The sequence below is a fragment of the Dendrobium catenatum genome, unplaced genomic scaffold (genome assembly GCF_001605985.2).
Source record: "Dendrobium catenatum unplaced genomic scaffold, ASM160598v2 fragScaff_scaffold_414, whole genome shotgun sequence".
Taxonomy (NCBI): domain Eukaryota; kingdom Viridiplantae; phylum Streptophyta; class Magnoliopsida; order Asparagales; family Orchidaceae; genus Dendrobium; species Dendrobium catenatum.
In genome coordinates this window covers 2,303,800-2,366,898 of record NW_021318876.1, presented here as the reverse complement: position 1 = coordinate 2,366,898, position 63,099 = coordinate 2,303,800, and the positions used below count along the sequence as shown (strand labels likewise).

The 63,099-nt window shown below is 34.0% G+C and overlaps 5 protein-coding genes across 5 annotated transcripts; 3 read left to right on the top strand and 2 right to left on the bottom strand.

Annotated features, from left to right (window-relative positions):
• Positions 1–5,012: 5,012 nt before the first annotated feature.
• Positions 5,013–11,194, bottom strand: LOC110093078 (nuclear nucleic acid-binding protein C1D). Its single transcript, XM_020817844.2, has 5 exons — positions 10,935–11,194; positions 10,759–10,814; positions 5,676–5,730; positions 5,495–5,575; positions 5,013–5,388 (listed from the first exon to the last, which is right to left on the bottom strand). Exons 1-5 carry the CDS (start codon positions 11,146–11,148, stop codon positions 5,147–5,149), a joined length of 648 nt encoding a protein of 215 aa, XP_020673503.1. The 5' UTR covers positions 11,149–11,194; the 3' UTR covers positions 5,013–5,146.
• A 270-nt stretch (positions 11,195–11,464) lies between these two features.
• On the top strand, positions 11,465–15,393 carry LOC110093089 (pentatricopeptide repeat-containing protein At4g31850, chloroplastic). The gene is made up of 2 exons (XM_020817863.2): positions 11,465–15,027; positions 15,121–15,393. The coding sequence occupies exon 1, from the start codon at positions 11,569–11,571 to the stop codon at positions 14,899–14,901; it is 3,333 nt and encodes a 1,110-aa protein (XP_020673522.2). The 5' UTR covers positions 11,465–11,568; the 3' UTR covers positions 14,902–15,027; positions 15,121–15,393.
• A 448-nt stretch (positions 15,394–15,841) lies between these two features.
• On the bottom strand, positions 15,842–31,516 carry LOC110093077 (serine carboxypeptidase 24). The gene is made up of 9 exons (XM_020817843.2): positions 30,856–31,516; positions 23,980–24,087; positions 23,791–23,886; positions 23,435–23,527; positions 20,192–20,277; positions 17,242–17,693; positions 17,042–17,137; positions 16,271–16,376; positions 15,842–16,172 (listed from the first exon to the last, which is right to left on the bottom strand). Exons 1-9 carry the CDS (start codon positions 31,133–31,135, stop codon positions 16,029–16,031), a joined length of 1,461 nt encoding a protein of 486 aa, XP_020673502.1. The 5' UTR covers positions 31,136–31,516; the 3' UTR covers positions 15,842–16,028.
• A 5,769-nt stretch (positions 31,517–37,285) lies between these two features.
• Positions 37,286–44,603, top strand: LOC110093104 (magnesium transporter MRS2-10). Its single transcript, XM_028694214.1, has 5 exons — positions 37,286–37,976; positions 42,627–42,755; positions 42,835–43,173; positions 43,264–43,311; positions 44,307–44,603. The coding sequence occupies exons 1-5, from the start codon at positions 37,431–37,433 to the stop codon at positions 44,535–44,537; spliced, it is 1,293 nt and encodes a 430-aa protein (XP_028550047.1). The 5' UTR covers positions 37,286–37,430; the 3' UTR covers positions 44,538–44,603.
• Positions 44,604–49,564: 4,961 nt separating this feature from the next.
• LOC110093093 (phosphatidyl-N-methylethanolamine N-methyltransferase) lies at positions 49,565–61,562 on the top strand. The gene is made up of 2 exons (XM_020817880.2): positions 49,565–49,896; positions 61,032–61,562. Exons 1-2 carry the CDS (start codon positions 49,646–49,648, stop codon positions 61,276–61,278), a joined length of 498 nt encoding a protein of 165 aa, XP_020673539.1. The 5' UTR covers positions 49,565–49,645; the 3' UTR covers positions 61,279–61,562.
• The last annotated feature ends 1,537 nt before the right edge of the window (positions 61,563–63,099 follow it).

Genomic DNA, 63,099 nt, shown 5'->3' with positions numbered 1-63,099 from the left:
GTACTCTTATTAATGACGTGATCACCAAAAATCACAATCCCAACAAAAACTATTATTACTAAAATTACACTTTATATATTCAGTTTTATATCAACTCAAATGAAATCTTTTAGACTCTAAGGTTGACCTCCATAATTCAAATTTACCTTCAACTCCCTTTCTAATATTATCAACAAGAAGAATACATCAGCTAAAAGCATACACCAAGGTTCAACCTTTTGCAAATGTCTAGTGAGAACATCCATGACTAAAGCAAAAAGATATGGACTTAAGGTAGATAATTGATGTAATCCAACTGAAATAGGAAAATACTTGATCAAACTACCTTGTGTCTAAACACACGTAACAGCTCCAACATATATATCCTTAATGACTTGAATATAAATATTATTAACCCCTTTCTTTTCTAGAAGTCTCCATAGCACATCTCTTGGAACTTTATCATATGCTTTCTCTAAATCAATAAATATCATATATAAATCCTCCTTATTCTCTCTATACTTCTCCATCAAACCTCTCAATAAATGTATAGCTTCCATAGTTGACCGACCCAACAAGAATCTAAATTAATTTTGAGAAACATTAGTATCACACCACAACCTATGCTCCATAACTCTCTCTCATAGTTTTAAAGTATGACATATTAACTTAATTCCTCTATAATTCGCGCAATCTTGTTCATCACCATTATTCTTAAAAACAGGAATCAACACACTCATTCTCTACTCATCTGACATCTTTTCAGTCTTTAAAATAATATTAAAAAGTTTAGTAAGCCAAAAAATTCCTTAATCACCTAAGCATTTCTACACCTCTATTGGAATATCATCAGGTTTAATAGTTTTTCCAAACTTCAGTTTCTTTAAAGCCTCTTTAACTTTGGTTTTACTAATATGTCGATAAAAACAAAAATCTTTATTTTCGTTTAGGGTGCTAAGGCCACTAAAATCAATCGCATTCTCATAATCTTTATTGAAGAGTTTATAAAAATATCTCATCCATCTTTGTTGAATATTCTATTATAATAAAAACACTTTTTGATCTTCATCGTTAATACACTTCACTTGAACTAAATCCTTACTATTTCTATCTCTTTATTTGGCTAACTTATACATATATTTTTCTCCCTTTTTAGAATATAATCATTATATAAATCATTAAAAGCTGAAATCTTTGAATCACATATTACTTTTTTAGACTCTTTATGAGTCTCTTTTTATCTTTTCCAATTATTAGAATTGTTAAATCTAAAATAATTTTTGTAACAATTCTTCTTATTTTTTATGTTTTCTTGTACATTTTGATTCCACCACCAACTATTTTTATTATTAAGAGCTTTCCTTTTGATACTCCAAAAACATCTTTTGCAATATTTTTAATATCACTAACTAGTTTTTCCCACATAACATTAGCTTTCTCATGCACATACAAAATCTTAAAATCTGATATCTTACTCTCAAAATATTTTTGTTAATATTCTTTAAATGCCCTCATCTAAACCTAAAACAACGTTTAACTTTAAATTTTTTATTTTTTGTCCCTTCATCTTAAAGTACAAAACCAATAAAGCAATGTTGGATACATAAACTATCACTTGGAATAACTTTACAATCTTTGTAATTTAAATGATCTATCTTTCTTATAAAAAAATAACCAATCTGAGTTTTCTTATATCTATTCTTATAAATGATAAGATGCTCATCTCTTTTCTTAAATAAGGTATAAGCTAAAGAAAAATCTAATATGATCTTACCACCTTCATTAGTCACTCTAAACCCGTTGCCCATAGCCACTATGAATAATTTTAAAATCTACCTCTCTACTAACATGTCCATTTAAATCTCCTCCAATAAAAATATTTTCTTTAAGAAGTATCTTTTATATTAATTCTTCTAAGTCATTCCAAAATTTTAACTTTGAACTCATATCCCAACCTACTTGAGGAGCATAAACACTTATAATATTAATAATCTTAGCATCAACAATAATTTTTAAAGCTATAATTCTTCTCCAATTCTATTAATTTTTTTACAATATTATCCTTTAAACTCTTATCGATAATCACACATACACTATTTTTAGTATGACTCTTGCCAAAATACTATAGTTTAAATTAAGGTTTAAAATTGCATAGTTGGGCATTGAGGCTTTTCTTTTATTCATGAGGCGAGGCTAAGTCTCAAGACGTTTTGAGGTGTAAGTCATAAAATAAAAAAATTGTGTTAAGTTTAAATAAATGTTAAAAATGATTTTTTATATAATAAAATAATATTTTGAAGAATGACATGTTAACTTTCTATTAAATTATGAAATAACAAATTGACATACATATAAAATAAAAAATTGCATAAGAGATAAAGTGACAAGTGATAAATTGCGTGAAATAGAATTGAAATACAAATATTATAAGAGCAAAATAATAATAAATATATGAATGACATTAAAGTATCATATAATATCAAGTTTAACTCCAAATTTCTTATTTTTCACTTTCTTACTCATCCACATTTAATTCCTAAAGAAAACTAAAATAGTTGACAAAAACTTAGATATCATCTGCACTACATCATTGAGGGAATTTTTATTTGTGTCGTCATTATAACAAATTGATCTCTTTATTTTCTTATCCTATGGAGTCTAATGCCTCCCAATTTAGTTCTTTTTCATTAACATAAATGTGAGATTAATACTATAAAAATTTTAGAGGAAGTGGTGGTGGTGTGCGGGTTTCAAGTGATCCTGGCGGTGGCTACGACGGTGGCGACTACAGAGAAAACGGAGGGTTGGAGGAAGCTGTTGCAGCTCTTGGGGGTGCATTAAAGTGTGATTTGTTCGGGGTTTAGTTTAGGATTTAGGTAAGTTTTCATAAAAATATATGTAAATTGGGTGAGTCATAAGCCTCGCACCAATGAGGCATGGCGTGCCTCAAGACAGGTCTCAGCCAAGTTGAGGCGCTAGCTTCATAAAAAAAGTTTGAGGTGGAAGCCTCAAATGCGTTTTTCATTGGAATTGCATCGAGACGGGCCTCAAGGTGAGCCTTATATTGCTCAATTTTAAACAATAGTTTAAACCCTAAACTATCAATCTCCTTAGTCTTCTCTGCAACCCACTTAATTTTTTGAATGCATAGAATATTTATTTTCCTATGAATCATAATATCTATTAATTCCACTAATTTGCCTGTAAGAGTACTTATATTCTAAGTTTCTATTTTAATTTTAATTTTATGGACTAGCTTCTTTGCCCGTATCAGTTCATGATGTGGGAACCCTTGCCTATTTAATACTGCATCCGGGTGTTAGAGAGCAGTCCTTGCACACTTATCGTTGTATTCAGGCTATATAGCACGTCGCTTCCAAGGAACGCCCTATTATTAACATTATGTATTAAAGAATTCGCGTCAGGGTTATTGGACAAGTTTTATGCTGGCTGTCGACCACTTAATGCAACCCTCCACTTTTCTCATCTAGGACTTGAGACCTAACAACGACACTGTCAACACTAAGACCCTAAGAACTATTATATGAATTCAAAATTCTTGCAACCAAACAAACCCTAAGAACTATTATAGACGATGAAATTGTATCCACTATTACCGATGGATTCCAGAGATAGCTTGTTTATTGCTGTGAATGACCTACTTGAGATAATTCATAAATTACTTGGAAAAAAAAATACAAAAAATATATTCTTAGTTGCTTGATGTATCAAATGCTAAATTCGGGGCCAAATTCCTCCAAGCTGAAAAGATATGATGTAAATCTTCAAGTTTATTCTAGTTGGAAGCATCACATTTTGTATTGATTTGAGTGTAAGTTATTTGTTTTCCAATAGACGTGATGTTATTTTATTTTTTAATTTTAGGCTAGTTTACATGGTTTGACATGTTCTCAAATTTGACTAAATTTAGATCAAAATCTCAATTCATTGGCGTAAAAAATTTCGACATATTTTAAATTATGTTTACAATTCATTTTGAATTTATTTAAAAAAATGGATTAAACTGATCAAGACAAGATTGAACATGCAAAGCTTTGGGATGTTGGGCCATGCGAAGCAAGAAGCTCTAGCCTCTACAATGCAGCCAAATGTTCCTACTACATAAAAAAAAGTCATCCCTGAAATCAGGGAATTTTCTCAACATGCTTTCACATCATAGGAAATAATTCATTCATAATAATGATATCCCATAAATACTGAAATTCCACATCTCTGTTCTTAAAAAAAAAAAAAAACCCATCAAACATCTTACATGACGATATCAAGCTGCCACATAACTAATTCACTACAAAAACGATGAAATTCAGTATTTTGATAAAATTTGATTTCATAAAAAAATGAATATCACAGAAAATTACAAATGACAAAACTGAGGTTGCATAGAAGTAGCCAACAATACGAACCATGAGCAAATGTCAGGTAGAGGCATGATTTCATTTAAGTGATTGTATTATAACATTTATCATCATATCATGAATATGTCATGAACAGAGCGAATACTGTGCTATATGATAACATAGTTTTGTCTTGGAACAAAAATTAATATGAAAAATAAAGGAAGCATATTTGGGATCACATGTAGCATCAATATATTAACATAAACTATTTAACCAGTGATCTTGGTACAGGTGTTGTCCAAGTTGTAATAATCCGAATTTTTTTGAAATAATTTTTTTAAAATGAAAAATCTGAATTTCAGCGCCGTGCCTTGTCCAAAAAGAGAAAGGAAAGAGAGAGATTGTTGTTCGGTCCGTCAATTTTATTCAGAGATTTTTTCTATTGGTTATGAGTAACTCAAATCTCATTTTAGTTTTTAATAATTTTAATTATTATATAGATTTTCTTCTATTAAAATGAGTTAACATGAGCTAATTATCGAGTAAAACAAGAACAAAGAGTTTTTTTTGAATGCACTAATTATAGCACAAAGAAAATGTTAAATTACTAGAGATTCAATTGAACTCTAATTGGGTAAAATGCCAAGTTACAGAAGAATGTCGAAATAAATCAAATCAAAAGCAACAAAAATATGATCAATATGATAAAATTAGAGCTCTCCAAAGTACGCATATTTATGATCAAACATAATTTGCCGTATGCTTTGCAAAGAAAAGAGCATGATTTACCTGAACATAAAAGAAAACAATTAATCCATTTGTTCATTGTATTCATTATCTGAATTAAGGTGCTGCAATGGACCCTTCACACTCAAATCATTTGAGCCGAAGAGCTCCCTTGCTGCCTTCTCAAGAAACTCCTGTGCAGCAGCACGAACAGACGGCTTCTCAGTAGATTGGTACTTTGTTTTCTTCTTTGCTCTACTTGTCATGAAAGATGTTGTCCTGTCACCCTTGCCTCTACTAATATCATGCAGACTCTTCCTCTGCTCTGAAAATATTTAAAAACGCTATGAAATCCACTTCAAATTTAAAAATAAAAACCACAGAAAAGAATAACAGAAATATACATAATTTTAATGCAATCAATCCCAGACCTGGTGCCAAATCAGGTAAAGACCGCTCAATGAATCTAGTAGCTGCTTGGGGATTTAACTTCAGTGATGGCCGCAATGGTGCTAGAAAAAAAAACGACTTAAAATTTCAGATAAAATAGGAAAATAGTATGGAAATAACAGAGAAGAATAATGGAATGTAAGAGTAAATCACAACAAAAACCTTTGTTCCAGTCATTATATTTCCTCAACTTATCTTCATGCAAACCCAGCCGCTCCTGCAGCAAAAAACCAATATGTGAATCATCCACAGCTCCGCGTACTTGAGAAAAAAACATTTAAATTGTTTAGTTCGTTGATATCTTCTAAGTATTATCATGCATTCATGCTATTGGCAGATTAGTTATTTGGTTCAATGACATCAAATTTAGCCAACACCAAAATGTCTAAATATTCGATGATTAGACAAAATAATTGTACATTCATATTCACCAGAATCATGCTAAATTATGAGAATAAAAAAGAAAATTCAACAAGTCATTGATTTTGAACTACCTTGAACTGCTTATAACCCAAAACTTGCCAAGCTTTAAGTTGCCTACAGCCTCGAATTGGCTGGAACTAAATCTCATAAAATGGCTTAGAAATTAAAAGGCTCATGAAGTCATTTATTTTCTAGGATTGAATATCACAAAGTGGCCCAAGAATGAACACTTACATGACCATCAGTAATAAATTATTAAAACGTTATCTATTTTCTAAAGCTATCACCTGAGTACTCAGCTGATTAGGAGCTCTAATTAGAATAACTTGACAAGGGTACTTGCCTTTAATCAATAACTTGTTCAAAGTTCCCCACTATCAGTTAACTGAAAGCTAGATTCGCCTGCTACAGAAATAAATACATCAAGTTCAATTTATCAGCTTTACGTGCAATCACATTATTCATGCAAACTTTTTTTTGAGCCAGAACTATCACATTAACAGTTCTCCATAGAATCTCTATAAGATTATCCTCATAATTCTCTCTTTTTTTTTCTCAATATTGATTCTCTTTAGCTTTGTTCAACTAGCTCTTCTTTATGAAAGGGGTTTGGTAAGTCTTTTGTAGATCAATTCATTCGGAGAATTATTGAGAGTTGGCCTCTCCATCTCATCTTTTCTATTTTTTTGGGGCTTGATCCATATCTTTAATAGGGTCTTAACTTCCCACAAATAACATTATATCCTAGTTCCAACATCCTCTTAGATAAGGCGAGCAGGAATAATACTTAATACAAAGAAATAGATCATAGAGCGTCTTAAAGTTGGAGACATCATAGAAGAACCAGCAACCAAATGGTTATGTGACTTTCGAATAGTTGTAAAACATGGAGGATTGTCTCATGAGGATAATCTAGGGGATCTTTGATCACTTTCTCAAGACAAACCTCTTGCTCACTCCTCTTGAGGGTGCAAATTTGTTTTCTCTCCTAGGAGTCGACATTGCCTTAACATAGATAAACCCTATGCCCATGAGAAGAATATAGTGGAGACTCCTTACCTTCGTTGAACAACAAATAGTTAGGCTCAGCTTACGAGCACTTTTGCAGTAGAAATTGCAGAGGCTCAACCACCACCACAGTTCAAGATGTCAGTGAGGAACTCTTATTAAAGGAAGTCGGCCCTGACAAACCATATCACTCACTGCAAGTCAAATACCTTCCTCCTCACTATTAGTAATGCAATGAAGTGTCGACTTCTCATCCCTACTTTTAAGGACATGCAATTACGTTTGACTCATTCAAACGCTAACATCATAGATAAAGGTCAACTTTATAGCAAGAGCTAATTTCACAGCACATGCTTGATTTCCCAATAAAGTTCAACTTTATAGCTAAAGCCCAACTCTACAAATTTTGACTTCACAATCAACGATGACTTCAAAACATCAGAATGATTTATAATTTTTTAATAAAGCTATGACTTCAAAGTGGAGAATCGACTTTGAGCATCTGGTTTCTTCCTTAAAGTCGACTACATAATGAAGTAGGACTTCCCAATCATAAGGCCAAGTACACAAATAAAATAACAAGAAGTAATATCTAAACTTTTATAATCACAAGAAATTTTTAAGAAAAATGAATTGTCAGTTCATTCAAAAATTTTGTTGCATCAAGTCTAAGGAAAAAAATACTAAATAGAAACTTTATATTATTTTTTTTAACAATTTCCTTATTTGATGAGGTACACCAAGAAAATAGACAAATTCAAACAAAAAGAAAATAACAAAATCAACTTTCAAGAGGACAACTTGCAGAACTCGAAGAACCATTAAACTTATCATACAAGGATATTGAAGCTCCTCCCATCGCATAGAGGAATCACATGTCAAGAGCAACCTCACGAACAAGATCACAACTGTGGATTAATTGTGCATGAAATCAACCCAACTACAATCTGACCAATTTTAAAAATTTATGAAAACTTCCTCAGCATCGAAACATTTGTCCTAAACTCGTGAATAATCAACAAAATTTGTTTGGGTGAATTTCTCAGGCAACTCAACATGGTGATTAGCATACCAATTCCTCATGGCTTCTACTTCGTTAAGTTGTTACTGGTTGAGTTTTTTTGGAGACTTCAAATCTAACAATTTTCTTAAAAAACATTTCATTTGTTAAGATATTCTTACTTTCTCAAACTTGATGCCAACTTTAATGTTTCTTGTCACCTTCTCTATAGACTTGAGATCTCGACAAGCAGCTCTTCAAATTTGCTCTTAGGTACCAGCGAATTGTTAACCTTGACTTCCCCTAAAGTGACTTCATTGTGGAGATAGTCACGTCATAATCTTCAATCCTTTTAGCAAGAACTTGAGATTCTTCTTTGTTGTAAGACACAGTGTCTCCTGTAGCTTTGGGATTTGCTTTCAACTCACCATTGGCATCAAAACCAATTTTTTAGTTTCATTAGCATGGCTGAGATTGCCAACAACTCTGACATCATTAGTAGGCAAGTTGCATTTCATAATGCTCTCCTAGCCAACAATTTTGCCTTCACCAGCAACTTCTTCAAAAGCTGGTTCTCCAAGAGCCTCAAATTATTTCTTCTTTGACTAGGCGACTTTGGGGAAATTGCTCGTGTCTTCCATTGAAATTAGCGGCAACGTCCTCAAAATCTGGCTCTCCAACCCTCTTAACTCTTTCCTTCTCTGGCTGAGTGACTTCAGAGAACTTGTTCTTGCTTTCGACTAAAGATGACTCAAGCATTTGAAGTATTGCTCCCTCCATCTCCTTCAAGAAGTTTTCTATCAACATCGAAACCAGAGCCTCACTTTGAGGTATGTCAAACTCATAAGTCAAAGAATTTGTTTATATCCACCACAAAAGTGGACCCTGTTAAACTCTCCACTCTATCCTGCTTCAGGAGGAGTTACAACTTTTACCTTCATCATCATAATATCAAATCTCTTAGTTAAAAACTCCTTTGCACTAAAGGTTTTCGTAACTGCAACTTCTTTGATAGACTCCTCTTGCTCATTTAAACCTAGCTCCCCATGGAATTCTTTAACATATTTGATAGTAATCATCTTTAGTAGAGATATCTCCGTTGAGGTAAACCCCTCAGTCAAAAGGTAAGCCCTTTGCTTGTCAGTCTCCTTGTACTTCCTCCTAAGCTCATTAGCAACAATAGAGAGCTTGAAAGACAATCAAACTTCATCTCTACATAGTCGAACTCAAAAGTGAAAAATAGTATAGAACAATAGAATGATGGCTGAAGCCGAAGCAACAAGATCTTAAAAGTAACCAACAAGCCTCACTTTTTTTGACAGTCATGTTCATGTGTCAACCACACATCGAAGATGTACGCATTCTATAGAGCTAATGCTCTAGATATAATCCAAGATACCTAGGTCTAATTGCGAGTTTTAAAACTTTAATTCTCATGTCCTTCACAACTTATAGGAAGGGATGAGAGAATTAGAGAATTGATATATATCCATATTCATCTTGGTTAGACTAATCAAGTCATTTATGAGGGTATCAATTGGGTTTGAGAGAATAAGAGAATTGATATATATCCATATTTGTCTTGGTTAGACTAATCAAGACATTTATGAGAGTATCAATTGGGTTCAACAAGTCACTAATTTTAAAATAATTTGAACCACCTATAACTCAAAATTTCCAAAAATTTAAGTCACCTAAAGCCTCAGGTTGCCTACATTTAAATCTAGTCACGTCAACCCATGAATCAACCTTTACCCGACTCTTAATATTGAGCTACTGAATTTGCTCGAGCTACCCATAAAGTCATTTAATTTTTTGTGATTATTCGCCCAAAATAACTCAACGGATCGTCCAAATCCAACCAACTAGGGGTTCTTCCCAGAGGTTGTCAAAAGAATTCATCAAAGGTACTCGCCCTTAATGTAACTCACTCAAAAATTCAAACAAGTAGTTGAATACACTGTGTTCAATTTATATACTTTTTGTGTAATCATACTATGTTAGCAAATTCTATAACACCGATCTTGATTCTCACCTATAAATAGAAAGTCATTACATGAGCATAGATATGCAATCTTGAACTAAGGGATAAAACTCTATCACATTAGTCTCTCATATAATCTCTCTAAAAATCCCACAGAATCTATCCTTTTACACTAAATTGTTTCCTAATAGCTCAGTTTGACTCCCCCTTCTCCATCAAACAAGTTTGACTAATTTTTTTGCAGATCAATTCAATAAGAGAATGAATAAGACTTTGCCTTTCTTATTGCTTCCACTATTTAGGCTTGATTCATATCTCTAGTAGGATCTTAGCATCTTTTCATGAACAACATGAGATCTAACAATAACAATACAAAGAATAATAATTACAATTGATCTTTCTAGATAACATTACATGCATATTTGATTCCTGGTAAGATTTAGTAAATTCAGATTTGATAAATCCTATGTAAGTGGTATTCAGTAAATCTTGGGGTGTCTTATTCTTAACTCCAACCAAATCTTTGGGCTGCTTCGAGAAGTTGTTGATCTTATAAATCCCAGTACTACTGGAATTTGATAAATCCTGAGTTTGAAGGTTTATCGAAGCCTCTTATAAGATATTTGTCGGGATTTAACTCAAATCCTATATTTAAGAGGGGTAAATAGGCGACCAAACTGCCCTAACATAATTTAACTAAGATAACATTAAATCAAAAGCATAGCATGGGGGGGATGGAATTGCTATTTTAATAACAGTTTACATAACATTAAATCAAATAGCCCCAAAATGAAAACAAAAATCATACCCAAGAGTACAGCAAAACTCACAAGCTCAGTTCTGATAGGGTGTTCATCTGTGCGAATTCCGCTACAGCTCAATCTCACTGATCAATTCAGTCAAGCCCAAACAACAAACCAGTAAAAATCAACTTTATTAGTGAAAGCATATCAATTGATGGAAAAAAAGAGAGAGATGGAGAGAAACTTTTTCGCATTTATATTACCTGAGAAGAGAGCTGAAGCCGACGTCGCCATAACAAGGAAAGCTCGCGCTCGCTGGAGAGGAGTTAGCTCCGCGAGTACGTCAGGCTCAGCTAAGAGCAGAAAGCGCTCGATATTTCCCTTCAATTCATCGACACAACTGAGGCTTTCTCTGAGAGAATCCAGAACGGTCACTGGAATCACCGAGTCTCCAATTTCCGATCTCTGGCCACCCATACTATCTCACCTAGACTGCGAAACAACAACACGAGAGGAATGATTTTCTATTCCTTCCGGCTCTAATCGAAATTAGGGTTTCTGCCATCAGAGAATCACAGCCGTCCAAATAAACAGAACAGATCCAACGGAACTTGACGGTTAAGCTTACCTATCGGTGATCCTATTATGTGGCGCACAGTGGAGCTGGAAGGCTTCCGATTAAGAACCAATGATTCAAAAAGAAAAAAAAAATCCTGATTAGGAGAAATTGCGGGAGAAAGAACCATGGTTATCTCTTCCTCTACTACGTCATCTACTGAAATAACAGGTGAAGTAGATAAAAACTGTCCCACTCTTTCAAGATCAGTTTTTTTCTATGGATTTAACGACGAAATGATGTGAAGCAAACAAAAATTTGTAGCCCTTACACTTTTCCTAATGGGGCTGAGCATTATAGAGTTCTGCCCTTTGGGAATTTGTAGCTTTGGTTCAAAGGGTTCTGAAAGCAACGCCAAAGGTAAGGCTTTTGGTGATTTGTCTTCAGTTGGAGGGAGAAAAGCTGAGAATTTAAAAGTTTTTCCCGGTGGATTTTTCTTGAACCGCAAAAAAAATAGCAGAAACCATGTAAGTAGTACTCGAACTAGTGGGATTACTTGTAATGTTGATTTGAAGGAGCTGTGGAGAAATGGGATCACTTCAGATAACATTTTAAGCATTCTGAAGCCTATTTCAGACCCAATTCAAGCCCTTCATCTCTTCAAATCCGTTGCTGAGCAGCCCAATATTATTCACACTACTGAATCATTCAATTATATGCTTGAGTTGTTGAGAAGTCATGGTAGGGTAGAAGAGATGGCTCTTGTCTTTGATTTGATGCAGAAGCAAATTGTCAAGAGAAACCCTAACACCTTCTTGAGCATCTTCAAGGCCCTTAATGTCAAAGGAGGGCTCAGGAGTGCCCCATTTGCACTCAAAAAGATGAAAGAAGCTGGTTTTGTCTTGAATGCATTTTCTGTTAATGGTTTGATATATTTCCTCCTTCAGTCGGGTTACAGTCTACAGGGAATTGAAGTTTACAAGAGGATGATCTCAGAAGGGATTATACCTAGTCTCAAGACATATTCTGCACTGATGGTGGCTTCTGGTAACAGGAGGAACAATGAATTTGTGATGGAGCTTTTAAATGAGATGGAGAGTTTAGGATTGAAACCAAACGTTTACACCTTTACAATATGCATCAAAGTTCTTGGGCAAGCAGGGAAGTTTGATGAAGCTTATAGTCTTTTGAGGAGAATGGAAGATGATGGGTGTAGACCAGATGTTGTGACATATACTGTGCTTATAGATGTTCTTTCTGAAGCTGGGAAACTCAAGAAAGCCGAGGAGCTGTTCTGGAAGATGAAATCAAGTGAGCAGAAACCTGATAGGGTAACTTATATTACATTGTTGGACAAGTTTGGTGATGCTGGTGATTTAGAATTGGTGCTTCAGTTTTGGATGGAAATGGAAGCTGATGGTTATAGTGCTGATGTGGTTGTTTTCACTATACTTGTGGATGCTTTCTGCAAGCATGGAAAAATTGAAGAAGCTTATGAGATGCTTCAGGTAATGGAGGGTAGAGGTGTATCCCCGAACTTGCACACTTATCATGCATTGATTGGGGGGCTTTTAAGGGCTGATAGATTAGATGAAGCTAAAGAGGTTCTACATGTTATGGAAATTAAAGGTCTAAAACCAACTGCTTTCTCTTATATTCTTTTCATTGACTACCACGGCAAATCCGGAGACTCTGAGCAAGCTTTTAAAACCTATGAGATGATGAAAAGTCGGGGAATTGTGCCTGACATTGTAGCTTTTAATTCTTGCTTGTATGGCCTAGCTGAATCATCCAATTTAGTACAGGCCAAAGAAGTATTTCAAGAATTACAAGCCACTGGTTTATCTCCGGATGCTATTACTTATAGTATGATGATAAAATGCTACAGCAAGGCTGGGAAAGCTGATGAAGCTGTAAAAATTTTCTTTGACATGGTCGAATATGGATGCGATCCAGACGAAATGACCATGAATTCGTTGATTGACGTGCTCTACAAGGCCGGTAGAGAGGAAGAAGCATGGCGGATGTTCCACAGAATGAAGACAATGAAACTAGAACCAACTGTTGTTACTTACAACACATTATTGGCAGGGTTAGGAAAGGAGGGAAAGATTCAAAAAGCAATGGAGTTGTTTCAGGGGATGACTTCTTATGGTTGTTTACCAAATACCATAACATATAATACGCTGCTCGATTGTCTTTGCAAGAATGGAGCTGTGGATATGGCAATTGACATGCTTTATGGAATGATGGAAAAAAATTGTACACCTGACCTTCTATCTTATAACACTGTCATATATGGTCTGATTAAAGAGGATAGAATAAAAGAAGCATTATGGTTCTTCCATCAGATGAGGAAAATTTTATTTCCTGATTTTGTTACTCTATGTAGTGTCCTCCCTGGTTTCTTGAGAAATGGATTGGTTGATGTTGCTCTGTACATTATTGATAAATACTTACTTCAGCCAGATGCGGAAATGGGTAGGGGACCTTGGGATGCTCTTATGGAAAGGATATTGAGTGAAGCAGGATTTGATCAATCAGTTGCCTTTGCTGAAAGACTTGCTGTTACTGAAACATTCACTAGCGATTACTTATTATGCTCTGCGATTAAATATCTTTGCAAGCATAAGAAAGTTCTTGCTGCAGATAATCTCTTTAATAAATTCAAGAACTATGGTATTAAACCAAGCATTGATGCATATAACCCTCTCATCTGTGGCCTTGCTGAAGCCCACCATACTGATAGGGCTCGAAACCTTTTTGAGGAAATGAGGAGGATTGGCTTTTCTCCTGATGTTTTCACCTACAATTCTTTACTAGATAATTTGGGAAAGTCCATTAGGACTGAAGAAATGCTAGAGTTGTACAAAGAGATGCATATTAAGGGAAGCAAACCAAATATCTTTACTTACAACATAGTTATTTCAGGTCTTGTTAAGTCAAATAAACTAGATCAGGCTATTGATTTCTACTATGATCTGGTGAGCAGAGAGATCTCCCCAACCCCGTGCACATATGGTCCTCTTATTGATGGGCTTCTTAAATCTGGAAAAGTAGCTGAGGCAGATGAACTGTTCCAAGAGATGCTTCATTATGGATGCAAGCCTAATAGTGCAATTTACAATATTCTCATGAACGGGTATGGAAAGTCTGGTGATGTGCAAAGAGCTTGTCAACTTTTTGAAAAGATGGTTAGAGAGGGAGTAAAACCAGATGTGAAATCCTATACTATCTTGATATACTCTCTATGCTTTGTGGGAAGAGTCCATGATGCTCTTCTTTATTTTCAGGAAATGATTGCTTCAGGTCTTGAACCTGACTTGATGACTTATAATTTCATGATTAATGGCCTTGGAAAGTCTCAGAGATTAGATGAAGCTATTTCTCTGTTTGATGAAATGCAGAAGAAGGGAATTATTCCAGATTTGTATAGCTACAACTCCTTGATTTTCAACTTTGGGAAGGCAGGGATGATAAGTGAAGCTTGGAAAATATTTGAACAACTCCAGCTTAAAGGCCTAGAGCCAAATGTTTTCACATATAATGCTCTTATACGGGGCTATAGCGCATCTGGCAATGCAGATGATGCTTATGCAGTGTACAAGAAGATGATGCAAGGAGGCTGCAGGCCGAATTCGGGGACATTTGCTCAGCTTCCTAATCAGCATTGATGCCTTCAGAGATCACTTTTCTGCACTCATTTTTATATAATAATACATTGTGAATAGATCAACTGACAGTACTGACCGTTAGGATTGCAACCAGTACAACAACATTGGTAGTTTTCCTACTAGCTGGTACGTGTTCTTAGCTTTTTCTTACAAGTACACTTGCAGTTTCCCTTTCAATTGCTCGCCTTTTTTAAAAAAAATTTGCCATAATCTTCATAGGTTAGTAAATGGAGCTTCTCTGATTGCTTACAAAGAAGTATAAGTGATTTTCTTGAGCTGAAGCATATATTTCTATTACCTTTAAGCTTGCACATAAATGTGAAAATGGTAGAAGGGCCCAAAGTTTTCTTTTGAAGATATTTGCCAATTGTTTTAAACTAGAGACATGAGTAACAATCTTTTGGGAAGCAAAACATCTATTTGTCAATAGGATCTGTGATAAATTTTCTTTGAGAAAGTTTAATGAAAGCAAGCTCCTATGATTGGAATTCATCTTCTTAAATGTGAAAAAATAAACATTCATATTATAAGTATTTTGAAATCATCTCCACTTTTCCCTTCATACTGTGATGATAAAATAATGCAAAATTAAGATAATTTTTGTAATTTTTATATTTACTTATACTGTTGGAAAGATAATATAAAGTAGTTGAAAATGTGAATGAAAAAATCAACCAGTCCGAACAAATACAAAAATTGAGATATTGCAAATGAGTTCATGCCAAATAAATAGAAATCAACTCACAAATTAGGCCATTGCATCAACCATACGCAGTTCACACGACTTAGGTTTCGTTCGGGATGACTTTCTTATTGCTTTTTAAAGCAGTTTTTAAATGCAAAAATTTTAATTTTTGTACTAAAAAGCTATTTTAAGAAGCAATAAAAAAGACGTCCCAAACGAAGCCTTAGCATCAACAATTTACTTATGCAACACAGATTTGCTTGAATTTTCTTTTCTTTTGATTCTTTTCCTCAACAAATCATTCAATAAAATGCTAACTAAGACTGTAAGATCAGTTTGGTCGCTCAACAATTAATCAAATTATAATTCCTGCTGTTTGATTCATCTACCAGGCTTAATTCTGATGATTAATACATCTAATTATTAAAGTAATCAATAAAAATCAAGATTTTGGTAATGGTTTTCCTGCCAGAAATGACTTGAAAAGCTGGAATGCTCGCCTGGGCTTGAACATTGGAACCTCATGCCCTGCTCCTCGAACTGTAGCAAATGTTAGTCCCTCATAAACCTCTGTCCAACCCCCAACCTATACAAAAAAGGATTAAAAAAGGTCTTTATATCAAATTTTTTATAAAAATATTGTCACTGTATATGAATAATGATGGATTTATATTGATAACTCACCTGTCTACCAGTATACCATGGGTACCATGGAATTTGAACCGTTAAATTTAAGTGGTTGATAGAGAACCTTGTTGCTGTAACTGGGACTACTGAATCTGTATCTCCACTGCAATTTTCATTAGAAAATAAATAAATTTAATTAGATATATTTGAAAAAAAATCATTTTTATCTACACATAACACCAAAATACTCTGACTGATATTTACAACTTTTTGTTTTATATAGAACACCTTTCTTTATTATTTCTAAATGAAGAAAAATAAAATCTGATGTAGCTCATATTGATCTATTGATTGAGAGTTTTGATTATCAATTAATGGATATGGGATTCGAAATTTGCATATGTGATATATGTGTGAAAAAATTTTAAATAAACTAATAAAAATATATAGCAAATAAAAAAAAATGTAAAAAAAAATCTTGAAGTTTTATTTAAAAAAAAAGGCAAATATGTTTTTATTAAAATTTGATAATAATATAGTTAAAACTTTATATTTATTTTACAATTAATGTAATATAAGAGTTTATTGCTATTACTCATATATTCCATTAATCTTAAATTAATTAAAATGTTTAAAACTCTTTAGACTTGAAATTTCTCCATGTATTTTTATAGCAAATTAATAGAAAATTTGAATTTTATATGATCAATATTGCATATAATAAAAATAAATTTCTTAATTTATAGTTTAAAAAAAACTTAAAATTGATACAAAAATATATTTACTTAAATTGAAAAAATTCCACCTTCATCATTCATCGGCCCTCACCTGAAGATCCAAATCCGAAGGCCTGCAGCAATCAACTCCTTGTAAGTCGGTAGCATAGAGAACTGCGAATCTGTCCAAGTCTTGATCAGCACATCACTGCATCCATAACCCACAATACATAGCAGCTTTAAGAAAACACAAAATTCGTAAGCTGCTGATGCGATTTTTATTCGTGAAATGATCAAAATAAAGTAGCTGACCTGCAAGCAGTCCACTTGTAAGCTATTCCTGTAATGTTAGCGTGCATGGCCTCCTGCACATCCCGCCTATTATAATACCTCTCAGCATACATCTCCGTGCAAGGATCATACCCTCTCCGCCGCCGCTGCCGGCCATCACCAAGAAATAACAATCCAGTTCTCCCCAGCCTCGTCGGCTTCCTCCTGCGGGCGGAGGATGAGGCATTTGCAGGCGAGGTGGCGGAGGCGGCTGGGCAAGAAGGGGTGTAAATGCTGTACTGGTCAATATCGCCGAACTCGTGGTTCATGGCGTAAGAGACGGCGCGGTCGCATCGAGGGGAAGTGGAAGGGGAGGAGAAATTGCAGGAGGAGAGAATGGAGCGGTAGGTTCGGTCGGAGATCATGGAGTGGGTCCACCAGTAGGTGACGGTGCCGAGACTGTCGTAGTTGTTGTCTGTGACAGCGTTTCCAACCTGTAAACGCCGGCGATCGCCGGAGATAAGAGGAATGGTGATTAATTCAGCTGATTGTTTATGGATGTGAATGAAAAAAACAGAAAATGATGAAGTTTCTTCTTTGAGTTTATTATCATAATAACTAAAAATTTGGCCTAGAATTTTGAAAACAGTTAGCAATTCAAGTCAGTCTTTAAAGCTGTTGCTCAATGATGTTCATGACCTAGTCTTCAAAGAGGACATCACAATGTAAGAATAGTGTGAAGGGTCTTCTACTATTGCTCTAGATATTTAGAGCAAAAGGAGTATAACAAGTTGTAAAACAAAGGCATATCTAAATTTTTAATAGAGCTAATTTAAACTTCATAGAAGAGGAATTTAATCTTTTTTGGTTAGCTTTCAAAAAAACCGTACAACTTTCCTCCCAAACTGGTAATGCTAATGGATCCAAACAAATTCATATATAATATCTCTAGTGATATAAAATTCACGAAATACTTAGTAGAATGAAATGCTGACATGACCTATTTTCCTAAGTAGCATGTATAAAAAAACTAGTTTTTATAGAAATATGGTTTTGGTACTACTCTAACTAATTATAGATGTATGATTCTTCTAAAAGTGTTCAAGTTGGCATGACAGTCTCTTATTTCATAGCCAAGAGTCATTCAGATTGATTTTCAAGCAACAAAATCTATAAAGATGTCTCAACATTTTACAGTAATAATTAAAAAATGACTAAGGGTGATATGATGATAATGTGTTAGAGCTAGGATAACATTGCGTACATAAAATCAAATAGCGGGAGCAACTACTAAATTCACTAATGGTGATTCTTGATATAATTTTTATAATCAATTTAGAGTTTCAAAAGTATATATAGACATCACAAACAAAATGATATTTTAGGTTCAAGAAGTAGGAATATAACTAGTTAAGCATGTTGATAATGAATGATAAGTTTACCATTAACAAAGTATGAAATCACAATCAATAGTTCAATAAATATTAAGAAGTGGTGTCATATATAAATGACTATGTTAAGATAATATATCAACATTTAATCTAAGTTAGACATTATCGAGATATGTAGACAATTTTGTCACCAAATTTGATTATAAAGTAGAAAAAAAACTATTGTATAAATTCATTACGTTTATTTTGTATGTATTGCTTAATTTTCTACAAAAACTCTCTACAAATCTTTATTTGCCATACCCAAAACATTATCTAACATTTGTGTAAATATATTACCTACCACTTATATAAGGATTAAGGAGATCATTGCATGGTATTGAATGGCATCCATCATTCACTTCTAAGCATTACATAAAAAGATCAATGACTTGGGAATGTGCATGGAGGTTAAACCAAGAAGACTTTGAATTTGAGAAGGGTACTACTAAATGGATGACAAAGATTTTATTAGGAATCCAAAGAAGATTGGCATGCTAGCTTGAGAAATTTGCCTAAGTTCAGAAGACTTTGAGTGGCTTAGAGGCCAGGTTTCAAAAAGATGCTTGAGAGCTAAGTGATTATTTGTCCAAGCATATTTTTACTGAGTTGTTAGCATATCTCCTAACTCCTACAGTCCATAAAATTGGCGCAGAAAGCCAGAAATTAATTCATGGCTAATGTGGTGTGTGTAGGCAAAAAGAATCCATAGAGATGATCATAAGAGAGGGGCTACAATAAAGTAGAATTAATGAAAAGGTCCAAGATTGAAGGACAAGGGGTAAAACTTTTCTTTAATTAGTTAAGGCCATAGAGCAAGCAATGGAGAATATAGAAGTCAGCTCCATAGTGAGGCAATGTCATCAATCATATATATAAGACTTCTAACTTGGAAAATCTTGCCTTAAGAATAAGCTATTTAAAAAATTTGTATCAGTAAGTATGCAAATTGATGCCTATATAATTATGTTGCTTTGCTTCAATGGTTAAGTTGTAAGACCCAAATCATAAATGCAAATAGTCTAACCTATCTTATGTTTGCATGCAAACCATTGTGCTATGGATTTCAAAATTAGATGAGTTGGTAGTCTTTTTATGCATGATTATATAACTATCGTTTGGATTTTCTTAGCCTTCCTCAAAGTTTTAAGCAATAACTATTTAGGTTTAAGGTACTACCACAATAGTGTTTCTCGCCTTAAATCTTAGATTCAATGATAATTTTAAAGCTTCCAACATGAAATAAATATTATACACTTTTTTTTGTGTGCAAACTAGATGATGGGAGAATATCTCTATCAACATCTTTGAAGGACTATCATCAATAAATAGATCTTATAGCTATATTTTATTTTTATGGATAGGTTCATGAAAATGATAGACTCAAAAAGTGTAACATGACAAGTCAAGAAACAACTAGCAACCATGCTAAGTTGGTAAATAGAACTAATAAGCACTTATTGAGAGAATTCAACTAACGAAACATAAAAACTAAGGATGATAATATCATATATCAAGTTCAGATTCACTAGGATGGAACAAAAGGCATATGTTTAACTCACGATAAATCCTTGAAGGTTGATGAAGGGCTTTGAAGAAGCTTTGTTGTAGTCATTAATTTTTTTTGCCAGCTGAGGAACATAATGCCCTAAGGATATAAACAAAATATCATATATTACACATAAGTAAGATTATAAAAAGTCGTTAGGCTTTAGCTATTTCACATTAAACTGCAAAGATTTAACAAAAAATGTGCAAGAACCTTTATTGATTATCAATTTTGTAACATAGATTAATCACATATAATCACATTATTAATTAAGAACTTTTGTAATACTAATATTTTGGAAATTCAAATCCCTAATATTTAATATTTCTACATGAGTGCAATTTAATCAACTACTATGAATGAATTTTCTTATATGTTTGAAAATTTTTAATTTGTAAACTAAATCTGTTAATTATATTTGTGTGTTATTTAGCTTACTTGCATGGGCATAACTAGTAGGCATGATTAAGTTTTACTTCTTGCATAATTTATATGGAGTTAAGTGAGACAAGGAAAAAAAAATTATGCTAGGATATTCTAATATAAATTATATAAAGATGGAATTGACTATCATTGAAATTATAATGAGATTAGTTATGTGTAAGAATACCTTATATAGAACTAGTATCAAACTAAATCCAAGTCATAAATTGTTCACTGGAGTCAGGTTCCACCGAGAAAAGCTTTTCTTGATGGCATGTTTAAAGAAGTAAGACATGATTAATCGAGTTAAATTTTCGAAGATTGGTGGTTGTATAGTATAGAATTTTTTGTCAAGCCTACCATCGAGAAAAGCCTTAGATATATCGTGTTGAGTGATAGGCAAGCCATGAATAAGAGCAACCCTGAGAAATATCTTGTTGGAATTTCGTTGGCATGATTAAAGGTTGCTATGTAGTCAATGCCATGTGTTTGTTTGTAACCATGAATGACTAAGAGAGCTTTCTACGGAGTAGTGGTGCCATTAGGATTATACTTGGTATTATAGCCATTTGCAACTAATCATATTTTGATCACAAAAGAGTAAAATGAGCATCTACTAACCTTGTTAAAGGAGGGCTTCGAGTTCTTTGGACATGGATTGTCATCAATTTGAGTCTTTGGCTGCCATAATATAGCAGCTTGGATCACTATTGGAAATAGAATGAGTTAGGTAGATGATGTATTTTCTTGAGTATGACTAGTTTTTATTGGGTTTACAATGTGTGACATTGGTGAGTGATGACTAGAATGTTGGGTGATTGGTGAGTTGACAAAGAGGTTTAGGTTATAGTATGTTGAGGTGAGAGAGATATGGATTGGGCTAGGGATTAGGGAGTGGAAGATGAATGTGGAAAAATAAATGGAGGGGCTTTGTTATGATATTAGAATGCAGTGTAGAAGGAATGTTTGCTATAGGTATTAGTGTTAAGGGTAAAGAAATGACTACTTATAGAGCACGACTGTTGAATGGGTTGGGGATTTTGGTATGAAAAAAAGATGCTCATTGATGATGACATGGCGAGATAAATATTGTCAGAGAGTGGTTCAACACAACAATAATCCTTTTTTTATAAGTGTCAAACATTGATAATGAACACATTGCGTGGATCATGGGGGGAGCTTATTTGTGGAGTATGGTCTAAGGAATTGGAAGATATTGACAACAAAAAATTTTAAGATGAGAATAGCTACGATAGGTGCGGTGTAGATGTTATTAGAGAGAGATGAAGCTAGTGGAAAGAGATGGAGGATGATTATTAAAGTAGGCTGCAGTGAGGAGGGCATCTACCAATAATGAGGGAGGAAGATGAGCGTCCAATAGAAGTGTATATGAAATGTCAATAACATGCTAGTGTTTACGTATGGTGAAACTATTTTGATATGGTATGTAAGGACATTTATATTAATGTTGAATGCCATTATGGTTAATGAGCTCTCCACCATCATCAATATGAAAAGTATTAATATGATATAGTTATTATTTTTCAATTAAATATTTAAAATTAATGATTTTATGGAGAGTCTTAGATTTGTTAATCATGGGATAAACCCATCAGTAGTATTAGTAGCCGTCAATAAATAAAATGTAATATTTATATATGTCCATAAATATTGTCTGGAAGGGTCCCCAAACATCAAAACAAATTAGTTTAAGGGATTATGTACCATAGGTTAAAGAGAAAAAAGAAAAATATAATTACTCTTTGATGAAAGACAAGTACATGAGTGATTTGTAACGTCCGTGCATTTTTCAAAGGTTTGTTTACATAAAAGAGAAATGATATGTAAAGTTAGGAGGTCAAGACAATGATGTCATAAGTCCTTCATAGAGTGAGTTGATAGCAATGCAAGAGTGTTGTAATTAGGCTTGCTATAGTGGGGAGATCATCCATAGTAGAGGCCTTTGTGACATGATCCCTTAAGAATTATATGATTGATATTCAAGTTAATGATTGTATAGCCAACAAAATCAAAGGAAATAGAGAAGGAATTGTCATTAGTTGGGCAATGAATATAGATGATATTTTATGAGAGGTTAGGAACATGAGGAAGGGGTTGGTGGAAGTCTCTAACCAGAATTTTGATAAAAAGTGATTTATTATTCTTGATAATGACTTGTTGTGAGCCTTGGTATGATTGTGGATTGAGAAGGTTGTCTGAGTCTGGAGTAAAGTGTGAAAGATGCAAGATGGTGTCTTTAAGGTCTAATAGAGTGTAGCCATGATAATGACATCAACTATAGATTTGATGAGAGATAGATTCTAAGTCATGATTTGATCTTTCATGTGAACAATGTATCTTTCATTCTTTAGTTGAATAAGATGAGAGTAATTGGTGGAGTGAAGAATTTTCTCAATGATTACCTATATTTCATTATATGTATTAAGGCTGATAAGTGATAACATAAAGATGATATACTAGAGAAAGGTTAAAATAGAGAAATGAGATATAAATAATGTAGCAGACTACGATAAGTTCATTTCATATCAATTCAATTCAAAATAGCTACATGCATGGCCTTCCTGTTTTTTTAAAGCGGCTTATCTAGTACAAAATTGTTCTGAAATATAAATTTTTTGTACTAAAAAACTACTTCAAAAAGTAGTAAGAAAGCTGAAGCTTCTTTTGGGACGGCTTTCTTTTTGCTTCTTAAATCAATTTTTTTGTGTAAAAATTTTAATTTTTGTACTAAAAAAATGCTTTATGAAGTAATAAGAAAGCCATGCATTTTCGGCCCTCTCTCATAAATTTGAGTTTTTTTTCCTAAGCTTACCAGCATAGCTTTCACCAGCAATGTAGAGTTCCCTGTGCTTGTATTGTGGAAACCTTTCCATCCACCGGATCAAGAAAATTAGCGAGTCCTCAGCTGCAAATTCGATGAAAAGTTATTACGTCCATATAAAAAATCGGAAATCGGGACAAATACTGAGCAATACCGAGTGCTCGGTACCGAGCACCCAAGCGACGTGTCGCTTTGTTATTGGTCTATGGACGCGTTCGGTGTCCCGACACAATAATGACTCAAATTCGACACCCACAAGTGATGCAGAATTACAATTATTTAAAAAAAAAAATTGAGAAAAAAATGAAATTTATCATAAATATTTCAAAATGCTAAGCAAGTCATACCTGTTCGCTCATCGCCAGATTTCTTCAGATCGGAGCTCGTATTTGTGTAGGAGAAGCCCACTCCGACTGGCGATTCAAGAAATAATATATTTGCCTCTGCTTATTAGAATAAATAAATAAATAAATCTCTGTGTAATGAAAATAATTAGTAAAATAATTTCTTATCAGCTAATCGGATGAGCAAACTACCTCTATTCCATGAGTACTTATTGAGGTATAGTCCTGAACCGGTTTGGTTGATCCGAAACGGTCCAATTTCTTCAGAAGCCCCATAGGCCACTGAAGAGCAACCAGGCCCTGGTCAAGATGTTGAAGTAATTAAGCAAACTCAAATTCGAATAAAATTCTAATGTTAACATCAGTTTCTAATAAAAAATATTTAGACTAACTAATTAAAATATGATCAGGTTAGGAACAAAATTTATAGAAATAAAATAATAAAATACATTAAAAACTGTATGTTTTTAGCTAGTAAATCAATCTTTTGTTTGGGACAATTGTCTTATAGTTTCGCTTTTCAGATCATAACGATAGTTTTTATTTGGCTATTGCTTTTTCTGTACTTTCAAGGAACTTTTAGGCTAAAAAGCTATTTTTTTATAATTGCATTTAAAAAAGTTATTTTCTTCATAACAGCTTTATAACCACCATTGCCAAAAGCTACAACCATCTCAAATGTGCCCTAATGTTTTGTTAGAAATGTTTTTTAAGCTATTTTTAAGGTAAGAAAAATAATAGCAAAAAAATAATATGCATTTTGAAGAAAGATGTTATGCAATGTATCTTTGTCTAATGATTGAGAGTTTTGGCTACCAACCAAGAGGAGAGTCTAAAGCATATTTGAAGGGTTCAAAACATATTTGAGTTACCAAATGAATTCCTGAGTTTTTTTTGTTTGGCCATGTTCTGGCCTAACATTTTTTTTGTCCCACTCTTTGTAGGTTCTTTTTGGTTTTGGTAGATATGAGTTTATTTTCTTTTTTTAGTATATAGTTGGGTATACATGTTGTATTTTTAATTTTCTTTATAATCTGTATTTATTTTACATAGTAGAATGAATTTGGGCTTTGCCCTCATTTTAAACCCCCTCCCCCCCCCCAAAAAAAAAGTGTGAAAAATAAAAAAGCTTAAGATGCCTCAAATTGCCTAAGCTTTTCTTTATTTACTTTTAAAAGCTAATTTCTCAATCACAATTTTAAAACATTTTTCAGAAAACAATTTTGTAAACTCAACCGTTTGAAAAAACAGTGAAACACTCATTGTTTTATTATTAGCTGATTTTTTTTATCACGGAAGCAATAAAAAAACTATTCCAAACAACGCTTTAAGCTACTCCAAATAAAACCCAATTTTTTTTTTATTCACCGTTACTGTGCAATTCTTGTTGCATTTTGGTCCATTTATAGTAATTTTGTTTCTTTGGTCTATCTTATATGTTTGATAGTGTTATAAATAGAGGTGTACTTTTCTATAATTTTTTAGGGAGAATGGAATAAAATTTTACTTTGGTTTTCCTCCAAAAGCAACCCCTCTCCCTCTCTCTCCCATTTCTCTCCAAGAAACGTTTAAGAAAACCCACAAACTGGTATTAGAGGCTGATCGAGGCGATCTTGAGGAAGGAGGAAGGTTCTTGTAGTCCAAAAAGAGAGAGGAGACGGTCGGGAGGTCTCAGGCGGAGCCAGGCTGGGCAAGTGGCTAGCCATACTCACATTTTTTGAGCTGGTCAAAGTGCACGTGAGCACAGCACGCAGGCAAGCTCGGAGCAGCTTATTGTCGCGATCGAGAGGGGCAACAAAAGAGGCTGAGCAGGCCTCGGTACTCAGGGCAGCACATGAAGGCTCGGGCAGATGCACATGTGAAGGCTCATCAGCAGAAGCGCAAGCCAACACGTGTGAATGAGCGCTGGGTGCTGGCACAGGACTGTGGTTAGACGTTCAGATCACGAGTGCTATGAGGGGCATGGGCGGAGCCAAGTGGGGGCTGGTGACCTGCTCTACAAGATTCTGGGTCGCAATCAGAAGCATGTGGAGCATCAGGGTCGAGCGCAGGATTGGCTATGTCGCGTGTAGTTGTGCACACTGACTATTGGTTGATCCGCAAGAGTATTCTTGCAGGTGGGCAGTCGAGCGCGGGGGTTTCAAAGAGAAAAGATGGAGCAAAAGCATGTAATTGATCGATAGGGAAAACTAGCAAGGTTGCTCTTTGTGGATAACATGTGTTTTTTTCCTCATCTTTGTAAAATTGGACCAATGGTGGGGATTATTGTATTTTGGTCCATTTATAATTATTATGTTTCTTTGGTCTATCTTACTTGTTTGATAGTTTTATAAATAGAGGTGTGAGTTTCTATACAATTTTGAGAAGAATTGAATCAAGCTTTAGTTTGATTTACCTCCAAATTCACCAAAATCAACCCCTCTCCCTCTCTCCCCCATTTCTCTCCAAGAATCCTCCAAGAAAACCCAACAGTTCTAAATTATTTTCTAAAATATTACTAAATGTACTAAATGATTAAAATATAAAATAATAATAGTAATATAGATCAATGTCTGTAGCAACTCGCAACAAAAACTGCTTGAGGCTTTCTTAGAAATCTCACCAACTTTTCAGTATAAAGCGATGCAAAAGCCAATAAATAGTGCTGACTTTAGATAACTGGCAAACAGGTATTTATAACTTCAATTGTACATGAATTGAAAAAGATGACAATAATGATTAGAAAACAGTAATTATGTGTAGATAAGCATCATGAAAAATCAAAGTACTTATTATAGTCTAAGCAAATAAGATCAGGGCAATGCCAAATTCAGATTATTCCTATTTTTGGTACATATTATGTAATAATTGTGCTTCAATAATATGATATCCTAAATGTTCAGGATTAAGGCTTCGTTTGGGACGGCTTTCTTATTACTTCTTAAAACAGCTTTTTAATACAAAAAAATAATTTTTGTTCTAAAAAACTGTTTTAAGAAGTATTAAGAAACCCGTCCCAAATGAAGCCCAAGGCTTCACTTGGGAAGACTTTCTTACTACTTCATAAAGTGACTTTTTAGTATAAAATTAAAAGTTTTATACTAAAAATCGCTTTAAAAGCAGTAATAAAGTCGTCCCAATTGAAGTCTAAGTGTCCATTAGGAGTGGCTGTAATTTTTTATAAAGGCGGTTATAAAATGATTATGAAAAAAGTAATTTTCTTGAAAGTTATTGTAGAAAGCCGGTTTCAAGTACAAAAAAATTATGATTCCATTATAAAAAACAAAATAGCAAATCCCAAACCAAAAAAATTTGCATCCCAAGTCCCTAATAAAAAAAGTCGAAATCATAAAAAATAAATCCAAAAGCTAAAAGGCCCACTCATTCACACAAAAAGCAATCTCCACCACTTTTAATAGTAAGAAACCAAGCATGCTCTGTGAATTCTGCTAAGTCAGAAGAACAAAATGGTTGAGCAAAGAGAGGAACAGTATGGCACTTACTTCCCTTTCACCCTTTTACTGAGACAACATACCAAAAGTTGCAGGCTGTGTTATTTTGTTTTTATGTCTGTTGGTTTGTTTGCAAGGTGGTGGTGATGATGGCAGCGATGGGAACATAAAGAATAAAATAGATAAGGAAATAGAGAAAAGGAATTTGGATCTTTTTGCCAGCAAGGAGATCATTTGTATATCATCTAGCAAGCTTGTTGAGTCACATGTATCCAATGCCTTCAGTAAAAAGATGGATAGATAGCTATGGTAAAAATATAATAATTAAGGCTATTTATTTTAATATTGCATGCATGTGATCATCATTATTGTGTTTAGTGGTGTTTGCTTTCTTTATTGTTATATATATATTCTACTATTTTAATTATATAAATATTAATCACATCATTAAAATTAGTGTGGTTAATTGTACTTAGGGGTGTAAGTGAGTCAAATCAGCTCGAACTTGGCCCAGTAAAGAGCTCGTAGGACAAGTTTATAAAGTCATGAGATCCAGTTTGAACTTAACTTGGAGCTCATTAATTATATGAGCATGAGCTTAACCTAGCTAGACTTGTCGGCTTGGTGTAACACATTTGTATTTGTATTAGTATAATTAAATATTTTTTATCCATGTTCAAATAAGAAACCAAACTTCAAAAAGAGTCAATTTCGAGCTTCAGTATTTGAGTCGAGATCGAGCCTCATATTGTTCAGTTGAGTCAAGCTCAAGCTCAATAAATGAGCTCAAGGCGAACTCGAGCTCAACTTCAAACTCATCATAAATTAAATGAGAAGCAATAACCCGACTCACCCACCATTGCTTAGCTTGGTTGGTGGGTGAGTACGGTTGAGTATCCCTCAACCCGTGTTTGATTCCCCTCGAGCGGCAACGCCTTTTCAGTGTGGCACAAATAAACGTGGGCCATGAGGTTATTGTAATGGGTGCCTCTTCTAGGTCAGCCGAGGATTAGTCACACCGCCCAACCCCTCACAAGCTGACCTGGCAGTAGGTGGATACCCCGTTCCCAAAAAAAAAAAAAAAACCGGCTTGGCTCGTCAACACCCCTAGCTGCATCTATTAAAAGAAAGAGAGAGAGAGAGAGCTTCCAATTTGAATAATGGATAAGAGCTGGAACGAAAGCTATTCATAATTTGGCTGTTAGACAAATATTAGTATATTAATTTGACTGACATGGAATTAAAATAGTTAGAATCTGTCGAGTGTGCCAAAAAATTTTATAATAATCCCCACCTGATCCTAATCCTAAAAGATGAGCCTAAATATAAGAGATAGAATACTGACTAATTTGATTGACTTGTTGATTACATCCTATCCAATGGACATATAAAAGTCATGTGCTCGATCAAAGACATCCAATTTTGAAAAAATATATTATATCTAAATCAGATTTTGCGTTAACTTTTGTCGCAATTTGTGTACTGGTTGCTAGTTTGAAGCTTTGAATTTGAATTTTTACTTACAGTGTACTCTTTATATAAGATAAGATGGAGAGAGAGAGAGAGCTAGAGAAACTATTTTTTTAGAAGGTTAATAGCATTTTTTTCTACTATTTTGCATCATTTGCCTTCATAATTTCATTTATTATTGAATAATTCTGATAATTATGAAGAAAATATTATAAAATAAACTGATTTTAAAGAATCAAGTAATTGAGTATAAACACTGAAATCACTGAAGCATATTACATAGCTCACTTTGATCAATTTGTTGAGAGCTTAGGCTTTCATCTAAGAGGTTTTTGATTGTATGCGTTGTGTGTGTGAATTTATCTTAAATGATCTAAAACGGAATATATGGAGTGTAATTTTAATAGTAATAGACCTAGTGAGGGGATTATGACTTTGGGCGATCAAGTCATTCATAAGAGTACACGTTTTAGATATCTTGGATCTATTGTTCAGAGTGATGGTGAAATAGATGGGGATATTATTAGCAGAATTCAAGTTGGATGGTTGAAATGGAGGAATGCATCAGGCTTGTTATGTGATAGAAATGTACCCCTCAAACTTAAGGGAAAATTCTATAGAATGGTAGTGAGGCCTGCAATGCTTTATGGTGTCGAATGTTGGCCATTAAAAGAGAAGCATAATACTAAGTAAAGTGTGGCAGAGATGAGAATGCTCAGGTGGATGAGTGGCTTTACCCTTAGAGATAGATACGAAATGAGCATATACGTAAAAAGGTTGGAGTTGCTCCAGTAGAAGATAAGATTAGAGAGAGTCGCGTTAGATGGTTTGATCACATAAAACGGCGGCCTTCTGATGACTTGGTTAGGAGAGTAGAGGTATTAGATTTGACTTATGTTAAGAAAGGTAGGGGTATACCTAAAAAGATTTGGTTAGAAAATATTAGGAATGACATTTCTTTATTAGATTTAAACGAGAATTTGACTTTTAATAGGACACAATGGAGAAAAAGGATTCATGTAGCTGACCCCACGTAGTGGGATAAATGCTTGTTGTTGTTGTTGTTGTAATATAAATGTTCCAAAATAAACTGAAGTAGATTAGTTCCATTGAAATTAAAAACAAATATTAATTAATTTACTTGGAAGCTATTTAAGCATTTAAAGAAAGGATACCTATGAACACTATGGCCGATGGTTTACAGGAACAGAATATTGACCGGCATTCAAAGCCCAAGTTTGACTTATCATGTTGGGCGCATTTTTGCTGAATATATGTTTTCGATGCTAAAATGCACCACTGTAGGCCAAGTCATTAGCAGCCCTTTTGTCTGACACGTGGCAGGTTTTTTCACAGAGTCATAAAACTGGTGCAGTGTGCATTTAATGTCGTAGTTATTTTAACATTAATGCTTTCTTATCATTTTTGAATCATTTACTGAAAAATTATTTAAATATTTCTTTAAAAAATCATTTAAATAAATTATGAGTTTCTTTGATATAACTTTAAAAAAATAGTGAAAAAATAATAACAAAAAAATAAAGCCTATAAACAAAACTAAGAAATTTTTTTATCACATTTCTAGCAAAAGATTATTATATTTTTTTTAAACAATTTTTTCACTACTTTTTAAAATTGTAATAAAAAAATACTCTAAAAAGAAGAAGAAAACTATTTCAAATGGAGTTATAATTTCCCCCACAATTTATTTAATAAATGAAAATAGAAATATATACTTCCCTATATGAAAAAAAAAAAACAACACATAATTATGATTTCATAAACTCCAAAATTTTCATATCTCATCTTATGAATTTTTAATTAATAAAAAATGTAATTATAGGATTATTATCCGTTATTTTATGCCATAAAAAGCATAATCCATTTATGACCAAAAAAACTAGCCCAGTCAAATTATTCACTTTCATAACTTTCACATCAATTCCATATTATAAATGCATCGATTGGTAATTTTAACCAACTTCTTAATGAAATGAAAAAAAAAAAAAAAAGGAATTGGAATTTAAAATTATAAAAGGCTTTTTCAAGCCAACCTATCCTTCGCAAAAGTTAGAACAGTGAAAATAGCACAAAACAAAATGCCTTTTAATATATGTAAGCTAATTAAGGGAAAGAGGAGAAGAGAGGAAATATTAAGTAAACTAACCTCCATTGAGCCAAAGAACCAGGGGCTTCCCATGAGCATTAATGGTTGCCTCAGTTAGCCAATAGAAGAGAGCCCTTCCATGCTTCTCATTCACCACCACATAGCCGGAGAACTGCTCGAAGTTCACCGGAGGCTGACCAGGTAATTCGTTTATTCTATCAAATGCAGCTTCCCCATTGATGCCGGCTGCGGCCGAGGTGATGAAATGAGGAAGAAAGGTGATGCAATGAGGAAGAAACAAGAGAAAGAGAAGCAAGGGTACTCCGGCTGAGGATCTCATGATAAGAAGACTCAACTCTCTTTGAAAGCTGTCTTTCTTTCTTTGTCTTCCTGAAGCTCTAAGAGCTGATATGTTTAGTAGTCGTTGAAGAATGGGATTTTGCTGAGGTTATCAGATACTGGTTGCTGCCTAGTGAGCGGTAGCTTGCAGGTATGGCTGGAGCTATAAGTGGACCTTCTCTGAACAGTCGAAGGAATTTATTAGAGAGGATTTTGGCGTGGGTATTTGTGTGGGTGAGAGGTAGCTAAGCTGTATTAGCTATTATACTTGCTTCAGTGCTAACTACTAAATTGAATGCTATAGATCTTCCTGTTCTTCTCTCTCTTTCTCTCTCTCTATTGCAGTCTTTGAGTGTGTTTGACTAAACATGTATGACTACTGTATTACTTCGGGAGTGTGATGATAGGAGTGGTCCCTGCGGTTGGTGTGGATATTTAGAATTGTGTCACTTAACCTTTGGTTTTGATTTGCCTCCGTCCACAAGCCACAAGATTTTTTTGGGGGACATTTAGAGGAATAAAGATAAACTCATATATATTATTATTGAGTTCTGGAGTATTCACGATGATAGAGAAATATGAAGTTTAACGTCTTAGCATTCTATGAAGATACCAGCACGCGCACAGATAAAATAGAGGGTGTAGCATTCATAAGAGACACTAGAGTTTTTACGTGGAAATCTCTTTAAAAGGGGAAAAACCACGGAGCCTAACCCATTTTGAATGAATCAACTGGTATTTGCAATCAATTACAAATAAGGTCATTCTTAGGGAGAAGGCCTTGGCTTGATGTCACAAATGTATGTCATCATCTAGAGCGCATTACATGGTGGGAGTTATAATAATCAACATAGACATATTTGTTTGGTTGGAAGGGCCATAGTCGGCACAATACAGGGGTCCGAAAGAACATAGTTGATAGGAGATCGGGGTTAGAAAGACTGTTGTCTGGTGATGGAGGTCGGAATGATCATAATCGGTAGAAGACAAGGGTCTGAAAGACCGTACGTAGTAGAAGGGAGGTACTTCGGGAGAACCCTCGATGTCAAGTGGTGTCCGGGCAGATTGATGTAGCAAATATACATCATATAGATTGCATTATATAGTACAAATTAGAAGAATCAGTATGGACAAAATCATTTAGTCAGCAGGACCATAGATGGCAGGCAACAGAGGACGTAAAGACTGTAGTCAAGTGATGGTGGTCGGAAGAGTCGTAGTCGGGCGATGGAGCTCAGAAGGACCATAGTAGAAGGGTGATAGTGATCATAAAGACCATTGTTTGGTGACGGAGGTCGGAAGGACCGTAGTAGGCAGGCGACAGAGATCGAAAAGATCGTATTCTGGTGATAGAGGTAGGAAGGACTGTAGTTTGATGACAGAGGTCGGAAAGATCATAGCGGCGGGCGATAATGGTCAGAAAGATTATTGTTGGGTAATGGTGGTCGGAAGGACCACAGTCGACTGGCGACGGAGGTCAGAAAGCTTATTGTTAGGCGATGGAGGTTGGAAAGATCATAACCAGCATTCGATGAAGGTCAAAAAGGCCTTATCAGGTCACAAAGGTCGGAAAGACCGTAGTAAGTGGGCGATGAAGGTCAGAAGGATCACCGTTGGCATGTAATGGAGGTCTTAAGGATTGTAGTCGGCGGGCGACATTGGTTAAGAAGATTATTATATGGTGATGGGGGTTAGAAGGATCGTAGTCGGCAGACGACGGATGTAGGAAAGAATGTAGTCTGACAACAGAGGTCGAAAGAACCTTAGTCGGCGAGCGACAGTGGTTAGAAAGATTGTTGTCAAGCGACGGAGGTCGAAAAGACCATTGTCAGACGATGGAGGTTAGAAAGACTGACGATAAAAGGTGGTCGGGCGTAAGTCAAGCAATAATTTGTTGTCGAGTAGAAGTCCAATGAAAGTCCGATTATGGTTGGTGGTCGGCCGTAAATTAGGAAATAATTGGTGGCCAGGCTGAAGTCCGATGAAGTTAGTGGCTGCGAATAAGTTTGGCGATAGTCCGACAACAATGAGTGGCTGGGCGGCCACACTTGATTTTGAGTGTTTGGATGGTCTTGATTGGATCATATGACATGATTTAACCAAGTTTGATGGTTTGATCAAGTCCAATCAAGTGTGATTTGGCTTATGATGGGTTTGGAAAAAATTCAAGGTGTATAGTTGAATGGTCTTGGAGGTTTAGAAAGCTTGATTGGATTGGATTTGACTATACATGGTGAACTGACCATATGTTGATCGGATTTGACCAGACATGGGTTTGGTTGACCAAGTAAATTGTTGACTTTGTTAGGGTGACCAATCAAGCCCAAATCACTAATGGATGTCATCAAGGTATTTGAAAAGAGTTTAAGATAGGTTTGGAGCTCAATTGATTATGAATAAGGCTTAAAAGTTGATCTGGTCAACTAGGTCAAACTAAGGGTTTGGTTTGAGCTCAACAATTTTATTTTGATCATTGGAGATTAATGGATGTGGTGTCATGAGTTAGAATGATCATTTGGGTCAAAATTACCATTTGGATCCTTAAGGGGCCATTTGGCCAACCAGGTTGGACCATGGCATGGGTTTCAATCCAAAAGATTTAAAATAACATTTTGAGTCAATGTACATGGTCCCATGCAATGGTGAAGACATTTGAATTAAAATCATCATTTAAGCCCTTAAAGGGCAATTTGGTCAAAACATATTTACTTAGTCAATTAGGTTTGACCAAAGCTAGGTTGAGTCCAATATACTTCTAATGGTGTTTAGGATGCATTATAAGATATTTTAGGATTTGATTTGACTGTGCCATGTTGAATGTTTAGTTGAAACTTCAATTTTGCCCTTAAGGGGCATTTTGCTCATTTTAACCCATGGTTAACTGAGGATCGAATTGGGTCCACCAAAATGGAGTTTTATACTCAACATATTATAACAAAGGATATGAACATGATCAAAGGTCTAGAGGAAGGTTCCAAGGTCAAATTCTAAAAAGTGACAGGTCTAGTGGCATATGCTGTAAATATTTAAAGGTTTTGCAACATTTGAAAATTAATTTAGTTTATGAGGCTAGAGATGTCAGATTGAACTCAAATCTTGAGGGTTGAACCTAGATATGTGCCTAATCAATATGTAATTAATAGATTATAAATCGAGGGTCATTTGATTGAGTTTTAAAGTGGTTAAAAAATCACTCAAAAAGGGTTTCATAACATAGGCCTTTAGCCCTAGATTTTGGTCTGGAATTCTGGATTTGAGCAGGATTTTAGATTTGATGGATTAAATTTGAAGTATCCAAATCAATCATAATCAGTTAAATGATTGGGTAGGGTTGAATTTCTATTGGAGATTGATTGAAGATTGATTGGAATATAGATTGGAGATTAATTGGGGTTTGATTGAACAATGATTGAAGTACGGATTAATTAAAATTTGGATTGAAGTTTGAATTAATTAAAGTTTGGATTGATTGAGATCTAGATTAAATGAAGCTTGAATTGATTGAAGTATAAATTGAAGTCTAGGTTGGAGATTGAGTTAAAGTATGGGTTGAAGATTGAATTGTTCTAGATGATTGACAACTTGATAATTGTCAGTTGTCAACCATTTGATCAATATGTAAAAGTCTGAATGGATCATAGTGACCTCATATAAAAATGAGGTCAACACCGACCCGACAGGTAACCCAGATTTTACCGGGTCGAGTCCTCTCATAGTCGCGCATTACGTGCAAGCGATAAAGTGGGCCAGTGGGAGAGGCAGACGACTGGACTAGTCCTCTTCCAGTCTCATGGTATCAAGAACCATTACGAACGGGCCGAGTGCCGGCGGTGCTGAGCTAGTTTAGGGTTGTGGTGGCGCAGTGTGGAGCTAGCCTAAGGTTCAGACATCTGACCGAGCGCCAATGGCGAGACAACGAGGCTGCATAATAGAAGGATTTCTACAGCGGGAGTTAGGGTCAAGTCGATTTTGGTTCATTCTCGGGTTTTCAAGTTAACCCGAACTCAACTCGATTTTTGAAACATGTCAGTTTGTTGAACACGAATCCGACCCGTTTGACAAACCGGATGACCCTAACCTGAAATTCTTGGGTTGCATTCAAGTCGAGTTTTCGGGTCGTGTTAAATATTGACACCTCTAGTTTTTGAGTTAGAGACTTTATAATAAAATTAATTTCTTCTCAACATTGCAATAATGAAAATATATTTCAACATATTTGAAATTTTTATTGTGAAGTTGTCATGAAAAAAAATAACTTAATTAATCTGATTGTAATAAAAATAGTTATTTATCACATTAATTTTAAAAAATTGTGAAAAAATTAATAAAAATTAATAATCAAATAAAATTATAATTATTATTTGAAAACAAAATAGTGAAAAGCTCTTTCAAACAAATCCATTACCATTATCATAAAGTTGCAAGTTCCTATGCCTTTTACCTTTACTAGCCAATATTATGAAGGCTTATAATTTCTTCTGAAAATTAGTTGGACGAGTGCAACAGTTTTTATATATATATATATATATTTAGATCAATTAAATCAAATTCATACACATATTATATATTCAAAATCTCTTAATTGATAGTCAAAATTCTTGATCAAAACTCAAAGATTGACAGATATTTGTTATGGAATATATTCATCTTAAAAACTAATATAATTACGATGGTTTATAATGCACACCACATCTCTGCCTTAGGAGAAATTATTACGTGCAAAGTCTGGACGTAGATCTATGTCCTGATTCCAATAAAAATATGACACATATTTTAATACAAGTTGTGTATAAATTTGTATTTATACACAATATATATTGGTAGATATATGGTTGTTTAGGAGTAGTACTTTCTTTTAAGGCATGTAGCCTTTTATGTGGCCTAATTGTCTATAAATACTTGTAGCAATTGCTTGTAATGACAGCTTTTGAGATATGAATAAAATTTGAGTTTAGTTTGTTCGCTTGCAAAGACAATCAAGTTGCCGGTGCAAATTCCATTGCGATAAGTGAAATTTGTATTTCTTTGACACTCTTGTGCTATTTTTTGTTTGATTCACATCTTCTCTAGCGATCCCGACCATAAATTTAAATTTTATTTAGTTTCTTGAGAAATCCTCAAAATCCCTAATCAGTATAATCAGTTCTTTTTTCTTTTTAACTTATGCATAACATCTTGATAATTTTTGTTAGACCTTAGAAGTTTATATTCTAACGAGTAAATTATTTTTAATGTATGTTTCCAGGGCTTCAAGCGAACCAAACGTTCGACGAGCTACTCGTTGTTCGGTTCGATTAAAGCTCGTTTGTGATCATTTAATTAGCTAAACAAACAAACTTGAACAATATTTTAAATACTCGATTCTTAAATAAACAAACTTGAACACTAATGCGTTCGGCTCATTTATGTTCACGAACAACATCATTTGAAGTTCGTGAACAAGCTCGACATTAAGCTCGATAAGAAGCTTGATAAAAGCTTGATTCATGTTCGATTTTGAACTCGTGAATAAGCTAGATAAAAATAATTAATATTTGACTATAAAATTAATAAATATAAATAATCATTGCCTTTGTTACATAGACAATTGCTTTTATTATGAATGTGTTTGTTCATAGATATGTTCATGAACGTATTTGTTTAATAGTTAAAAAAAATTCCTTAAATATGTTCGCGAACAAGCTTGATAAGCACTAAACGAACGAACATGAACTGAACATGAACTGAACATGAACACTCATTAATTTAAATGAACCAAACATGAACACAAACAATAAAGCTCGAACAAACATGAACCAAACTTGAACAAGCTTATATTAAATGAACACAAACATGAACACTCACATACTCGGCTCGGCTCAGTTTGTTTGCAGCCCAAGGCGCAGATGAACAGTGCAACGCCAATATTGACGTTACACTGTTCATCCGCGATCAAATGACTTCAAAAATGACAGTAAGTTGGAGCAAAGCAAGAACGACAAAAATGTTTACCGTTCCATTGGAGTTGCCCTTAGGATAACTTCATAATGAGCTCTTGGGACTTAGTCCAATATTAGTACGGATTGTGTGGACATGCAAACTCTTAGAGCTTATGTTATCGATTTCAATAGAAAGTGGGATTATCACTTAATGCTGGTAGATTTTGTCTGTAGTAATAGCTCAAAGAAGAAACCTTCCGTATTTCGTCGTTAAATTGTCATATCTGCCATTCCGTATTTCGTCGTTAAATTGTCATATCTGCCATCGATCGCCGCCGAATCCCCTTTCCAGCTATCTCCGATCTCTCCTCTTCTCCGATGGCTGCGGCGGAGCTTAAAGAAAGTCTCCTCCCACCAATACCCTCAACATCCTCTTCCTACACCAGCGCCAATGTTTCCTCCAGCCGACGCCTCTTCTTCCCTGGCATGGACGTCATCGGCCTCAAGAAGCGTGGCCAGGGCCTTCGCTCCTGGATCCGCGTCGATGCTAGAACAGGAATCTCACAGTCTATCGAGCTCGACAAGTTCTCGATCATGAAGCGCTGCGACCTGCCGGCGCGCGATATCCGCCTCCTCGACCCGCTCTTTGTGTACCCCTCCACGATTCTCGGCCGCGAGCGGGCGATCGTTGTAAATCTCGAGCAGATCCGCTGTATAATTACTGCCGATGAAGTCCTTCTTGTCAATTCCCTGGATCCCTACGTGCTGCAGTATGTTGAGGAGCTGGGGCGCCGCATAGCCGCAAACAAGGGGCAGGATACCGTTTCCTTCGGTGGCCGGGCTGCGTTGCCGGATTACCTGCCGTTTGAGTTTAGAGCTCTTGAGGCCGCGCTCGAGGCTGCTTGCACGTCTCTTGATTTGCAGGTGTGGTAGATTTTGTTCTTATGGATTTAGTGTAAGATAATGGGACGTCATCCTATTAGGGTTCTCAATTTGAAACATTGGAGGGAAAATTTATTATTTCCATGTATTGCAAAACCGATAGCAGCATGCATGCTTGTTTTTAGTACTTCAAAGGAATGCTCTACTGGTAGCTTCCAAGTATTCCTTTGGCTTGGAAATGGGAAGAAAACGGATGTTTCTTTGAGTTAGAACATTGTTATGTCTTGGTTGTTATTAACTCTACTCATATATAACTGTCAATTGTACGTCCCTGTTTAAATTTGATGCTCATTTAAGAGTTTGTTTGTAAGGAGATTTATCTCGTAATTGACTTACAGGGGTTCGTACCTCCATTTCCCTTTTTTTTCTTTTTAAGAAATAAGATTATGTTATAAAATTAGGATAAAAAAAGGCTATTTAGGGATCAATATCATACAATTTTCCTTTGGGGGATTTACAAACATACCATAAAATTATTATTTATTTATCTTATGCCTAACAACAACAACAACAACATCAAGCCTTTATCCCACTACGTGGGGTCGGCTACATGAATCCTTTTTCTCCATTGTGTCCTATTAAAAGTCAAATTCTCGTTTAAATCTAAAAAAGAAACGTCATTCCTAATATTTTCTAACCAAGTCTTTTTAGGTCTACCCCTACCTTTCTTAACAGAAGTCAAATCTAATACCTCTACTCTCCTAACCGCACCATCGCAAGGCCGCCGTTTTATGTGACCAAACCATCTAAGGCGACTTTCTCTAATCTTATTTTCTACTGGAGCTACTCCAACCTTTTCACGTATATGCTCATTTCGTATCCTATCTCTAAGGGTAAAGCCACTCATCCACCTAAGCATCCTCATCTCTGCCACACTTAACTTAGTATTATGCTTCTCTTTTAAAGGCCAACATTCGGCACCATAAAGCATTGCAAGCCTCACTACCATCTTATAGAATTTTCCCTTAAGTTTGAGGGGTACATTTCTATCACATAACAAGCCCGATGCATTCCTCCACTTAAACCATCCAACTTGAATTCTGCTGATAATATCCCCATCTATTTCCCCATCACTCTGAACAATAGATCCAAGATATCTAAAACGTGTACTCTTATTAATGACTTGATCGCCCAAAGTCACAATCCCCTCACTAGGTCTATTACTACTAAAATTACACTCCATATATTCCGTTTTAGATCTACTCAAGCGAAAACCTTTAGACTCTAAGGTTGACCTCCATAATTCAAGTTTACCTTCAACTCCCTCTCTAGTCTTATCAACAAGAAGAATATCATCAGCAAAAAGCATACACCAAGGTACATCCTCTTGCAAATGTCTAGTGAGAACATCCATGACTAAAGCAAAAAGATAAGGGCTTAAGGCTGATCCTTGATGTAACCCAACCGAAATAGGGAAATACTTGGTCAATCCACCTTGTGTTTGAACACAAGTAATAGCTCCTGCATACATATCTTTAATGATTTGAATATAAGCATTATTGACTCCTTTCTTTTCAAGAACTCTCCATAGCACTTCTCTTGGAACTTTATCATATGCTTTTTCTAAATCAATAAATATCTTATGCCTAAATCTTTGTATTTATTTGTGTACCACTTTAGTGCCAAAATCACATCAAAACATATTCATACAAAATATATATTTTACTTTAAAGAATTTAATTTTACTAGTATTTTATGTGATTTATAAAAATTTAGCTGTTAGATATGCAAATTTATAAGAATTTTATGGTATGTATGTAAATCCCCCTCTTCTTTTCCCTTTAAAATTCCATTTAGATTAAGATTAGTTGCCTGAATAGCAAGAGGTTAATAAGGAAGGAGAACTTTCTTTAATGATGCCCAAGGTGCTAGCATATAGTCTTTAATTATTTGGTCATCTTGAACCATTTGATTTGACACCTGTCCTGACATCAGAAGGAACAACTGGTTAAATATCAGTATCTATCAATGCTTTGTTTATCAGATGGCTCTTTTTTCTGTACTAAAGAAGTAGCTTTATTATGAACGAACGGGATTATGCATGAAAAGAGGAAATTGAAGCTGAATATATTGGAATTTAAGAAGGTCCTGTACTGATCATATGATACTGAATGATTATGAACGTTTGAATAAATATGATTATTGGAGGATTTGAATTTTTAGAGTGCAAGGAAATTCTGATAGGAGCATGACTAGAATGGAAGGGATGTGAGCTATCCTCAAAATTAATTTGGTCCACTAGCTTCAGTCTTTATGCATGAGAGAAGCCCTAGATTGTCTATCCTAAAATTTTCATCCTAAAATTTTCATGAAACCAAATGATGGAACTTAATCATTAAAAAGAATTTTATGAAGTATGAAGTGGCCGTGCTTCTTTCAAATATGAGTCATTGGGAGAACTTGCATGTAGTCTTACCCCTATGTTACTATTAGGATCGTTTTCGTACTTCCTATTCTTGATCTCCATGTGGCCATAGGAGTAATTAAAGCATCGCCTCTTGGCCCACATTTGTCCATAATATTGAACCTACATGTCATACATAATACCAAAATAATTATAATACAATAAGATATATATACATCTATCAAGAAAAAATATATGTTATTAGCATTCCATTCAACTTTTTTTTTTTTTGTTACTCTTTATATTTTTCTATTACATGACAATGAATTGGTAGAATAATAATGCACCTTAAGCATAATCGACTAGTATAATATATATATATATATATATATATATATTTGCATTTGATTGTATACATATGGAGGGGCAATCTTTGTGACTTACTTTCTTAAGTATTGAAGAAATAAACTGATCTGAGCGGCGGAATTGTACTGTGGGTTTATGTCTTGGAGACCTCTTTGTTTTGTGGAGCTTTTTATCATCACGAGCTCATTAGAATAAATCTTGCAACTTATAAAGCAGCAGAAACTGGTTAAAATATTAGAAGTGCACTCCTAACCGAAGTAATGTGCTGATATTCATGAGAAGCATGCAAACGTATGTATCAAGGCATTATTGTGGTACTTTGGTAGCAAATACTTATTTCCTTATCTTGTTAGTTGGCCCGAACAAATAGCTCTGCTATATCAACCTACCAAGGAATAAAATGTGGTACCATAGTGGGCATGTCATGATTGCAGCCAATAGAAGAACATAAATATAAATGGCTAAGTAGCTCTAAAATCATACAAATTAAAGAAACAAATGAATGAGAGAGAAATGAGAGGGTATAGATATGATTTGTGACCTTCTTTTACATTTTCAGGCTATCTCAAAATACCTCTTAATGATCCATAAATTCCCCTGTCAAATGCTTAGGTTATAACTTTGTTCTTATCTTACATTTTACAAGTGACTGTTAAATGAGTACATTATAAAACAACAACTATTAATTTGGATCTTGGAAAGTTTCTTTTTATTCCTAACAGTCTAATCATTCACTCTAATTTCTATTACTCCAAAATTTCTTAAAGTTTTCTGGCAATTATATTATTTTGCTACTTTCCTTTTCTGCCACCGTTCAATTTATTTGGGTTGTTTATCCTGTTCTGCTCATTCATTGATGTTGTTCTGTATAAATTTGCTAGTTCGCGCCACTCATCTTCTCCATCTTCCAGATATCTTTGTTCTTTAAAATGTGCTTAGCATTTATCTGCTTTCCCTTGCGTGTTAGTCGATATAAATACTTATGCATTAATTAATTTTAACGTTAACGTTTTGATTTTGTTGTGTATGCTCTTTAAATGTCTCCCATAATCTCCTTCAATTCTTACAAATTATGGCAATGCAAAAGTCGTATGCTAAAAGAAAATTTACGAGATGTGCCCTTTTTGGAAGAGCTCCTAATATTTTTTACCTCTCTATTTTACTGATGAGCTCTTTTATGCATCATAGTGATGCGGAACTATAGCACCTATTTGGCCTGGTTGTTTGTACAAGTTGTGTCTTATATCTACGGGCTATTGACTTGTTACGGATCTTTCCCTTTTGTGGGTGCTTTACGTCTTTTGCTTTTTCCTGGTTGCTTGTACTAAGCTACTTATCTACGATTTTTTTAATTGTCTTGTTTTGTGTGAATTGTTCTGTATTACATAACAGCTTGTCAAAGTAGCTTAAGAAAATTTGCCTTTTGCAAACTAGATTGGATTCAAGACATTTGATCTTTGTTTATGTTTATTTATTTATTTATTTTCATTTTTGATGTCATTGTCTTCATCATAATAATTTGATTGTCTAATCTCAACTATTTATGGTTGGCTCTATAAATCTTTATTTTTATTCATTCTTTCATGGTGTCATGATATATGTTCTAAATGTATTTTAAACATTGTCATTGCTAGATCACAAGTCCTGGATGAGAAAACTAGAGGGTTGTATTAGGTAATCGACAACCAACGTAAAACTTGTCATTTTTTTTAGATTTAAATGAGAATTTAACTCTTAACAGGACACAATGGAGGAAAAAAAGGATTAATGTAGCCGACCCCACATAATGGGATAAAAGCTTGATGTTGTTGTTGTATTCTCCAATATTAAGTCCAAACCACTCAAGTCTATTTTTATATATTTTTAAAATTTCTTGGTGAGTAAACTTCAATGAATTCTTTTTGAAATTTTGCTCGTTTCAGGCTGAAGACTTACAAGTTGAATCATATCCTTTTTTAGATCAACTAACATCCACAATCAGTACCAAAAACTTGGAACTTGTTCGTCGTTTAAAAAGCAGACTTGTTGCTTTGACCAGAAGGGTTCAGAAAGTATGCCATTGGTTCTTCTATAGCTCATGCAGATTTGTTTCCTTTGTTCTTCGCTGATGATTCAAGTTATTTTGTGAAGGTGAGAGATGAGATTCAGCAGTTGATGGATGATGATGGGGATATGGCTGAAATGTACCTTACTGAAAAGAAAATCAGGATGGAAAATTCATTCAACGATGATCAGCCTTTGCCAGTCTATAATTCTGCTGGCCCTATAGTTTCTTGTTCTGCTCCTGTTACTCCTGTTTCTTCCCCACCTAAACCTAGGAAACTTGACAAAACCATGAGCCTTGCTTGGAGTAAGCAGAGTATCAGCTCAAGGAGTTCAGAAAGTAGTGCTGAAACGATAGATGAGCTCGAAATGTTGTTAGAGGCCTATTTTGTGGTTATTGATGACACTCTGAACAAGCTAACATCGGTAATCACTTGTTTTTTTTTTCCTTTTTTTTTTGCTTCGTTGTTTTTGCATGGTTGAGATATGCTTTAATTTGTCTTTGCCCTCTTTCAGCTGAAGGAATACATTGATGACACAGAGGATTTCATCAGCATTCAGCTGGTATTTTCCTTTTGCTATTCCTTTCAATTTAATTGATTTTAGCCCTGAATTGAATATTCTACTTGACCTTCCATGTTAAAAATGGTCATAAGATGACGTTACATAGCAGTTCATTAAAAATAGGTGGTGATAAAATATCTCATGCGCCAAATTTATGAAGGGTGGTTTAAAGCCCTGGACGGCTTTGATCCGTGGAATGAATCTCATTGATGTAGCTGATCTAAAGGAGAAATTATTTGGTGCGGAGTCCAGACGTAACTCTACGTCCGGACTCCAATTAAATTTGGACATGTGGATATTCACTGAGCTCTTTTGTAAGGAAAATTTCTTAGAAATTTATAATGTGTAATTCATTGTGTTTTTGTTGTCCTTTTGTTGCGTTTTTACTGTGCTTTTGCTTCCATTTTGCTGCGCTTTCACTTTTGCTACCCTTTCACTATGCTTTTGCTGTCCTTTTGCTGCGCTTTTATTTTTGTTGCTCTTTTGCTATGTTTTTGCTTTGTGAGCAGTGAAATGCCGCGATGAAAAATAAAATGACCTAAAAAAATGAAATCCAATTGAATCTCCACGTGTCCACTACACTTGTCAAAATTTAATTGGAGTCCGGACGTAGAGCTAGGTCCGGACTCCGCACCAAATAATTTCTCGATCTAAGGCCTTAAACATATTTCACAGTAATTTTCATAGCACTAGTAAAGTACTATATTGTCTTGGAGCTGCGTTGATGAGAACTGAATAAACCAGAAATCTAATGCCATTCCTTCCATCCTTTTATTATATTACACAGCATAGATGCTTCTCTCTCTCTCTCTCTCTCTTTATATATATATATATATATATATATATATATATATATATATGATCATCATCAAACATCCCATTGGATTCGGGTTCAACTATATTTTTCTCGAACAACTGACTTTATTCTTTCAATTCTACTTTCGTTAGAAAAACAGAAAATGGTCCATGCCACAGCTAATTTATGATGTTTTCAGGACTCTGTTCAGAATCAGCTCATCCAATTTGAGCTGCGACTAACAACTGTAACATTCATTACTGCAATATTTGGTGTGGTTGCTGGAATATTTGGCATGAACTTCGAAGTCCCATTGTTTGAGGAACCATTTGCATTCCTATGGGTACTCGCTACCACTGGAGCTTGTGGGCTGTTGATATTCTTAGGCTTCTTTTGTTATTTCAGGTACAGAAGACTAATGCCAATGTAAAGATCAAATGGATTTCTGGAGATAAGTGTCCTCCGATCATTTTGTTATAAAATTTTATTGGATTTTTGTTTCAAATTCATATTTTTTGCTCTTGGAGAAAAATGATAAAGTTTTGAAATTACATAGCCCAACTTGATCTGTTGGATGAGAGCTTTAGCTACTAACGAATATATGTATGAGTTTAACTTAATTGGCTCAAATGTTCAAAAAAAGTGATGAAATTATAGATGTTTTTCAGGTTTAGCCTAAAATACATTTCTTAGGCAAATAATCTTTTTTATTTTATTTTTAAGATTCAGGTTTCGTTTGGGATGACTTTTTTATTACTTTTTAAAGCATTTTTTTAGTTAAAATATTTTAACTAACACATGAAGAATGAGTGTACTTGGGGATGTTCGGTTGCAATTATTTATAATTTAGATATATTTTACATGCATAAAATAAATTCAATGCATTTAAAATATTTTTTACTTGGTTAAATAAATTTAGGCGATTATTTTTTTATATTTTGGAATAGGGCTGCAAGCGAACCAAACGTTTGACGAGCTACTCGTTATTCGGTTCGATTAAAGCTCGTTTGCGATCGTTTAATTAACTAAACAAACAAACTTGAACAATATTTTAAATACTCGATTCTTAAATAAACAAACTTGAACACTAATGCGTTCGGCTCATTTATGTTCGCGAACAATATTATTTGAAGTTCGTGAACAAGCTCGATAAGAAGCTCGTTTCGTGTTCGATTTTGAACTTGTGAATAAGCTCGATAAAAATAATTAATATTTGACTATATAATTAATAAATATAAATAATCATTACATTTGTTACATAGACAATTGCTTTTATTATAAATGTGTTTGTTCATAGATATGTTCATGAACGTGTTTGTTTGATAGTTAAAAAAATTCGTTAAATATGTTCGCGAACAAGCTCGATAAACACTAAATGAACGAACATGAACTGAACATTAACCGAACATGAACACTCTTAATTTAAATGAATCAAACATGAACACAAACGCTAAAGCTCGAACAAACATGAACCAAACTTGAACAAGCTGATATTAAATGAACACAAATATGAACACTCACATACTCGGCTCGTTTCGTTTGCAGCCCTATTTTGGAATGCTATGATGTGAATGTTTTTTTCTAACTTTTTTCCCCTGTTAGGGAACAACGAATTAAGGATCAGCTTTAGGCTACAATTGGTAGGCATCATGATGTGGAGGCCATGAAGAGCTTTATGATTTGGTTTATTCTGAATTTTTGCCCAGTTAGGGCGAACTCAGAATACACTGAAAAATGATCTATTATAGGGGTTTGGAATTCTTCAATTTTTTTTCTTAATTAGTTTAATCTCAACTAAACATTCAAAAATTAAACTTTCAGCATTTTAATTAGAATACACTCAAAATACTGTCAACTAAATGGCCTTTAAATTGGGGAGATTATAGTTGGAAAATTATTAATAGTTGTTTCTTGATTATGGGGTATTTGAAGGGCAAGTTTTGAAAGACAACCATGAGGATTAGCTTGGCAATGGTTAGGTTGAAGGTTTGTGCAAGGTAAAGGGTATAGAAATCTTAAGGAAGAGAATTGACTGTATGGTTTGGTATTTATAGTCATGAGATTGAGGTGATGATGACATGGCTACAAACTTTGTCTATGACATGAGGCATTGAGGTTGGCATGTCCTTTTTGACAGAAATTGTGGTATGCACACCTTGGCAATGTAGAAGCAATGAGCTTGTGTTATTTGAGTGCATGTGCATAATAAATGGTGACTCATTGCCCTGACATGAAATCATTTAACGACATAAAATGAGCTCAAGAGCCCAGCAAGTTACTAAAATCCTATAATTGAATTCAAAGTACGGTAAGTAAGTAGTAAGAATGTTGTCAATTAATTCAAAATAATAACAATTATATGATCAATAATCAATACATAAATAGTAAAACTTGCATGAAATAGCAATAGAGTCTATAAATGGTAAATTAGTACGACATGAAAACCAGTAAAATAGTACAGTGGAAAAAGCATCAAATCAATATGGGTGTTGAATTGATAAAACAATTATCGTATCACTAATATCAATCAGTAAAGAAATTGTATAAAGTGATAAAATCAAAGCATCAGTAAAGTATGTCGAAATCATGTTAATGCAATAAAACCTTATAATGATATACATATGTTATACAATTAATATATATTAATATCAAATCAATATTTTAATCACATGCTTAGTCTACACGTGCTTAGTATATCACATGCTCAATATTAGTACAAAGAATCAATAATCATAATAGTAACAATGAATCATTAATAATATCAAACAATATCGATGGTCATATCGATAGCAGTATCAATATAATGTTGTCAGTAAAATCGATGGCAATTAAAGTAAAGCAATGTAGTAACAGTAATTATTAATAATAACAATAAATCAATATAGGATTAGTAAAGACGGACAATAACAGTGAATCTATAACATGTATTTCGATGATCACACTTAAATAAGTAAGAAATCCTGGCTTAAACGGTGTTTTACAGTATAAATAATCTTTAATAGATAATTGTTGGCTTAGTAAATAAAGTCGTCACTCTTTTGTCAGTTAGCATAGTAATAACTCATTATCACTCCCAATCAGTATCACATGAATTAGTCGAGGATATCACTAAATTACATATTTAAAGGAAAACTTATCGGTCCACCATCATGTACATGTCAATCAATGTTCAACTAATGAGTGAACCAGTCTTTACTTAACTTTTACACATATTACAATAAAAATAATAACGATTAGCTATTACCCAATTACATATATATTTTTATTCTCAATGGTTTTATTAATAGCTTAATTATCGGTCCACCATCATGTACATGTCAATCAATGTTCAACTAATGAGTGAACCAGTCTTTACTTAACTTTTACACATATTACAATAAAAATAATAACGATTAGCTATTACCCAATTACATATATATTTTTATACTTGTTTTATTAATATTATGCTTAAATAAAAATACTTAATTTATATAGAGTGTAAATCATAAAAAATTCAATAACCTTTATTTTATATGATAACATTCAGAAATATTACAATAAAAATATTCAGGATAATCAATATGATAACATACAAAAAATTGTGCGGTAAAAAAACTCGATAAAAAAAAAAACATAAAGTAAAATCAGTTTTGAGGAGAAGTTAGTGGTCAAAATTAAAATATTTGAAAACAAAGATAGGATTAAAATTACCTACTTCGATCTGAACAATATTTGTAAAAGGGACAAAACGATCCAAAGACCAAAAATTCAGATCTCCCTTAAGGATTTGGGCACAAAATCAATAAAAAAAAAATTCGCGACTTGTCTTAACCCTAGGAAGAACTCTCTTAGATCATTTCCTAATTTTGACCGGCTAGTATTAGCTAATTGACCCAAGAGAAGGTGCATACCTAATAGAGGAGATGCACCCGTTAGGAATTTTTTGAGGCAAAATAAGATGCCATTTGGCCTATACATGAATTTATGTTAAGAAAAAAGTTTATCTAAGAGGAGATGTTGGTTAGTTAATCAAGATTAATGAGTAATGAGTGTTATACTTAGTTTTGAGCTAGCTAATTTATGGCTTGACTAAATAATGGATTTAGTCCTAGGGTGATGTTATAGACTCCTTTAAGGATTAGGTTGATAAAGTTAGGGTCTTCATGATAGGCATGAAGATTGCTAACCTTACGAGAAAGGACTAGCTCGACCGTATATGAGATCCAAGGAGCTAAATATTGTAATCGAAGTTAAGAGACTTGATGATGTCAAAAGAGATTAATAAAGGTATTACAATATGGGTCATAATTATTGGCCATGGATTCTCTTGTTTTCTCTCTTTGAAGTTATGTACTCTCTTGATACTATTTTCCCATCCCAGCAGGCTGGAATCTTAATAAATCCTCTCCTATTATAATTCACCTAAGAAAATATAGATGCATTTCATATATTATCTATTATCTATAGTTTTATTGGTCTAGTTATTTCTTGCAAAGATCAATTTATTTTCTCAAAACAAATTTGAAACCAATAATGCATAATTTAGATTTTAAGTAGTTGTATACTTTTTAAAAACATAAAATACAATAAAGTATGCATGAAAAAACCCCAAAAAATAAGGAGAAGATAAGTTAGAATGAAGATAAAATACTATTTCTTGGCATCTATGCACTTGTAGATAACAAAACACTCAACATGAACAAGAAGATTGTGATTACATTACAAAATTATCAAAAATATATCAAATCATTCTTTCTATCGAATTTTTGAGTGGATACATATTCTAAAGTTAAGAAAATGAAGCCTTTTTTACCATTCCATATTCAAAGGTAAAAAAACATACGATACTATGAAGATATTTTTTATACTAGTTATGATTTAATTAATCAAATTAAAGTTGATATAAGATAAGTCATTATAATAAGATATCAAAATCATATAAATCTTTAAATCCTTAAATAAGTAGCCAAATAGTTTTTTTTTTTAATTTAATAAGATTTAACATTTATCGAATCATATAATTTTTCAGATTTATTAAATTCAAATTTATAAGATTTACAAAATCCTATTTGAGTTAAATCCTACATAAAACCAAACAACCCCTTGAGATTTTTTTTGGGGCATTTAGGTCAATTAAGAAAAACACACATACAGATCACATACATAAGGGTCGAATCTAAGACCTCTTAGTTGATAGTTAAAGCTCCAAATCAATAGACCAAGATGAGCTGTGTAAAAAAATAAAAATATTTTTTTAATTTCTCTCTTTCGAAGCTCAATACTTTATTATTCATTATTAAGATTTGTGAAGAAAAAAATATGAATTTTATTATTAATCAAAACCTATGATTCATCGATTCAAACACCATACGATATTGACATCTAACACACCTACACACCTATTATTAAGAGAAGATTTTTTTTTTTTGAAATGGTCATTAATTGGATATTTTGGACCCTTACCATACGGCCATTTTTCGGGTGACACGGCTCATTTTTTTTCCGACCCGGTCTCGAAAGGAGGAGCTCGAGAGCTTTTCGAGGGAAAGAAAACGGAGAATGGCAGCGATGGCTGCGATAGCGATGGTGGGCTCGGTATCGCCGTTCCCATTCTATTACTTTCTTTGGAACTATCCGCAAGCGTGGGTGAATCTATGCGGGAAGGGGGTCGACCCTTCGCATCGGATGGCCCAGATCTCCCACGCTTTCAAGCTTGTGCAGTTCTTCTCCATCCTCTCCGTTGCTCGGTTCTCATGGCCTCCATGGTATTGCGTCGTCCTCTTCGCTGCTGGACAGTACCTCAACTTCAGGTACGCACCTTTATGAGTCTTTCTGTTGTGTACTTGCAGAATTTTAATTAATGGTTTAATGTTATTGATAGACATGAGGAATTTAGGAAAGAGAGATTTTTGGTATGTTGAGCTAATATGGTTCACTAAAGGAGAAGGTTTTCATGATTCATTAAAGGGCGTTTTGTACAGCCAAGAAGTGTTACAGATGCATCAATTTGGGAAGTAGGCATACAACTTATTACTGTTTTTTTTTTTTTTTAAATGTTGAATGCTGTTTGTGCAAGTTGGATTCCATCCTTTGACCTTTATAATAACTTTCAAGATGTTTATCAATTAAGCTCGCTGGCACCCACATTTATTATTGATTTTGTTTGACCTACTTTTGATGTGTTGCAATGGCAATGAATGGTTGGTATTAGTATATGATGGAGTCTGAGAAAGTGCTGGTAGCCTTGATATATGAAAATTTTCTTTCACACAAGTTGCCTAAGAAACTACGCCTGCCTTGCTTGAGGATTGTTGCGCACAGGAAAAACCTCGGACATTCAAGTGTCTGCAAAGGCCAGGCTTGTTCATATTGAATTATGCGAGGAAGGATGTGAGAACCCTCCTATTGTCCTAGTTTGGTTTCAGTTAGATGGATTCATAGATATTTTGGGAGGGTCCTACTTGAGTGTTGTTGTGCAAGAAAAACCTTCGACGTTCAAGTATATGCGCAAGCAGAGACCTGTTCATATTGAATTATGTGAGGAAGGCTATGAGAACTCTCCTATTGTCCTAGTTTGGGTTTCAGTTAGATGGAGTTATTGATATTTTGGAAGGGTCCTTATGGGGAAGGATGAATGATTTACACGAAAAATCAAAGCGCTTTGCTGGTGGATTAGAATAGAATGAGTAAAAATTATTATAATCACCCTATTTATAGCCATGGACAAAGGTGTTTGAGACACTATGTTGAGTCAGTGGAACCCATTCATGCCGCCTATGTTCTAAATAATTATTTTGAGGAGTAACGGGTTTATGTAAAATGGACTAATACAATTTTTGGGCAATTTGGGATAATTACCCATTTTCTCTCCTTGCTTTGCTGGTAGACATAGCAACATATGAGATTTGGAGGATTTTGTTGAAGCTGAAGAAGTCTTGGATGTCCTTAGAATTAGAGCAATGCTGTGCGTGTGGTAGCTAAGAATTTGAAATAGATAAGAAAAAGAATAATAGGGGTCGTATTGCTAGAAATAGAATAAAATTGCACATAATATTATAGAACCACTTGCCTAAATTATGGGAATTCACTCACTTAAATAAGAGGAATCACTCACTCTTCTAAATAAAGCATTCAGTAAAATAAAAAAGTGAATAAAATTTGTCCTAAGCCTTTCTAATATTAGTGTTTATGTAGCCTAAGTAGCAATTTAAAGTGGACGAGAAATGGAGTTAATGCTTGAAGCACTAATTGTGGAGGCTCTTTCACTCACTTGCCATTGGAGCCACATTTGTTCATCATCATCCTCCTATCCATCAAGAGGTCTCATCCGTGAGTTTGGCAGAGGATTAACATAGTATGTGTATAGATTTAATATGTCACTATCCGGCCCAGCTTTAAGGCTCGAATTAATGAGGTGGTAACATATAGTTTGATAGATATTTAAAAATTTATCTATTAGTATCAACTGATATCAATTGTCTGGTTGCACAAATTTAATATATTGAAAGATTCATTGATTTATATATTTTTTGAATGATTAAAATTATAATGATTGTAAGATAAATACCTTACTCTTGTAGCTTTGTGTCTATGATATACGTTTTCTTTTCTTCAACTCATTCATTTTCACAAGACCAACTTAGTTAATACATCATATTATTAAATTATAGTAACATAATAAAAATTTGAAACAATATGCATACTTACTTTTAAACATAAAATAAAATAATATTATTTAATAACAATTATAGTTAAAGATAATTTTATAAATGATCTTGAATCATATATCATTAATAAATAAAACTCATATTGTATCATATCTTTTTTTTTTAATAAATAAGAGCTACAGTCTAAATACTATTAATTAATGTACTTCAATTTTAATTTTATTTGCTGAAAACCTTTTTCAATTTATGCTAGTCGATACATTGCATTCATAGCTACTACCATAACGAGATATACTTTATTAGTCAACATTTGCATGGAATCATCTCTATATATTCATTTCATTCTTTTTTTATATCATACAATAACTTTCTACAGTATATATGGTAATTAATTGAAGCATTATATGACATTTATCTCTTATTTTATCATGAAAATCATTGCAATGTTAAAGATAAATCATGATTGAATTTATAATATTTATGATAGCTATAGCAGCTTTATTTTTTATTTTTCTCACAATAATTTTACAATCAACAACAACAACAACAGCATCAAGCCTTTGTCCCACTACGTGGGGTCGGCTACATGAATCCTTTTTCGCCATTGTGTCATGTTAAAAGTAGAATTCTCATTTAAATCTAATAAAGAAAGATCATTTTTAATATTTTCTAACCAAGTCTTTTTTAGGTCTACCTCTATCTTTCTTAACATAAGTCAAATCTAATACCTCAACTTTCCTAACCGGGTCATCAGAAGGCCTCCGTTTAATGTGATCAAACCATCTATGGCGACTCTCGCTAATCTTGTCTTCCACTGGAGCTACTCCAACCTTTTCACGTATATGCTTATTTCGTATCCTATCTCTAAGGATAAAACCACTCATCCACTTAAGCATCCTCATCTCTGCAACACTTAACTTAGTATTATGCTTCTCTTTTAATGATGAACATTCGGCGCCATAAAGCATTGCAGGTCTCACCACCATCTTATAGAATTTCCCCTTAAGTTTGAGGGGGACTTTTCTATTGCACAACAAGCCCGATGCATTCCTCCACTTCAACCCTCCAATTTGAATTCTGTTGATAATATCCCCATCTATTTCACCATCACTTTGAACAATAGATCCAAGATATCTAAAATGTGTACTCTTATTAATGACTTGATCGTCCAAATTCTTAATCACCTCACTAGATCTATTGCTACTAAAATTACACTCCATATATTCAGTTTTTGATCTACTCAAGCGAAAACCTTTAGACTCTACGGTTGACCTCCATAATTCAAGTTTACCTTCAACTCCCTCTCTAGTCTTATCAACAAGAAGAATATCATCAGCAAAATGCATACACTAACATACATCCTCTTGCAAATGTCTAGTGAGAACATCCATGACTAAAACAAAAGATATGGGCTTAAGGTTGATCCTTGATCTAATCCAACCGAAATTGGAAAATACTTGATCAAACCACCTTGTGTTTGAACACAAGTAATAGCTCCTACATACATATCTTTAATGATTTGAATGTAAGCGTTGTTAACTCTTTTCTTTTCAAGAACTTTTCATAGCACTTCTCTTAAAACTTTATCATATGCTTTCTCGAAATCAATAAATATCATAGGTAGATCCTCGTAATTCTCTTTATATTTCTCCATCAAACCTCTCAATAAATATATGACTTCCATAGTAGACCTACCCAGTATGAATCCTAATTGATTTTGAGAAACATTAGTATCACGTCGCAACCTACACTCTATAACTCGCTCCCATAGTTTTAAAGTATGACATATTAATTTAATTGCTCTATAATTCACACACTCTTGTGCATCACATTTATTCTTAAAAATAGGAATTAACACACTCATTCTCCACTAATTTGGCATCTTTTTAGTCTTTAAAACAGTATTAAAAAGTTTAGTAAGCAAAGAAATTCCTTTATCTCCTATGCATTTCCACATCTCTATTGGAACATCATCAAGTCCAACAGATTTTCCACACTTTATTTTCTTTAAAGCCTCTCTAACTTCGGTTTTATTAATACGTCTAAAAAAACAAAAATCTTTATTTTCATTTATGGTGCTAAGATCACTAAAGTCAATCGTATTTTCACATTCTTCATTAAAAAGATTAGCAAAATATCTCATCCACTTTTGTTGAATATCATCTTCTAAAAAAAGTATTTTTTGATCTTCATCCTTAATACACTTGAACTGAACTAAATCCTTACTACTCATATCTCTTTGTTTGGCAAACTTATACATATATCTTTCTCTCACTCCTTAGTATCTAATATATTATATAAATCATTAAAAACTAAGTTCTTTGCGTTGCAGATAGTTTTTTTAGATTTCTTACAAGCCTCTTTATAGCTTTCCCAATTATCAAAATTTTTACATCTAAATTAATTTTTATAATAAATCTACTTATTTTTTATCTTGTTTTGCACATTTGGATTTCACCACCAACTATTTTACTATTATGAGCTTTTCCCTTCGAAATTTCAAAACACATATTTGCAATATTCTTAATATCACTAGTCACTTTTTCACACATATTATTAGCATCCTCATGCACAAACAAAATCTTAAGATCTAAAATCTTACTTTCAAAAATATTTTTGTAAATATTATTTAAATGCCCCCATCTTAATCATAGAAAATTGTTTTACTTTATTTTTTTTTCTGCCCCTTTATCTTTAAGTCCAAAATTAATAATCAATGTTGGGTACATAAATTTTCACTCTGAATAATTTTATAATTATTACAATCTAAATGATCTAAATTTTTTATAAGAAAATAATAAATCTGTGTTTTATTATATATATTTTTATAAGTGATAAGATGCTCATCTATTTTTTTAAATAAGGTATCAGCTATTAAAAATTATAAGCTAAAAAAAAATCTAATATGGTCTTACCACCTTCATTTGTTGTTCCAAACCCATGACCACCATGAATGCTTTTAAAATCATCTACCTCTCTACCAATATGTTGATTTAAATCTCTTCCAATAAAAATTCTTTCTTCAAGAGGTATCTTTTACATTAATTCTTCTAAGTCATTCAAAATTTTAATTTTGAACTCATATCCAAATCTATTTGAGTAGTATAAGCATTTATAATATTAATAGCCTTAACATCAACAATAATCTTTAAAGCTATAATTCTATCTCCAATTCTGTTAATTTTTATATCATTATCTTTTAAACTCTTATCTATAATCACTAATACACCATTTCTAGTACGATTCCTATCCGAATACCATAATTTATATTATAAACTATCATTCTCTTTAGTCTTCTCTCTAACCCATTTAGTTTCATGAATGCACAAAATATTTATCTTCATATGAATCATAATATCTATTAATTCTATTAATTTTATTATAAGGGAGTCTATATTCAAAGTTCATATCATAATTTTAGTTTCATGGACTACCTTGTTTGCCCACATCCGTCCTTGATGTGGGGACACTTGCCTATTTAACACTGCACCCGGGCACCGGTGCAACGACCTTTGCACACTTATCGTTGTACTCCGGCCATACAGTACGCCGCTTCCAGGGGATGCCCTAGCATTAACATAATTTTTTAAAGGATTATTGTCATGATTATTCGACAAGTTTTACGCTTGCTGTCGACTACTTAACGCAACCCTCCTCTTTTCTCATCCAGGACTTGGGACCTGACAATGACAGTGTTTACAAACATTTTTACAATAACATATAGCCACTCCAAACAAACCCTAAGCAATATAATAAGATAATATGTCAAGAAAAAGTGTAAAAGGTTCTATAAAATATAGATAAGGACATTATGTCACTCAACATGAATGAATATAAATGTGGATATATATCTCTTAGCTTATGAAGAAGCCGTGCAAAAAGATTAGTGAATAAAAGTTTTTGTTTTTTTCAGGAATTTGATCTCTTACCTTCTTCAAATGTTTAGGGTGCTTTAATATGATCTGTTGGTAAAATTCATAGCAATTTCCCAATGTTCCTTACTCTTGCAATAAGGCAAAATTAAAAAAGTAAAGGATTAAAAAATGAAACCCAATTAGGTTGGGTGGTGGGGGCTAAGGTAAAATGATAATTATGATTACACCACTTGTCAACTACTGTGCTATTATATAATGCTCATGTATACCTTGGTGGAAGTGTCTTAGCTTATCTTTTTTTTGCTTGTAAGATTGATTCACAACTTTTAGGCAGGTAACTCAATAATTCATAGTTGATTATTATACTTGTCCTTCCTTTTTTTCCAATAAATTATTGAGGAAAAATAAACTGGGTTAAATCTGCTCTCCTTTATTTCAATCCAAACAATTGAATGTTTTTTTTTTAATGGGATAGCCAAATGATAGTTTAATAATCAATTGTTGCTACTAGAAGGGAAAATGGCTTATGTCCTTTTTCATTGGGGAATGGATCTGCCGTGTGCAAGAAGGTTTGATCATGAGAAAACTAATGCTATTTTTAGGAAAGAAATAACTTTTATGTTTTTTTATTCGATTGACTTGTAGATCAATTTATTAAGAAGGGCTTGACCATCACTAAAGATATAGCTCATGGACATAATCTCTTGAGTTTGTTTTATATTCGAGTTTTCTTATTAATTTTTGTTGTGTGCCGGAAATGTTCTTTTGCAGTGATCAAGTGACAGAAGTGAAATAATATTTTTTTGGTACCACTTTCACACCAAGTAGTGAAATAAATAATAGGATTGTTATAAGTTGGTTATTCCGTCATAGAGTACTTAATGCTCCAAGTAACCCATGGAGCTAAGATATGTGATGATTGAATTTTTTTGGGTGTTAAAGAGGTTCTCTCTCCCTTGCATAGTTACATAAAGAATGGAAATGTTGAAAGAAGAAAAATAAAAAGTTGAGTGTGAGGAATAAATACTTTTGAGGACTATTTTGTACCGATAGGAAAGGTCATTTTGGAAACTTATGGATGTATTTCTGGGACAATCTAATTTAGTTAAGGTCATTTTGGAAAATTACATATTTGCTTTTGGGATTATCCAATGGAGTGATGATTATGTCAACTCGATCACATGATGAATGTGGGGTAGCATTTTAAATGACACACACTCTAGGTATTTTTCAAGCTCCTAAGGAGACCAACAATCATATTTGTTAATGGCGCAAAATGGCGCGCGCCATGGCGCATAATGCGGCGCACATGTTCAACTGGCGCGTGCCATTGCACACCATTTGCGCCATGTGTGCGTAATGGCGCAATAGCGTACGGTGTGCACAATTTGAATTTTAGGAAAATTTAATATAATTATAAGTAATTTTAATATTTATATATTTTAGTTTCTAAAATAATGTAATAATTAATTTTAAAATTATTTGATATGATTAAAATAGTTTAGTTAGGTTTTATTAGACTTTATTTTAGTAGAAATTTTAGACGAACTTGAAGCTCACTTCAATGGTTTGGATTTTGGACCACAAACATCTTCAACAAAACCTTACCTAACTTGATTGATACTCTAAAATAGGATCTATATAATAATTTTTTTTAATTTTGCGTCGTATTCAAAATGGGGCGTGCTGCGCTGTGCACTATGCGTCATGACTCCATCGGAAACTTTGCGCCGTGGTTTGCCATTCGCCATTGACAAGTATACCCCCAATTACTTTATATGAGAGTCTGCTAATTGGGCCTGAAGAAGCATAGTATCGATGTGAATGTTTAATTCACCCCTTCATTAATATGATGTGTGAATTATTCCATTACTTCAACCTTGAGATTTATGCTATGAAGAATCTACTATTGGCACAAATGCAAAGTTTAATATTTGGATAGATTAAACAAGCATGCACCAATTTGAACTGGCCAAGTACGTACCTATGATGCACCGACACTCCACTTAAAGAGGGTATGCATTGTCGTACACTTATCAGACACGGACACGCGTCTGACACTGCATGGACACGTGTCCGACACAGCATTGGAGTGCGCAATTTAAAAAATTAAAATTAAAACTGGACACGGTGTCCGACACGCTTGTCTGGTTATTAAATAATTAAATCGTTCGATTTGTTCTATTTAGACTTTTCCGCGAACGAGAAGCCCTATTTTTTCAATCCACAAAAGAAATCTTCTAGGCAGACCGGACGAGCTTGCAGTTGACACCAAACGGAGCACGTTGCCTTTGCCTCCCGTTCCTTCGTCATTTCTGCTCGAGTCGAGGCCAAACCGAGCTCGTCTTTCCCATTCCTTCGTTCCTACGTGATTTCTGCGGTCAGCCGTGACAAAGTTCGCAATCAACGCCAAACATAGCACCTTCTACGCGCAAGAGAGCCAAGACCTATAAGTGGATTTCACCATTGAAAAAGCTAATGTACTTGCTCGGTATCGCTAGGTATCACTAGGTATATGCTCGGTACCACTCAATACATGCTCGGTACCTTTAGGTATTTGCTCGGTACCGCTCAGTACATGCTCGATACCGCTCAGTATATGTTCGGTACCACTCGTTACTGCTAGGTACATGCTTGGTAATGCTAGGTACATGCTCGGTACTGCTCGGTATCTTTCTATACAAATAACTTACGAACTTTAAAAACAAACATAACTTCAAAATTACTCTTACCCTAATATTTTTGCATTCACTGATCTAATTTATGACATGTTGAGAAATGCTGACACTAATAAATCATGCATACATTTGATTTATGAGATGTGGGACTCTATGTTAGCAAAAGTGAAATAAATTATTTACATACATGAAAGAAAGTCACATGAAGAAGACTCAAGTTTTTGGAGCGTTGTCTATATCATTCTTGAAGATAGGTGGAGCAAAAGCAACACACCTCTGTATTGTTTAGCTCATTTATTAAATCCAAGATATATTTGTATTCATCTTTTAAATTAATTTAAATTTCTTGGTAAATGAACATATAATTTTATATGCTTTATATTATTTGAAGGTATTCAAGTAAAAATGAATTCAAGAAGATCCTCAACTTGTCTCACCACAAAAAGATTTAGAAGTTTCAAATATGAGAAAGTTATACCTGAAAAGATATTTTCCAAATGATGAGGAGAGAAGAAAAATTAATATAGAACTTGCAAAGTTCTTTGAATATTTAGATGATTTTAGTGATCAAGAATTTTTGGTTGATAGATGGAGGATGGATCCAAAAAGGTGGTGGTTTATTCATGGAGCTTCAGCATCGCTTCTTCAAACAATAGCAATAAAACTTCTTGATCAAGTATCATCTTCTTCCTGTTGTGAGAGAAATTGGAGCACATACTCATTTATTTAATCAATGAACATAAATAAATAACTCCATAACGTGCTGAAGATTTAGTTTATGTGCATACAAATTTGTCTTCTATCAAGGAAAACCCCACTTTATATGACAAGTGATAATAAGATGTGGGATGTTGCTGGAGATGGGTTCGAGTGCCTTGATGATATGGGATTATTGGAGGTTACAAATCTTTCTCTAGATGAACCAGAGTTGGAAGCAATGATATTCAATGATGATGATATTGAAGGCCAAAGACCAACCTCTGAATCTAATTCTATCATTTCCTCTATTAAGTAGTTAGACCTTCATGTTGTATTAAATGATTTTTTGCTTAAATTTTTGTGATTATACTAGATATTTTGTACTAAACATCTTTATGTTATAAGCTAAACAAGTTATCATGAAATTGATTTATTATTGCTTGTCATTTTTAATATAATGTCATCTTAATTTTTATATATTATATTAAAAATTTATTATGCCGTGTCCACGCCGCACCAGTGTCCGATATTTTTTAAAAATGCCGTGTCCGTGTCGTGTTGTGTCCATGTCGCCGTGTTCGTGTCGGTGCATCAAAGGTACGTACTAACTCATCTTGGATATCTAGGAATCAATTCAAGGTGGCTATTCCTTGAAATGGAGTCATTGGGGCCTAACAATAGGCTTCTGCCTCGCTGCCAGTTTCAAAGATGAGCTAGGTTGGAAGAAGTTAGGTGGTGATAGTGGAACATGGAGTGATCCATGGAGGAAGTAAACAATGGGTGGCCTGCAACAGTGGATGATGTTCCCTTGAATCCCATATAGGAAGCAATTGCACTGTTAAGGAAGGATGAATCGATCAGTCAGGCTTGAACAGTTGGGCTGAATTTTTTACTTGATTTGGCCTGCCCTCTTATCACTTGCCCGGCTGGTCATCCAAGTTGTTTCTCCTCATTGGCTGGGACCTTGATGAGCTGGTAGGAACCTTTTCAAGATATTAGTAATGTTTACACTTGTTTCCTTATTTATCTTTATTTTCACGCTATTATTTCAGGGTTCATTTGAGACGACTTACTTATGGCTTCTTAAAACAGTTTTTTAGTACAAAAAATTAATTTTTTTACTGGAAATCTACTTTAAGAAGCAGTAAGAAAGCCGTTTCAAATGAAGTCTCAGTTTAATAGATGATACGATCATTCGAATTTCCACCTTTTACTTATTCACGGATATGCTTAGGATGCTCCCTTGGGTTTTTGTTTTCTCCTTCCATATTGTCAATAAACCATGAAATAACAGTCACACCTGAATTTAAATCGCCATGGACATCATCTTCCTTTAAACAAGAAAAACGAACAATTTATTAGCATCATCTAAATTCCTCAGAAATAGAAGATTTTATTGATCTCATAACTTCCACTAAAAGTTTATAAAATTTTCGTTTAAAATACCCAACTGCGGCATTAATATATGCATAACAACCAACTTAATGAGCTAGAATTTACAAAACATGAGCTTAATGAGCGTGGTGTAGTTGCAAGGGCGGAATCGACCTTAATTTTCAGGGGGGGCAAACTTATAAGCAAAAGTATAGATATTTTTTTTTATATATATCATTTTAGTGACTAATGATTATTTGTATTTGAATACATAATACATTTTAAAAATATCATCAACATCTTATATAATGATAATTATTCTTAAACAAAAATTAGGTAACACCTCTACACAATGTGTTGGGTGTCCAAGGGGCAGCCCTGACGGGGTTTCATGTAATAAACAAATTTTTATTTGTTTTAGGGGGGGCAATTGCCCCCTCCCCTGCCGAGCACTTAAGGGTTCCGTCCCAGTTCAATAGTTAAGTTATATCCGAGCTCCAGTCACAACATCTTTTCAATATAATGATAAGGGTCAACACAGTGATTCCCTATACCGACCATGGGAGCTTCATATGCATTAACTAAGCTTTTTTTGCTTGAAATTCCCCCCCTGTTAGAAACTCTTATATCTAAATCTATTCAAAATTTGCAGGGTGTATCATTTACTTGGCGAGGCTGGAACATACTACGGAGTTCGCTTTGGAAAGAACATCCCATGGGTATCTGATTTCCCCTTTGGCTACATAAAGGATCCTCAGTATGTGGGCAGTATACTAAGCCTCTTGGCATGCTTATCTTTTGTTCCTTATCCTTACGTGTTCTTTTGGATACTTGGCTACTTGTTCATGATGCATATGGAATCCAAGGAAGATCCAGCTACTCGAGCAAAACCTCTCTAATAAGCTCAATCAGAATCCAAAACTAACATACTTAGAGGTATGGAAATAAAGGAATTAGTGTTTGTTTTATTGCTTTGATCATTAACTAAGCAAAGCTTTTGCAACTATTATATGGAGTTGTTTTAGTGTCTTATAGAGAAAAATGAAGTGGTGATGGGATCAGTTGCTCCATGAGTTTATCCTTATTCTCTGATTAGTCAACTAGAATAAAGACTCATTGACTAGTTGAAAGAATTTATCCTTATTCTCTGATTAGTCAACAAAAATATCCACTCTTCTTTCAACTTGAGCTAGCTGAAGATGGGAGTTTCATTTATTTAAGCTACAGATGGTTTCTCAGTAAATAAATAAAGATTGATGAAAATCTAGTGTGAGTGCAGAATCTTGGCATAAATTTAGTGCTGAAATGCTTCAGCACTTTCTTAGAATATTCCTTTCTTTTTCTTGGAATATTGAAAAAGAAGAGGCTACAAAGACTGAAGCTGGATATATGTATATATATATATATATATATAATTAATAACTATACAAATACATGTGTAGCTCATCTTGAGCTGTTGGTTGGGAGCTTTGGCTATCAACCAAAAAGTTTTGGGTTTAAGTCTTGCACATGTCTTGTGTGAGTTGAAAAATTATTATGTGTGGTATCCGGACGCGTTCGGATGCTAATCCGGATGTGTCACGTCACCCAATGTACTATGTCATGTCACTCAATGTATAGTACATTGGATGACGTGATGCGTCCAGATTTGCCTATAGATGTGTCCGGATATCGCCTGGAATAATATATAGTGTGAATTTGACTTAATTGACCTAAATGTTAAAAAAAAAAAACTGTACAAACTCTGAAAGGCCAGCAAAAAGAAAATGAGATGTGAAAAGATCAAAAATAATACTCTAATAATACGAACAAGACTAAATGTTCCATTATCTTCTCTAATAATACTCTGTTAGCCAACAAAATATAAGAGATATTGGGTTTCTCCATTACTGAACACACTATGAGATATCTGGGCATTCTCATTTCCACTAAAAGGTTTTCTTCTACTCACTTCCACCCACTACTGAGTAAGCTTGTTTCTCTACTTGCTGGGTGGAAAGTAAAGTTTCTGTCTTTTGCAGGCATAATTTAATTTCTCAAGTTTTTTATAGCCAACACCTTGGCTTACTGGATTAGGGGCGCTATTTTACCAAAATCTTGTTGCAAATCTAAACAACAGACTCTGCTCTAGGTTTCTCTTTCACAGAATCACCACTGAGAGAAAGCTCCATCTCATTGCCTGGTCTAAAACTTGCTTGCCTACTATTCTGGGTGGTCTTGGAATTCCTGACATTGGTTCCCTTTACCATGGTTTTCGTTGCACTTTCATTTGGAGATTGTTTAACACAAATTCTCAAGTTGCCGATTGGATGAGCTACAAATAAAATTCTCCCTGGAAAAAACCACCCTTTAAAGCTTCAAAATTCTGAAAATTTATTTGCTTTATTGCTGCTAGCATTAAACATTATATTAGGTTACACATGACTGAGCATAGTTGTAATCTTTCATTTTGTTGGGACCCTTGGGTCAATGGCTCAGCTCTTGCTGAGATGATTATGCATCCCCCCATTGGACATGTTGGAGTTAAAAATTTTATTAGTCAGGGGCACTGGAATCTTATGAACCTTCAACACCATCTGAATCTGAATTTGAGTAATATTCTTGCTGTCCCTATTGAAAACTCGGCGGAAATCATTTCTTGGAAAGGGACTGGAAAGGCTTGCTTCAAAACTTTTAGACTTCATTATTTCTCTGATTTAGCTACTGTTTCTTGGCATAAA

Bases quoted from the DNA above. Each gene is read 5' to 3' on its own strand.
- LOC110093078 (XM_020817844.2), bottom strand. From the start codon at position 11,148: ATGGGTGGCCAGAGATCGGAAATTGGAGACTCGGTGATTCCAGTGACC. The intron at 5,731-10,758 runs GTGAGTTTTGCT...TTTTTGCTGCAG, and splicing joins ACCCTATCAGAACTGAGCTT to GAGCGGCTGGGTTTGCATGA. The intron at 5,576-5,675 runs GTTTTTGTTGTG...TTTTTTTTCTAG, and splicing joins ATATAATGACTGGAACAAAG to CACCATTGCGGCCATCACTG.
- LOC110093089 (XM_020817863.2), top strand. From the start codon at position 11,569: ATGGGGCTGAGCATTATAGAGTTCTGCCCTTTGGGAATTTGTAGCTTT.
- LOC110093077 (XM_020817843.2), bottom strand. From the start codon at position 31,135: ATGAGATCCTCAGCCGGAGTACCCTTGCTTCTCTTTCTCTTGTTTCTT. The intron at 24,088-30,855 runs GTTAGTTTACTT...CATCTTGACCAG, and splicing joins GGTTCTTTGGCTCAATGGAG to GGCCTGGTTGCTCTTCAGTG. The intron at 17,694-20,191 runs GTGAGTTAAACA...CGGCGTTTACAG, and splicing joins TCAACCTTCAAGGATTTATC to GTTGGAAACGCTGTCACAGA.
- LOC110093104 (XM_028694214.1), top strand. From the start codon at position 37,431: ATGGCTGCGGCGGAGCTTAAAGAAAGTCTCCTCCCACCAATACCCTCA. The intron at 42,756-42,834 runs GTATGCCATTGG...TATTTTGTGAAG, and splicing joins TGACCAGAAGGGTTCAGAAA to GTGAGAGATGAGATTCAGCA. The intron at 43,174-43,263 runs GTAATCACTTGT...GCCCTCTTTCAG, and splicing joins CTCTGAACAAGCTAACATCG to CTGAAGGAATACATTGATGA.
- LOC110093093 (XM_020817880.2), top strand. From the start codon at position 49,646: ATGGCAGCGATGGCTGCGATAGCGATGGTGGGCTCGGTATCGCCGTTC. The intron at 49,897-61,031 runs GTACGCACCTTT...CAAAATTTGCAG, and splicing joins GGACAGTACCTCAACTTCAG to GGTGTATCATTTACTTGGCG.